Source organism: Amphiprion ocellaris, chromosome 18 (genome assembly GCF_022539595.1).
Source record: "Amphiprion ocellaris isolate individual 3 ecotype Okinawa chromosome 18, ASM2253959v1, whole genome shotgun sequence".
Lineage (NCBI taxonomy): Eukaryota > Metazoa > Chordata > Actinopteri > Pomacentridae > Amphiprion > Amphiprion ocellaris.
In genome coordinates, this window is record NC_072783.1 from 18,402,404 (window position 1) to 18,474,492 (window position 72,089).

Consider the following 72,089-nt stretch of genomic DNA (forward strand, 5'->3'; position numbering starts at 1 on the left):
AAAATAGGACATGAACACCTAAAGTACTTAAAAGTGTGCACTTTAGATAACCAGAGATTTCCTTTTTGTGGCATAATAAGAAAAACATCTTTCAATCTTTCAAGCCCTGCTCAGCTGTATTTCTACTTCCTCATTGGTGTAGTTTCCTTTTTGTGTTTCAGCACTCAAACAAAGTGGAAGCTACCTATAAAGTCATGTCAAGTGTCCGTCTGCTCCACTAATACATTAAAAACTACAGTAGAAACCAAAGTGAGGAAAGTAAAGAGGGGAAATCAGACAAGAGTAGAGCTTAAACTTCAGTAAGACAGACAATAATGAAAAATCACAACTACTAATAGGGAAATCGAGAACAATTTTCTCTTTGGTTCTCTTGTGCAGATGTTTGAAGACAACGGAAATTATGCGGTGATGAGACTTTAAAAGGTGTTAGTTTTGTTTTGCTGCATACTAATTTTGTTCTGCTTTGGGACGCTGCAGGACTCCACTGTGTACTGAAACAACAGGTGCAGTTTGCTGATAAAGATGTGAGAATTCATGAAGAGATAAATGGACACTGAGCAATGGCTCTTAATTATGTCCTAAAACTCACTACATTAGGAGTCTTAATGGATGCATATAGTTGGATTACAGTTACAAAATGTAGTGATAGTTATGCTGGAGGTTTGGTAAATGAGTCATTAACAACAACCAACACCTACACACAAAAGTGTAGTGTAATGATAAGTCCCTCACTGGCTTCCCACCCATACAAATCTCTAACTGACTCTGGGTCTCAACAGCAAGTTTTCTAATTAGGAAAATCAGTCTTAAAAGCCTTCTCCAAAAGACTGAAGCCTTATAATGAAAGTGAGCTATTTGATTTTTTTGAAGGACTGTTAAGAAACACTTCATCTTTGCAGTGTGAATGTGCTTGAATAAATGAGCTGTAAACAAGTGGGACTTCCACTTCTGTATGTAAATCATCAAAATGCAACTCCATGAGTGTAAAAATCGAGAATAAAACCCACAAGTTGAATTGAGGAAGCTTTCGATAAAATGATGACTTGACTTCATGTTGAGTCACAGTGAAACCAAAAGATTTGCAATTAAATGGTACCTGATCTGTGCTAAAAATATAGCAGCATCCAGAAAGCACAATACAATATGCTATAAGATAATGGAGATAAGACACACAATGCAAAATATTAAAAATTACATTAGAATTGTACAAGTTTATTAAACGCTATCTTAAAACTGTAAATAATATGTCAAGGATGTTATATGAGTTCTGAAAATGCACTGTAGTTATGCGGGATGTGCAAAAATGTGAGTTCCAGTGGTGAAGTGGGACCACTCAAGTACTGTACCTAAGTTCAAATTTGCGGTATTTGTACTTTACTTTTTCCATTTTGTTCAGTTTTCTACGCATACTCCACTACAACTCAGAAGCAAATATTGTACTTTTTATTCCACTATTTGTGTGACAGCTTTAATAACTTTTCAGATAATTTCACATCATTCCTCTCCAGTGAAAAGCATGCTATATATACAGTAATGGAAAAAATTATTAGACTACCTCTGTTTTCTTCAGTTTCTTGTTCATTTCAATGCCTGGTACCACTAAAGGTAAACATGTGGACAAAATTGTTGGTACCCCTCGGTTAATGAAAGAAAAACCCACAATGGTCACACAAATAATTTGAATCTGACAAAAGTAATAATAAATAAAAATTCTATGAAAATTAACTAATGAAAATCAGACATTGCTTTTGAACCGTGGTTCAACAGAATTATTTGAAAAAATAAACTCATGAAACAGGCCTGGACAAAAATGATGGTACCCCTAGAAAAAACTGAAAATAATGTGACCATAGGGACAAGTTCAATCAAGGTGTGTCCTCTAATTACCTGAAACAACCTGAAAACCTGAACAGGACACCTTTTTTCTGCAGAATAAGTACTTTACTTTTTGCCACCTTAAGAAAATCTTACTAAAAATACTTCAGTGAATTATAAATGCAGGACTTGTACTGGTATTAATTCATGAGTATTAATACTTTTACTTAAATGAAGCATTTAAATAGTTCTTCACCCACTGATTTACTCATATTTACAGGCCCACAGTGTGCAAAAGACAACCTCTAGATCAGCAGGAACAGTTACATGCTGTGTGTTACTACTTACCTCATCAAAACTTCTGCATAGGGGAACTAAATGTCAAAATTTTCATTTAGAAAAAAAATCCAAAGAGGAAGTAAGATTTATTTATCATGACATACAGCAAAAATAAAAATCATAGAAGATTCCAACTTTTTTTTTTTTTTTTTTTAAAGCAATAAAATCAAGCTGCAGAAGACAGGGGATGTTAAAAACAACAATAAGACGGACTCTTGGATGCTGGTATTGTTGTGGAATACACATACAGATGGCAATGGATTGGTGTGAATCCAGAAGAAGGAAAGGAAGGTGTTTGTGTAGCCACCTTCAGAAACCTGATTTCACCCAGAATAGACTCCCTGCAGATGGTTAGTCAAATTCTGAAAAGAGAAAAGGAAGCCTGCTCACATGAGTAAAACAGAGAATAATAAAAAATGGCACAAACAGGACTAAATCAGTCAGTTGGCAAACTATGCAAAATTCTAGATGAGTCAAAAACATATGTCTCTCAAAAGGCTTTGATTTACTGAAATATTTTTCATGCACAAAATGTAGACGTGGGGACAGCTTTGTATTAGAAAGACTAACTTTGTAAGATTTGTGCTTCAGACAAACTTTAGAGTGCAGGTTTGCATGCAGTTTGCTATCACATGCATTAAAGCAGATCAGCAAAAGATCTTTTAATGACATGAGTAGCTGGAATGTGTCAGAAAAACATTTCATCTGGAAATATTTTATACCCTGAAATACTGCACATCCACAGCTACAATAGCAAAATTGGACCAGCAGATGGAGACAGGCTGCAGTATATGAAGACGACGTGTTCATTGCAGGAGCCACAGTTTCTTCCAGCGTAATCTCTCGACTGTGGAGGCTTCCATGCATCATTTCACTCTTCAGTTTCTCTTGTTATCTCATGGGAACATGCTGTTCATCGGTTCTGGTCCCACTGCAGAGAACTTTCAAAAAGTAGCTGACACTGTTTTCACTGACACTGGTGACATGGTGAAAAGATGAAGGTGTGCAGGTAGACGTTTGGAGAGGATGAAAGGAGCCTCGCAATGAGATAAAGATAGTATTGACAAGTGCATGAACATGTATGATCAAAGGATGTGAGCCCACATGCTGAGCAGAGCTCCCCTGAAACTTCTGCTAGACCACTGAACAATGTTTCCGCCCACAGGGACACCTCTGAGAGATCAAACAGCGCTGCACTTCCACATTTACTTTCTTCAGTGTCAGCACAGCAGAACTGTCAGAAGAAAATTCAGTTTGTTATAGAATTAGCGGGAAACTCAGACACTTTACCTTGTTTCATCTGTGCAGGTGTAAGTTCTATAATAGAAGGACATCTGATGTACTTCATGTGTCTGGTTTTGCTGCTCTCAAGCTGTTCCACTAAAACGAACCAACTGCTATCATGTGCACCAGATGGTAGAGATGAATCTATTTGTTCTGTTTTATGCATTTTTCTTGCATGTCATCCTTACTGCATTGAATAGCATTAGTGCGACCCAATCAGCAGAGTAAAACCACAGTGGTATTTTTTAAAAATTAGTACTCTGCCAAGGAGGCGGAGCTGAGGCGGAGCCTTGGCAGAGTTATGTGATGATCGGCGTTGTTTTATCTGTCTGTCTGTCTGTTAGCAACATTACTCAAAAACGGATTTGGATGAAATTTTCAAGGACAGTCAGATATGACACAAGCACCAACTGATTAGATTTTTGGAAGTGATGCAGCTTACAGTCTGGATCCACAGATTTGTTCAAGATTTCTGTGTCATTGCAAGATAGCGGCACCACTCTGTAACTATGACAACAAGAGAACACTACCTCAGCTGCATGCTGACGATCACATGATTGGATCCTACTGCAAATCAACCGCTGTGGGCTTGTCGGGACTTATCCATCCAATATTATACAAGGAACAATTGATTAAATTGTGGGGGTGTATCCGAGTCCCATCAGCTCTCACCGCCCACTACATATCTAGGTCACGTGATTCGGTATCTGTACATAATGTACACATGCATAACACACGTCTGTGCTCGGCACAACGTCATTTTGTTTATGGGTACATCTATATCAAATGGCCACATGTTATAGTGCCATGATTTCTGCCACGGATTTTTTTAGGATTTCAGCTATCAGAAATAATACTACTGCGCTCTCTGAGTGCTCTTCTTGTTTCAACTTGTCCCTGTAACTCTTCAACCAAATCATATGGTTGTAGTTTTCCACGTAGATATTCTAAGTAAGATTTCAAAACAACATAAAAAGGCAAGTTTGTCTCATCAAGTAAAGAATTAAAGCTGCTCTCGTCAATATTTTTAGAATAACATTTGATCACTTTATGACTTATGTGAGAAAAGTAGCTTGTAGTAAGGAATCAACAGAGAATTATGATACAACTCTGCCATTCTGCACAGTTTTATGAAGCGTTTCAGTGTCCTTTGGCTCATTGTTTTCATTTTGGGGCCCACAGCTTTATTGTTTTGGTTCACTCTCACCTCTCTCGTGGAGTAGTTTTAGCCCACAACAGTCAACCGTTTTCGGTGAAGCAGGTAAAAAATTGTAGGAAAATACCTGCCCAGCAGCAAACAGCAGACAGAAACATAAGTGCTAAGTTAGTGACTAGCTGGTGAATATAGTGATTAAAGACCAAAATTAGAACAAAAAGGAGAGTGGCTGTTGGGATTTTTTCACACTTTAATGATATGAAGTTAAACAAGTAAGCTATTGCATACTAAAAGGCGATGAATATGGTGGTTTTTGGTAATACAGGTTTGTAGATAGATAGATAGATAGATAGATAGATAGATAGATAGATAGATAGATAGATAGATAGATGATAGATAGATAGATAGATAGATAGATAGATAGATAGATAGATAGATAGATAGATAGATAGATAGATAGATAGATAGATAGATAGATAGATAGATAGATAGATAGATAGTGTCGTAAAAGTCAATATACTGTATTTTCACATTTCAAGGCACAGTGATTGCAAGTGATTCTGACAGGTAGTAAAAAAAATGTTGTAGTAAACTACATAAGGTTCATAGACATTCTACAGTCACTTCACATTGTGAAGAATGCAGCAGCAGTGAAGGGAAATTTTTTAGTGGAACATTTGAATGCAAAGACGTAATGTCCTGTCATAAAAATCACTAATTTACTGAAGAAAAAAACTAGCAGGGCAGCCTTAATGCACGATCCAACTCCTCCTTTAAATTTTTAAATGTGGTAGGTTGTTGCCTGGAGGTTGTTGTTGTTCTGGAAAATGGAAATAGCAGAAGAGGAGGAGAAAGCTGTGGGGAAATGCAAGATTATGGATGACTTCTACCTGAAATCTACATCCACGTATTATTGGAGGTTTAATGATGTGATTTCAAGGGAAATTTGTCAACATGGTGAGTTTCCAATAAATGTGGCAATTTCTCTACATTCTGGAGTAATTGTGTGAAACGGCTCGTGCAAAATGGCATTCAGAGCCGCATGAGCCACCAGAGCTTTTCAAATGTTTTAAATTGTTTCAAACACTTGTCGATGCATCTCATCAACAATAAGAAGAGCACTCAGAGAGCGCAGTACTCTGCCACGGCTGCTCAGTCGTATCATTTCCGATGGATGAGATACTGAAAAAAAAAGAAATCACAGCACCATAGAATGTGTCCATTTAATACAGATGTACCACAAACAAAATGACCTTGCTCTGAGCACAGGCGCATGCTATGTGTGTACATTATGTGCGGATACCGAATCGCGTGACCTAAATATGTAGTGGGCGACGGGAATTGATGGGACTCAGAAACACCCCCACAGTTTAATCAATTGTTCGTGGTATCATTTCTGACGGATAAGTCCCAATAAGTCCACAGTGGTTGATTTGTAGTGGGATTGCAATCATGTGATTGTCAGCATGCAGCTGAGGTAGTGTTCATTTGTCATAGTTGCAAGGATGCCGTGCTGCTATCTCGCAGTGATACAGAAATTTTTAACAAATCTGTGGATCAAGACTATAAGTCACATCACCTCCAAAATCTAATCAGTTGGTCCTTTTATCACTTCTGACCTTCCCTGAAATTTTTATCCAAATCTGCTTTCGAGTAATGTTGCTAACAGACAGAGACAAACAGATGGACAGACAAACAGACTGACAAACGTACTCCGATCAGCAAATAACTCCGCCATTCCTTCCTGGAGTAATAAAGTGAGAGTTGCGTCCTGAAGTGGTTGTTTTCACTAACTGCATGAGGATCTACACTTGGGTCAACTTGCTTTAAAAGACAACTTTTTTTGTAAAGTTTAAGTACTGCACGACTAATATCTACTATCGTCACAAACTAGGTCTTGTTCCACAGCCTGGTGGTGTTACACTTGGCTGAAGGAGAAGATAACTTTGGGTGTATGAAAACATTTTCAAAACAAATTGAAGAAGTGTGATCATCGCTCTGAAAAAGCATGATAGTGTCACGTCCTGTCGTGGTTTCATTTAACTTGGGAACTTCAGATTTAGAGTTTTTCTCTGTGCTGCATGAACATTTTTATACACTGATTCTAGTTTGGCCTACTTTTCTTTCCTCTGTGCGGCTGAGTCCTTCTTATCTAACAAAACTTTTCAAAACATTTTTCAGAAGTGGTTTAATTGGACATTTTTCCATCTGGTTGTTGGAAAGGTCGTACATGCACAGTCTTGATCATACCATACTGAAGCTTTGGCTGACCCTTTATAATAAAACAGCCAGAACATAGGCTGTGTTTGCTGACGCTTTTTATGTTGACATTCAAACCTGACTGGGCTCTTATTCAGCTTAGATACGAAAAAAAAATTCTCTTTCTACCTTTATTCAATCCTCATATCCATCTTCTCACCTGCTACCACCACAATAAAACACCCCCAAGTATGACGTTCTTTACAGAATACATTACTTGTTCTCATGGTGGAACTGAATCCTCAGCAGCACAGATTGGCGCAGCGTTCAGAGTCGTGAGTCAGATGGAGGCGACTCGGAGAAAATGAGAAGCGATATGAGAGAATGCTGTTGCAAGTAGGCTCACCAGCATGTGGAGGGGATCAGAATGGGCATCACCTACTTCTGTTTGTCAGGGGATATAAATAAATCCGCATTAAACATATTTGATATGAATTTGTCACAGGGAGCCTAATACAATTCAGTTCAGTTCCTTTTTATTTATATAGCACTGACTCACAGCATATCATGTCATCTCATAGCACTTCACATAGTAAGTAATGTGAAGTGCTTACAAATTATAAACATAAAAACCCATCAAATCCAAGGTTTTATTTGAATTGCCTTTGAGCAACAGTGGGAAGGAACAACAACAAAAAAGTCCCCTTTACCATCAAGAACAATAAAAAGAAGAAAACTTCGACAGAACCAGGGATCAGGGAAGGTGGCCATCTGCCTTGACCGGTTGGGGTGAGGGTTGGGAGGAGGGGGTGGGGAATTGGTTGGCACAACTTTACTCTTTACTGCCTTGTAAGCATTAATTTGGTGATTTGGAGACCAGTGTATGTCTAAACTCACTGGGAAATTCAAGTATTTTTCTACTTGGGTCTCATCCATAGACTCTAGAAAGACGTAGTCACTGTGACGACACTTGTTGGTTTGTGGAATACTATTTCGAAGATTCAAATCTGACGTTTATCCATCTTAGTGTTCTGAAACTGGATCTAAGAAGTAAGTGGTGGATCTGACTGAGAAGTTGAGGACACTATGCAGTCAATACAGTAGTGACCTGTCAGTCACAAAGTCGGGTTTATTTGCTCAAAATAAACACATAAAGTTGGGACCTATTTTCTCAAAACTTTCAAAAACTGTTTCTGTATATTATCTTACTTGCAAACATTCATTTATATGCAAAATTTCAGTGCTAGACTTTCACCAGGCAAATGGTTTGTTACTAAGAGAAGCCATCTTAAATAGAGCTCGTCTCAACCAATCTGGGGAGGATTGAAGGTAAAAATATAATTGAAACGATTTATTATAGGTAAGCCGTCTTCTTTGCAATGTTTAATGCATTTACCTAATTGGATCTTGTGTGGAATTTCTTCATTGCAATTGCAGGTTCCTTCATATATGGAACATGTCCATAAATTATGCACATCCTAGGATTTTGGGCATCTAAACAATTTTACAAATATATTGCATTTATGATTCTAACGTCTGAATGTAATTAAAAATTGTCATCTGGTGGAATGATGTTTTGTAATTTATGCCTTCATATATTACGTGGGGTTACAGCCACTCATTAATTAAGATGACTTATCTTGGTAACACACCATTTGCCTGATTAAAATCCAGCAGTAAAACATTGAAAGTATTTTTTCTAATTATGCTAAACACCTGTCTCATAAAATAGATATGCGAAGAGCTACAACATTGTGTTCATTTAGAAAATTAACACAATGTTGTATTCAAAAAGTCTCGAAACAAACACATGAACCATAAGCTCATTAGGAAAATGCTAATGGTTCAATCAAAACCCAAGGCTTTTCAAGGTGTGAATTCTCCCCCCATGATGTTGACTGCTTGTTTTGCTTGTGATGTGTTATCTACCATATTTAACACACCATATGGACATGTTAACAAGGTATACAACTAGATTTTCACCAGAGAGGGTTTTAAATAACAAAAAAAAAAAGATTTTTCCTGGTTATAGCCTGATATAATTGGCAGTTTTTCATTCACAAAATCACCAGTTTGGGGCATTGCAACATTTATTTACAAGAGATTAGGGTATAAATGACACAGTTCTCTCTCTGAATAGGACTCACTGACCTGCCCATACAGAAATAAAGGAGACTCAGCTCATTCTGGACTAATTATGGTACATATAATACCTCCATCCCTGGTTTTCACCCTTTTTCTTAATTTTGGTTTCATCTCTCATCCAAGAGGCTTCTGTACCGAACAAGCCTCTTGGCTGAAAGGTAAAAAATCTTCAAGCACATATCAGAGAATTCTAATTGTCTTCTTCTTCTCAAGTATTTTGGAATATCTCAGTGTGTTTTTTTCTTTTGGTTCTATTGGTTATGTTAAAATCACATGTGCTCTACTCTCTCCGTCCAATCCAGAGCCAGATTGTGACAGAATAAATAATGAGAGTTGACTGAAAAGAAATAACAGGGAGCTTCTGGTATCCTGCAGTACGAAGGTGCTCATGGGAAACGGCAATAGTAATAGTCCACAAAAGAGAAGATCCAGGCACTCATCGTTTGCAAATATGAGGATTTTTAATGGAGGGCCAGGAACATTAAAAAGCACACCAGGTCTGATGTAATACCTTTGTCAAGCTCTAGATGTAGACAATGGGCACAGAGAACAGGAGTTTACAAGAGAATACAAATTTAACAGAAAAACTCAAGGTTTTACAAAAAACAAGAAAGGTCAAAATCTTCATTGAGGCCAGGGTACACTGTGGCACTGAGTTCATGTATCCAGTAAGCTTCCCTCTGCCTAAGGCGGAGGACTTTGTCACCGCCCCTTGCATCCATAGTGATAACTTCAAGTGCCAACACTTTTAGAGTAGAGTCATTACAGTCATGTATATCCATATAGTGTCTTGCCATGGGGTCGTTTTGGTTTTTTGAGCGAATGGCATAGCAGTGTTCAGCCACCCTATCCCTCAACCTTCTTTTAGTAAGCCCCACATAAAAACATCCACATGGGCATTGGAGGCGGTACACTACATGGGTTGTTTGACAGTTGACAAAAGAGTTAATGAAATAAGTTCTGCTCTTACCAATATCTATAAAAGTATTAGTTTTTATCAAGTTATCACAATACCTACAGTGGCCACAAGGAAAGTTCCCTTTTGGACGGGAAAGCCATGTAGTGGGTTTAGATGAAGGAAGATAGCTCCTAACTAATCTGTCCTTGATTGTAGGAGCTCTTCGGAAACTTACTCCTGGGGGCTCAGGGAACACCTGTCTTAAAAGAGGATCACTCACAATAATATCCCAATTTTTTTGTATAACCTTTTTGACCAAGATAGCCTCCTTACTGTAACGTGTAACAAAAAACGGCTTTTGTGCTTGGACATTTTTAGGTTTGGGAGTGAGCAGTTCAGTCCTCTGTCTTTGAAGAGGACTGAACTGCTCACTCCCAAACCTAAAAATGTCCAAGCACAAAAGCCGTTTTTTGTTACACGTTACAGTAAGGAGGCTATCTTGGTCAAAAAGGTTATACAAAAAAATTGGGATATTATTGTGAGTGATCCTCTTTTAAGACAGGTGTTCCCTGAGCCCCCAGGAGTAAGTTTCCGAAGAGCTCCTACAATCAAGGACAGATTAGTTAGGAGCTATCTTCCTTCATCTAAACCCACTACATGGCTTTCCCGTCCAAAAGGGAACTTTCCTTGTGGCCACTGTAGGTATTGTGATAACTTGATAAAAACTAATACTTTTATAGATATTGGTAAGAGCAGAACTTATTTCATTAACTCTTTTGTCAACTGTCAAACAACCCATGTAGTGTACCGCCTCCAATGCCCATGTGGATGTTTTTATGTGGGGCTTACTAAAAGAAGGTTGAGGGATAGGGTGGCTGAACACTGCTATGCCATTCGCTCAAAAAACCAAAACTACCCCATGGCAAGACACTATATGGATATACATGACTGTAATGACTCTACTCTAAAAGTGTTGGCACTTGAAGTTATCACTATGGATGCAAGGGGCGGTGACAAAGTCCTCCGCCTTAGGCAGAGGGAAGCTTACTGGATACATGAACTCAGTGCCACAGTGTACCCTGGCCTCAATGAAGATTTTGACCTTTCTTGTTTTTTGTAAAACCTTGAGTTTTTCTGTTAAATTTGTATTCTCTTGTAAACTCCTGTTCTCTGTGCCCATTGTCTACATCTAGAGCTTGACAAAGGTATTACATCAGACCTGGTGTGCTTTTTAATGTTCCTGGCCCTCCATTAAAAATCCTCATATTTGCAAACGATGAGTGCCTGGATCTTCTCTTTTGTGGACTAATGAGAGTTGACTGTTTCTCTTTCTGGGGGGTTCCTTCAAAGCCCCTTGAGGAATGCTGGCCCTCTCTGAATCCCACATTGGCTACCATCTGTAAGACAGTGTATTCTGTATGATGTGTTGAGGGATCAAGGCAAAACTTGGAGTGCCTCCAAGGACTATTCCTGGAGGATCTACATAGCGGATGGAGCCATCAAGCTGCTATTCCAGAAACTTTCTAAGACAATAACACATATGCACTTACAGTATATAGCACACACACTCATTCACTGACACACAAATGCACAAGTTTGACCATGGTCTGCATTTTAATTGCAGAGACAAGGACATTGGCCTGTCCGTTACAATCATTTATCACATTATAATCTACAGTATCCAACAATAAAGAGTCACAAATAAACATCTGCTTTAGACATCATATCACACAAACATAAGCTATGTAAGCTGGGGAAACAGTAGTAAAAGTGATATACAACAGGTCTCTGTTGTGTTCTGGTTGCCAACATGTCTGTTGAGTACAAAGGCCTTTGGTTGGTTGGGTTTTGGGAGAAACAGGTTACAGTGTTGTTTTGCTGTACACTGACGTCATCAGATGATTTTATATCAAGTCTCAAGGCACATAGATAAAAGTAACAGCACAGAAAAGTACATATCCACAGCTGTACACTGCCAGACACAAGCAGTTATGACCAGCTCACCTACAGTTTGTGTAGTCAGGATTATACGGTGAATTTCATACAGATGCTGCTGATTATAATGTTGAACCTGTTGTTGCTGTACAACTCTGAATCTTTTTGTTTCTGAGAGTTTATTCAGCGAAAATGTGGCACCAATAGACTGTATATAAAGACGGCCAGGACATCACCTATTGGTTTTCATCGGAGTTGAGCAGCAGCATAGAAGTACAGAAGTATGCTGTTTCTCCAATGGCCACTTTTGACTGGATTCCAAAGCGAGTCCATTCCTATACACCCACATGGTAAAATGTCCAACTAAACAGCAGAAATAAACAAATTTACAGCCTGCTACAACAAAACAGTTCTGGTCTCTGTAGCTAATTTCCACATTCACGCTAACTATACAGGAGTTTTTATATAACTCACCCATTTAAATTGTATTAATAATTAAAATGATGCATAATTAAGGGCAAGACAGCCAGTGAAACCACACTGAGCCTATATTTTATTCCGCAAAAACCTATGGAGTGACGCCACCAAGGATTTGTCCATCTTTATACACAGTCAGTAATTGGAGCTGAAATGAAGCCTAAAGAACGGCTTTACAGTCGATGCCATCAGATTAGATCCAGGATGTATGGTGAGCGAAACAGAACAGGGGAAGTGACACTTGAAACCTGACTGGAGTTTGCTCCACACCAGGCATATCAATCAAGACAGTCATGCTCCCAAATATACCTCTCTTTGAGGCCTAACATCTACTTAATGATGGAATTATTTTCAAAATGAACACCAGCATACTCATCAGACAAAGTGATTTTAGCTAATGACATCATAACGAAGTGTGCAAAAAATGTATTATGTTAGTATTTCATGAGGCTTTTTTGAAATGGAGTCTACTGGAGCCAGAAACCAATTGGTACCAGCACCTAATGACCCTCAGTGGTATTGCACTTTAAGGTACTTCCCACATTAACTTCAATTTCAAGCCGTGGTTGTGGCCGCTTGGTGGCGCCCAGTAACGTATGCAACACTGGTAACAAGAGGTGGGATATGCAAAGCTCCCCATGCAAGAACAAACAGAGGATACCACAAATACATAGAGTTTATACTGAACAGTGCATCCTCAGGAGTGCACATAATAGCCCTTCGCAAATCAACTTACGTTTCGAATAAAAAGAAACAGAGCGCAAGAAGACAGGGATTTCCCATCCCCCTGCCTCCGCCTCTCATCTGTACACAGTGGCAGGAACCAGCCAGAAATCTGGACAAATGTCCTCCTCACATTTGGCTCTGGACTGTAGTCAACTAGCCAAAATACATGTCATATCTCAGATAATCCTAGCTTTTTCTGAGTCTTGACCTAATCTCAATTGATCTTGATTTCTACAAAACGACAAAGAAAGCAGCTACTCCAGACACTGTCTCATTGCCCCAGCTGTCCTACGCTACATTTGCACTGGCTTTGGCACAAACCGTCTTTAGCGACATCTATTAAACATCAAAATGGTCCATTAAGTCCATTAAGTCCGTTAAGTATGTCCAAATAGCCAGTGGCAATGACAAGCATAGTGCGCTTTCTTTAGTATGGTTCAGTACGTTTCAGCTCAGCTCGGTTTGGGTTGGATGTAAAATGTGTGTCAGCTCATATCACCCCTCACTTGCTGTGCTCGCGAATGAAAGAGGGAGAGAGTGAAACAGATTGAAAGACACATGGAGAGAAAAAGTAATTAACTGTGGATGATGAGAGAACAGTTGTTGCACTAAGAGAATGACAATGACGAATGAGTTTCTCAGTGGGACTCACATAATTTACAAAATCAGAAAAATAACAAAAACAGTATTAAGAAAGACATTGCATGTTCCATTATGATTCTGTGATATATTTATATATATTTCTGGTTGTGGGGATCACTCTGTAGGAAGCCCTTGGTCTTATTACACAATGGCAGAGTCACTATGACTCCCCTGAAGCAGAACTGCTCATCAGTTTATCATTATACTTTGGTACAAGGAGCTTACGTTAGTGTGACACATTGTGAGCAACAAGGCCTAATCACATGGAACTGTGTCTTCATGCATGCCTACAAGTACCTGCAAACATGGCTGAAAGTGTATCTCCCCACTTTGACCTGTGAGTGAAGGCGTGACTGACCCTGCCAGAAATAACACCAGCAGCACTGTGAGAATGTCATGACAACTTATGGGATGTGTTGCCCGCTACCAACTGGGACATGGCTATCTGTGTGAGTGTTTGTGTGGCCTCACGCAATTACTGTCAGCGGTAACCTCTCTGGACGAGCCCTGTCTGCCTCCTCATCTCTTTTGATTGAGCTGATGGATGGCTTCTGACATGATTGATACACTGGGACGAAGTCAGTCTGACACCGCAGCATACGGTCAACAACCTCATTGCTGCCGCCGAGGCTCTACAGTTGTCTGACAAATCTCCCAGCAACCAGGTGTGGCTCCATCATGGAAGTCGCTGTGCACAAAAAGCCTGATAACTACAACAGAAGTGCATATCTGTTGTGGATGTGAAATCATTCAGTCAGCATTAATGGAGTGATGAGGATTCCAAATTCAAGTGTTTGTGACATGGTCCTGGCTCTTGCACTGCTACAAGAAGCTTACTGGTATAAGCACATTAAACTTCATCTACTGGTGTTGTTGCTATGTAAAAGCCGAAGACGCTGTCAAATGGTTTAGGTTCGGATAAAAGCTTGGAGCTGTGCCAATAAATGAATAGATATACCAGTTCAAAGCAGCCACAACTGATCGAAAGCCAAGCTGGTGGCTCTGTAGCTGTAGTTGAGCTCAGCAGGGATGAAGCAAAGGGTGACCAGTGAATGCAGCAACAATCACCTCATGTTTTGTTCTCCGATGTATCGATGAAACGCTTTGAATTCACTTCCTCTTCTCCATGACAACAATGGCTGAGGCTCATAGATTATTGATTACATGCAGACCAGCATCTGGTTTTGATCAAATATGAGACATCTCTTTTATATGGAGCATAGAAAAACCTTGTTATTTGTATTAGTATCCTAGTTGCTGATTATTGTGTGCTGTTCACAACACAAACTGACAATTTAATCTGATATTCCTGCAACTGTTAGCAACACCTTATGCTAATTTGACTGTAAAAATGAGGCCACTTTGCCTTAAAGCAGGCTTAGCAGTACAAACAGCCAGCATAGTGCTGTGAATTTGACTTATCCACGTCATTGTCAGCAATAGGAGACAAGAGCGGCAGGAAATATCAAACATGTTCTCCAGTTTGACCAGTGTGAGGTTATCACTACTGTGCAGGACAAGGGAACGACAGATGAAGATCACCGGTACACTCTAAAAAATAATGCTTGGGCTCAACAAAAAATTAACAGTTTGCATTATGATACATAATTAAATTTGGTTCCTTCAACAAATTACAATGAGTTAGAGGAATTATCCTTTTGTTTTAACTGTCTGACATTGTCCAGTCATGTTGAGAAAAGGGAGGGGACTTGAAACCCTGGAATCAGGAAAAATAAAGTTATCAAGCCAATTTCCTCAAGTTACCCCAACTTGCCTCAACTTGAATTTAATTTTTAATCAACAAATGCAGGAATTTTCAGATCAGATCATACACAATAGTATGTTGAGGCAATTATCAACATTGCTATCCCATTGCCTATCCCATTAAAACAACGTTTGCAACTTAAATAGTTTATCTAAATCAATACACTGTTTGCATGGTTTGCATTTATTTAAGTAGTGGGAATAATTTCCTTGAATTACTTTTTAGAGCGTATAGGACTGCCTTGATAAAGTTCAGTGACCCGAAGTAGAAATAAAATTTACATATGAGTAGGGCATCCTTTAACCAACTGTGAGACACAGTTGAAGTTTACAAGAGACCAAAGGAAACAGTAGTACCACTTCTGTTACCAATAAGAGGGGGCATAGTGTTGAAGAAAACTGGTCAGTTTGGGGCAATTTTGCTTATTTTGCGCTTATCACTTGCCTGTCAGAAATTTGGATAAGATGCATACGTCTAACAGTATTTTGGTTTCTTTTAAATGAATTTCTCAAAATCTAATTAAGAAAATCAAGCTATGATGTTTAAATGCGTAATACCAAAAACAGGATACTTCAAAAAACCCCAATCATAACTGGGATGCTCAAGTCAATGTAAGCGCCGTCACTGCATGTAGACCTGTCATGATTTCACAGATGCTGCCCATAACATGAACAGTTACATCACTTGGGAGAATCGTGTGTTTGCATGTCCAGAAACATTCAAAATATCATTTAAAAATCATTTAAAAACCAAATACCAAATGGGGATAAACACTTTTGGAATGCATGTATCTGAAGAAGATGTAGGTTGGCAGGTATCGGGTTATAAACTAAAGCACTGGAAAATGTAAAAACATAACCTTATAGTGTTAATAGATGGAATGTTAAGGGATCCTCAAGGTTATTATGATGAATTCCAAGGGTCCATGGAATGTCTGTATAGCAGTATGTCTATGGTGAACTGACAGAGCAGCATTGTCACTTCTTCAGCCGCATTGCTAGGAGCCACAGCAAGAGTGTTGTGATATGGTGGACTTGTGTACACACTAACAAGAGCTGCCTGTCTGTTGTTGTCATGATTCATCTACTGCCCAACATGCACTAAGTCAAAGTCACGTTAACAAAAGGCTCTTTGTGTTACTTTTGCAACCTTAATATTGAACTATTAGAAGATGTTATAGTCATGGCAGCAAGCAACATGTAGTGTAGTTGACTGTGAACACTGCTTATGACTTGTTTCTGACTAAACTGTGACAAGGTGAGTGGATGTTGCCAACACTTTAATACACAGTATATATATAGTATATGTTACAAATGTTGCAGAATTAGAAAGACAAGGACATTAACCAAACAGGAAGGGTTTGATTAAAGATGCTATCCAGTTGCATGTTGGGAAATGGATTGTTTTTGGAGACTGTGTATCTTTGCTCCTGCAGCTTTCAATCTGACAATTCCTTTGAAAACATACCAATGCAACTTAATGAAAGTGCAAAAGAAAATCGCTAAAACACACCTTTAAGCAAAATACGGAAAGGAAAATACGGCACATAAACTGTGTGTTTGATCTATCTCTATGTACATTTTCAAGCCATTCTAAGCCATCACTGCCGAGAGCGACAAACTTCCAAAATGGTCTTCTTTGGCTGGAATTGAAAAGGATTCTGAAATGATTATATAGAGATGTTTCAAGTTGTCTCTCTCCTTCTCACTCACCCACACACAAACACCTAGTAGCTCTCTTCCTGTCTCTTGTATTCTCAGTGGATACAATACAAGATTGAGTTCTTTTGATATCCTACTCTCTACATCTCCCTCCGAGTTTGACTGCATGACACGTTTTCTTCTGATTGTTAGGCCTCTTTGCGAGCACAGCACTGACTGAATCAAACGTGAATCTGAGGGTCTCATTTCAACAGCAATTTACAAGTAGATGTGGGCTCTTTACAACAGCACCAAGGGCAACTATTGTATAGATCAGGACACATTATAAAGTACTATGGTGATTTTCACAAACTCAATGTATATCTCAACAATACAGACTGTTACAACAGAGTTTGCCTTTAAAATTCATTTTGATTTGACTCATCCATGTCTCCCCAAGACTCTGACAGAAAAGGTTTCCTATATACAAAGTCACTCTGCTGTGAAGGAGCAAGGTTAGAGCTTCTGCAGAGATGATTTGCCATCCTTCATTCTAATCAATAATCCAAAATGTTAAATTCAAGAGTTCACAGATCAATGCAGCTTCTCTAGTGAAAAGGCCAACCAGAAAGGGAAGAGCGCATCCTCTCTTTCTTGGTAAATAGAAGGGCTTTGCCTTTTTGTTGGCCTGATCATGTAAGACAAGACTAATCATCTGGCATGAATAAAATATGACTGTGAAATTATTCATCTTTGGGTTGTAGTTTCAGATTTTTATCTCTGAACGTCTCGAGAGAAACACTGTGCTGTGCCTTTTTCCAGTGAAATGTTGGGTCTACTTCTTCAGCAGTATTTCCATATTCAGAAAAATCAATGCCGAACCCTTTTATCTTTCAGGAAAAAAAAATCCATCAAGTAGAAAATGGATGGTGCTCAATCCCCCAGACCTCCATCTACCAGTGGTGAAGTTCTTTACTGGATCCACAGTGGCCCTCTCTCAGATCCTGCATCTTGTTTCGATTTTGGTTTAGTCAGGATCACTTAAGATGACTCGATAGAAGCCACAAGCTGGCTAGCACAAACAGCACTTTTAATAACATTTAATTTCAACACCACTTGCCAGTATGTGATTGAAAATAACTTCAGTCAAAATACATGTTTGCTCCGCCTCAGGGTTAAACAGCTCAAGTTGCCTCATTAACCCAGTTATCAGGAGTTTCGAGCTGGAGTCAGTGTACTTTCCCTCACTCCCTTAAGAAATTGTTTATTTTTCATTTAGACTTTGCTCATGTCCATGAGCAGCTATTACATCACACTCCTGCCCCCGCATCTTTGAGCCGGGGTCACTAGCAGTGCACTGGCAGCCCTTCAGACTGCTCTCAAGCCTCCCAGGGCCAAACCACAGCTGCTTCGTCTTCAGATGCTGGTCTGCAGCTCGCCATTCAGCAGGGCAGCATTGTGAGTCTCTAGGTTGGCGTTGATGATCACGGCTTCATTCACCATCCTGCTCCTGTCCGCCCTGCTGTCGCTGCGCTCGATCTCGTCCAGGCCCGCCACCTTTTTCAGGCAGAGAACGTTCTGAAAGCTCTTCTTGAAGTTGTCCGACAGGAAGGCATACAGGATGGGGTTGGCGCAGCTGTTGGCGTAGCCAAGCACCACCACGAAGTCAAACGTGCTCTTCACTGCGGAGGTGGGGTTGATGGAGCTGGTGACGGAGGTGACATTGAAGATGTAGAAAGGCAGCCAGCAGAGGACGAACACGGCCACCACGATGGACACCATCCTCGTCACCTTACGCTCTGAACGCTTGCGCTTTGTGGAACCCACACGCATGCCAGAAGATTTCACCTGGTGAAGGGAATCACTGTCAATGGCTTGAAACCACAACACAGAATCATCAAGAAACTAAGCTGACATTTTAGGATATATGCTTTTTCAGTTGCATTAAAAGACTCCAATATACACCACCGTTCAAAAGTTTGGGGTCACTTAGAACGGTCCTTATTTAAAAAAAAAAAAAAAAAAAGCATTTTTTCAATGAATATAACGTTAAATCAATCACAAATACAGTCTAGACATTATTAATGTGGTAAATGACTATTCTAGCTGGAAACGGCTAATTTTTAATGGAATACCTACAAAGGGGTACAGAGGAACATTTTTAGCAACCATCGCTTCTGTGTTGTAATGGTACATTGTGTTAGCTAATGGTGTTGGAAGGCTAATTGATGATTAGGAAACCCTTGTGAAATTATGTTAGCATGTGAATAAAAGTGCGAGTTTTCATGGAAAACATGAAATTGTCTGGGTGACCCCAAACTTTTGAATGGTAGTATGTTAAATATGAAGCTATATTCAAGACTAAGGGCAGTGATGTGGGTTTTCATGAAAACACCACATACAATAACATGCAGTTAGCAATACTTTAACTATTTCATTAGTAAGCTTTAACAAACAAGGTATAATATGGTAATTAGTGAGCTTTAATGAGCTGTTCTTTCTACTAATCTGAGTCAACAGGCTCTGGCTGAAGCTTTATTTTTAGAGGGCAGACAGGAAGGTGGTATTCTCATGTAACTCCTTGCAAGAAAGTGAATAAGTAAATAACTAAGCAAGGTAAATAACTTTGCATATTACCTCCAGCAACCAGCAGAGCTGCTGCTGAAGAAGAATTCTTTCACAGTATTCATTTATTTTACATGGCTTGTATTGACTTTAATTGAAGGCTGTCAGGCCTGCCTCTGCAGGTTCTGGGTAGTGCTCCTCCCTCCCTTTGTTGTGTTTCCTTTTTAGGAATGTGTGGCACTGAGACGGCGGCGGCAGGTGTAGGAAATCCTCATCAGTAATCAGCTGAATTGGGAGCAGACACTGCAGAGCCAATCAGCTTCAACTTCTCCACCATATAACCAGACTCTGCTCTTCATTCTTTGCTGGATCGTTGATGCTACTAGTTAGTGCTGACTGAGTCATTCTACCTTTCCTTATTCTTGTGAACTCTAGTAATTGTGGTTTTCTCTTGTCCCCTCTCAGCCTGGACTGCCTTTTCCTCGTGTGATCACCTGCCTCTGGGATTTCTGGATTCACCTGCTCACCAGCCAGCCGGTTATCTACTGACCCACCTCCAAGCCACCGCTTCCACCTTTGGAGCCTCAGCCCCCATTCTTCCTAGTTGCTGGCTGTGCACCAGTCCGAGCTGATCGGTCAGACAATTAGTTTTTAGTTCTAGTGGTTTGCCTTACGTTTTTGGAGCTCTTAGCTTTCCTTAGTTATTCCAATTATAGGTTTTGCATTTGAGATCAGATTTGCTTGTATATAGTGTTTACTTAAGAATTTCTGGTCAAGTTAGTCATAGTCCTTGTTGTCACTTTGCTTATAGACAAGTTCCTTAGTTTGCAGTTTATTCTGATTCGTATGAAGTACGCCATGAGCCTTTTTAGCTCTCTTGTTTGAGTATGTCCTTAGCTCTTGCAGATTCTAATATTGACAATTTTAGTTAAGAGTATCTGAGTTCTCCTGCCCAGGTTATACCTGCCATGGGTCAGCTTCAGTCAGTTGAAGTTTTCATTTAGTCCTCCTGCCATTAGAGGTGCAGTAGGTCTTTGGTTTTTGTTCCTTAAGTAGTTCCGTTTACTCTTCGGGGTTTTTTTTTTGTGTACTGAAGGGATTTGTAGTTTCTGTGCACTATTGTATAGTGAATAAACTCTTGTTGCTGCATTTTGCTTGCCTTTCTCTCTCATTTCCTGCGCCTGAGCTACTGAGTGAAACCTTAACAAAGGCTACACCTGTATCAGAGTAAATCATGCTGTTTGTTCATTTAAATCTGCCTGATTGTTGGGGTATTTTGTACAAAAATAAAACATTATCAATGCTCTCATTTTCTGTTTTTGTGCTATGATTGAATGGTACCATTGGAGCACAATGGAATCTACCGCCTCCCAGACCTCATCGCACAACCACATTGCGTTTTATATCATACTTGTAACCATGCAATAATTTATTGACTACATTATATATAAACTATTTGTAAAGCATTAATAAAATGGTAGCCTAACGGGCTATTATAAGACTGTCTTTACTTTCATATGCTTTTAGCCATTCATGATTTTACTTATTCATTCATTTATTTATTAACTTCCAGGCTATAATTAAGGACCAGTGCATACATAGACACTACACACACATCCTCTGGGTCAGTTGGGATTTGGGGGCAGAGGCACATTAAAAAGTTACTTGAAGCCTGTTATTCTATGTTTAATGTGTATATATATATATATATATATATATATATATATATATATATATATATATATATATATATATATATATATATATATATATAAAAACAAGATTGACAATAATACACTGGCCAGTGCCTCCACACATGTATGTCTCTCATGTGTGTCCAAACCCTCCCAGACTAGTGTGTACCATGAATTATTGCTTGACCAGATGTGCTATATAATACATAATGTAGGTGTGATGTACTGCATCCATGGCTAGCTGTAGGCTATTTCCCCCGATGCTAATGGTATAATCCAATCACAAGTGCCAAACGCAGAAATGGAAAAGGAGAATAATGAAATTTTCTTTTTTTTTCTTTTAAACAAAAATCAAATCATCAAATATAAAACCAGAGGTAAACAGTCAACAAATTAAGCCGAGAGACAATTAGTCCTTTGTAAATAATTAATTGTAAGTTTTTGAAAAAATGATAGGCCACGGAGGTGCAATGGTTAGCACAGTTGCCTCACAACAAGAAGGTTCTGGATTCTAATCTGGTGTTTCTGTGCGGAGTTTGTATTTTCTCCTTGTGCCTGCATGGGTTCCTGTGCTCTGGGTTCCTCACGCCATCGAAAGTCATGTATGTTAGGTTCAGTGGGGACTTTAAATTGGCTGTAGGTGTGAGGGAGAGTGTGAATGGTTATTTGTCTATGTTAGCCCCACATATTGCTCAGTGTCAGTCCCTCTGCAACCTTCTACAGGATGAAGCAGGTACAGTAAATGGATGGATGGAAACTTTCAAACTCATTTTTCATTTGATTTATCTTGATAGTACAAAGAAAACAAAGAACTGTAAAGAGTTTCACAGACACGAGAAAACTTGCGTCCTTTTATAAAGGTTAGTATTATTCTGTAGAGTGATGTTCTCTTTTATATATAGCATACCGTATATTTGCAAGTCAAGAACTCTTGAAATGTAAAAAATATTCACCATCCACAGCTTCTTTTATGAGACAATGGCAAATACTAACAGTACAGACTGGGCATATCCCAGTGAAGTGTTTTTGTTTTGTTTTGTTTGCCTCCAATCTGATCTGAGTCATTAATTATTTTGTATCTGTCATCACCAGATAAAATATTCCTACTTCAAGTATTGTTAATTAGTTGTAGTACCTAGTTGTGCCACAAGGTGGATGCTCTTACTATTGAGCACAGCGTCAGTCAGAGGAGGCAGGCAGTTCCATGTAGGGTAGTAGAGGGCATTGTGGTTTGACTATTAAAGGGGCACCATGATTTAGTCTTTTGTGACCCTTATAACCTCATGTAGTAAATCAAGCCAAAATCATTCAGAATAATATACAAATGTCTCAGTGGCACAAGTAACAGCTGACTGTGGCCTGGGTAATCTTTCCGAGACTAAAAACCGCAATATCAGCACAGGACAAATGTGCGTTGTGTTCATTTTGTATCTGAAATTATTCAGTTATTGATTAGTATTGCTGCATTTATAAAGAAGACTATTCACATTTACAACATCTGTGTGACAGCAGACACAAACAGAGAACTAGTTTGTACTGACACCGATCGGTTAAAATTTGCTTTGATCTAGAACATCCCTACAACTAACTAATGTCACATTGGGATTTTAAACTGATTAAACTCAGTTGCTCATCTGATTCCATCAAGTGACCAAAGTACTTTAAAAATCTTGGTGATATTTCTGTATTAGCCATAGACAATACTGACATGGCTTGGAATTAAGCACATGGAACAGGAAATGCAAAAGCAACACATGCAATGGCAGACTCTCACCTTGACTATAATGAGCAGGTAGCACAGACATATTACTGCCAGCGGGAGGAAGAATCCAATGAAGAAGGTGTAGAATATGAAGGCTGTGTAATAGACATCCTGGGGCTCTGGCCACACGATGCCACATACTGGCACTTTGTCCAGCCCACTGAAGATCATCGTTGGTAGGATGACTAACAGCGACACACCCCATACTGTGAAGTTGATTAGTTTGGCTACCCTCGGCTTCCGCCATTTTGTGGACTTAATAGGGTGGACCACAGCCAGGTATCGATCGATGCTCATGACCATCAGGCAGAAGATGCTGGTGAACTGGTTAAGAGAGTCTGGGATTAAGTGGAGAAAGAGAGGGAGCAGAGGATTGGAGAGAGGAAGAAGGTGAGGTGAGGTTACATGTTGCATATTTAATATCTAAGGTTTGATTTTTTAAAAAAATCTAATGAGCGGTGATTAGAGTGAAACTTAAAATTTTTAAAGAACCCCTATTATGCAAATTTATAGGTTTATCAGTTTATTTTTAGAGTCGCCTAGAATAGGTTTACATGCTTTAATGTTGTAAAAACACATTTACTTTCTCATATTATCCAAACATTATCATTTTATCTCCTGTCTCTTCTGAAAAGTCCAGTCTGATCTGATTGGTCAGCTGTCTATTAAAACTCATACTTTTACTCATGTGCTAACATAATTGCACAGGGGTTTTCTAATCATCAATTAGCCTTTCAACACCATTAGCTAACACAATGTAGCATTAGAACACAGGAGTGATGGTTGCTGGAAATGTTCCTCTGTACCTCTGTGCAGATATTCCATTAAAAATCAGCTGTTTCCAGGTAGAATAGTCATTTATCACATGAACAATGTCTAGACTGTATTTCTGATTCATTAAATGTTATCTTCACTGAAAAAAAACAAAAATAAGTACATTTCTAAGTGACCTCAAACTTTTGAATGGCAGTGTACATGTCCACAAGCACTTTTTCAGTTGCAGCTGAACTAACTTTACTTTTTTCTGTTGCAACCAGAGTAGATAATAATTCCAGGATGATTTCGCTCTTGAGGAACCTAAAGCTCCTCTTTGGACAGTGGAACTGTTTCTACTCTCTGCAGTGAACCATTAGCCTTCTGCTTTACACCCACCTACAGTCATGATCACCCTGCACAGAGCCTCTCCAAAGGGCCAGTGGACCAGCGCCAGCTGCAGGGCGATGAACGGCAAGCTCATCATGCACAGAACATCTGCCACTGCCAGGTTCAGGATGTAGATGTTGGTCACCGTCTTCATTTTGGCGTATCGGAGGATCACATAGATGACCAGGGTGTTGCCGCACAATCCCACGGCACACACCATGAAGTAGATGAAGGTGATGACCACTGAACTGGTCTTGTCTTGATGAGGCTCCCTGGTCTCGGTGATGTTCTGGTATTCGGACTCATTCCCTTGGATGTAGCTGTCATACAGGAGGGGCTCGGGGATGGAGATGTTGGGGGAAGCTGAGAGGAAGGGCCACGGATCCAAGGCCATGATGGCTGAGAGGATTTTCAACTATCACAGGGTTCTAAGTGTCTAATGCTGGTTAAAAGGTGAGGGATGAAGGTGTGATCACAGGAGGAGTCAAGGAGTATAGTGATGGTAATTTTAATGGATCTGAATCACATGCTTCAAAGCATTTATTTTACTACCCAAGGCTGTAGAGATATGGTTAAAGGGACTTCAGGGAGTTCGTTCTTAGATAAAAGAGCCGGGGGTACTGGGAATTGGAGGATTTGTGATTTAAGGGTCTGGGACTTTGGGGATTGGGATGACAGGGGATTTTCATGTATAATGACCCACAGTTATCACATCCCAGCAGGACAGCGACAGCAAAAGAACAAGATGGATCTATGGGGAGAGAGCAGAGTGAAAACATAGTAAGGTTAGCTGGAGAACAGAGAATATGTCATTTGACTTCAAGATCCATGGCAACAGTTGTAAGGTTACCTAACATAAGCGTTTGGTATCTGTTGTTCCAGGTGAACCTTCTAAGTTAGGGGATGGGGATGTTAAAAGCCTCAGAACAAAGGTGAAAACACCTTAGGTCAGAAGTTTATCAATTCCTAAGTGGGTCTTAAATCCTCTCACAGGCATGCCATGGTGTCTGTGATGCTGTCTTTGTTTTAATAAACCTTTTATATATAAACAAGACGGTGTCGGTGGAGAATTTCTTCCCCATCTTCACATCATCGCTACACAAGAAGATACAACAAGCGCTTTCACACCCAGACACAATCAGAGTTACATCTAAAATATTCTCTCTTAAGAATACTCCAAATTATACTTTCCCATGTTCAGTTCTTATTCCCTCTAATGATCCCCAATACAGCTTATTCCTCTCACAGCAAGAATCTGGCAGATCGAGATGTGGAGGATGTGGGCAAGTCCAGATTTTATGATGTGCAGTTTAATAGAAAAAAGGGGGATTTGGGGGTTAGTTGCTGTAATAACAGCCACCACAACATGTAAAATCACAGATAAACACACACATTTGCACATAAATCAGGCAAACATAGGTGTAGGTGACACCAAAGCTTATCATGACTTCTGCATTACAGTCATATTAATATGTTTTCCACTGTTGTACATGTATATGCTGATATCTATTGAGTCTTATCTACTCTTCTGTCTTTTCCTTGCTGTCTAAGTCAGACTGTAAATCCTCTAATGCAACACTGAGCCCAGTAGTTAGTCCATGTTGGCTGCATGTGTGTATGCCTTCCCCACCTATGCATACATGTAAAAAGGTACGCCTGAGCAAAAGAACCATGAGGGCACCGCGCTACTGAAGACAAATGTTTATTCAATTGATCTTGGGGGACAAACAGCTCTGATACTGGAGCAGGATCACTCACTCTCGCCCTGCAGTGACAGCGTCTGGCTCAGTGGGGACAACAGTCCAACTCCTGCCCTTGTAATTTACCTGAATTACGCGAGATTAGCACGTAGACATTTAGACTGCCTTTGGAGGTAATGACAATTATGGTCATAAAAGATTAACCACAAGTATTTAAGCGATAAGGAACATAATACTTGTGCCTCTAGATTATATGTTTAGATTTTTTTTTTGCAGTCATATGGAATACTTTCTATTTTATTTTGTAAAAGGTAAACACAACAACAAAAGACAAATGAGCAATTGCCAGAGCTGGAAGGGAAGTCATCACACAATGTGTTTTATTTCTCTGCAGTGAAAATAACCAAAGGGAGTCAAGGCTAGAGCAACAAGTCTGGTTATAAAAATTGTTTTTTTTGTCATTTTGTCATTGATGAAACCCATAAACACTCATCTCTGTGTATCAGAGTTACACATTTATTTATTCTTTTCCAGGAAAATAATCATTTCCTAACTTGACTTTGTTGCTTTCTTTAAAATGTGCAGATTTGTAAAGTTTACACCCTCTATCCTGCTACCTGCTGCAACTCGAGCACACCAGCTCACTTACAATTCTGCCACAACACTGTAAAACAACTCTACGCTACACAAGTTGTAATACTAGAGTAATTTAGCCATACGTGCTCGAGCCTGAAATCTGTTCAAATAATGTTATAGATCATCTAACCCTGCAAGCTGACAGAATTAGTTTCTTGGATTTGTTACGTATGCAAACCCAGGAAGTCTGAACACGTGTTTTTGTCATTTGTATGCTGCAGTTTTCAAAGCAGAAATGCTCAGCCATTGCATAGACTGTGTATTACATGCATGATGCGGTTTCTAACATATATATTAAAAAAAACACCATGTGCACATGTTAACAAGGTAGAACACTTGATTTTCATAGGAGGCAGAATTAGGATCCGACAACTGCATGGAAGAAAACATCTGCAGCAGAGCTTGCATCAGTCTGCTTTCGTAATCTGCTAAATAACTTAAAATTCACTAGTTAAAGATTCATTGCAGAATTCAAGAGGCCAAACTGAGGGTAAGTTTAAGGCACAATGCATCATCACAAATGGAAAAAAAAAGTGTTAGGCATAAATATGGTGAAACTGTATCCTTTAAACATGGGTTGATGTGGCAACACCTGTGGTTGCTGTTGGTAACAGCAAAGACAGAAATGATGACCCCTCCACTAACAATAAGAACCGCTGTAAAGGGAGGTCATTCTTGAATCCTAATACACTGAATACTTTGGCTAAGAAGTTAATGAATGTTGATTTCCCCAAAATGCAAAAAATTATACCTATGAGTGAAAAAAAAATCTTGCATGCACAAAAATAATGGGAATTAGAATTTGCAAATCCAATACTGGTGGAGCCCTATTATTAGGCATAGTTGCCTGTAAGGGTGAGAGTGAGTCAGAGAGAGAAAGGATATTCAGTATTATTGGCCTGCAGGAGTAAACTCAGGTAATTAGTGTGCAGTGTCAGTCTTCTTTGTGGTTTGATTATAAAGCAGTGTAATTGTGTTCCTGGGTGTAAGAGGAGATATAGTACTATTACAGCTCTTGCAAATGGAAAATCAAATTGCAGGATTGCTGTCAGGAGCTGCTCCTCAGCTCAGCATGTGAATAGATGAAGTGATTTGAGTGGAGCAGCAGCAGCTCGGCTTGATCCAGCCTCACAGTTAACCTGCAGGTGTGTGCGCTTTGTCCAGCTCAACGGGAGACTTTCAATCACACCGAAGTGAAAACACTCCTCCAATAATGATCAGGTTGCTTTCTACTCAAGGACACTTTGACATAACATGGCTTCTGTGCGCACCAAACCTTTGACCTCTCAACACAAACCATTTAATTTATCCCACTATACAAAAGCTCTGTGTTTGCTCTCATCAGTTTATCCTGTTTGTGTATTGGAGTTGCACCTGTTTCAGTTACTTTTCTGTGCAAAATTGGGCTCTACGTTAACCAAAAATGCAGAGACTTTGAATCACGCGCAAACCACGTTTGGCATTTAAATAGCAGTTTTCATATGTAATCTGGTACCAAAAACTAAGCAAGCCGCTGCGACATGATTTCGCCAGTGCGCGTACTTCATTATAGGTTTGATTTTTTTTTTTTTTAAAAATGGAACTTTTACAGAATAAAATAGATCTGACCATGTAAGGATCACATTACCGTGCGCACAAGCGAACCAAAGTCCACACAGAAATGCCTACGGATGAGGAACACCAATAAAAATCAGCACAACATCATATTTAGTCTTTTCCATCACTTACTCTTAAACAGAAAACTTCCTCCTCATATCACGTCCATAATGACAAGTCGTCTCTCAGCGGAGAATACGGAATCCACCTGGTCCAAAGCGGCTCTGACCTGCTGGAAAGCTGCATCCTGCCAGCCTCTCCATCCACCTGCTCCGACGGTGTTACGCACGGCGCTGGCGCTCAGCCGCCCCCTTGCCGCCTTTAACCAGAGCTGCTGATTGCACTACACCTCTCAGGTCATTTTGATCTCCAAGAAATATTCCCCGTTTGGTAAAGAAAACTTTGGCAGACCCCTGCTTAAACCCGGGATTTTTTTTTCTTAAAAAGGAGAAGAAGAAGAAAAGGAAAACCGGCGTGCGCTCAGAGTGCGCTGCGTCCAACGAGTACAGCCTTGGCACCCGATGCTCCGCGACGAGTCAGACGAAGCGACAGGACGCACGACTGCACCGAAAGAGAGAGAGAGAGACAGAGAGGGAGAGAGAGAGAGATGGCCAGAGCGTCAGATTAGAAACGCTGAGCGCGTCTCTTCTTGTGCGTCTTTGTGCGGAGATGCGCTGATTTCCAGACACGCATAATGAGTTGGCACTTTTTTCTGGTACCTTTTCATTACAGACTTTAATTCTGCAACATTCTAGATGCAAACTACACCAGATGAGTTTGAATCCATCAAGATAGACCAAATTACCTGTGGAATATCTATATATGAAGCGCATACCTGAACTCTGACAGCTGCAGTGCCAAAATGTTTGTTCTCCTTTGTCCTCCAGATGCATCAGAAATAATTCTTTCGTGGATTCTTGCAAAGCACACCAACAAGAAGGGAAATTAACCCCAAGATGCTTCAGAAAATGATACCACAATTAGATTGTCTATTCAAATTCATCAGCTTCCACTGAAATTACTTCAAGTGTTACCAAGGCCTCATACATGCAGAAAACCGTCAGTGATGACATCCGGATCTGAAGGATGAAGCCAATCCAGCAGCCAGTTTTCTGTCTTCTGTCGTTATATAAAGGAGGAGTTCTCAAGCAAGTGCAGATGAAGGGTATCTTCCATGACCCCTCTCAGTGGAGAGCTCCATGAGAAAATGTCCTACCACTTCTCTCAACATAGCAACAAAAAAGTGCAGCTATTCTTATACCAGCTGTTGTTCTATGAAAGATTAATAGCCTATTTGTGACCAAAATAATAGTAGAGACTGGGGATAGTTATAGTTGGGAAGCACGATTAAAAAACGAAAGTTGATAGAAAGAGGTGTTCCGAGGGAATCTTGTGTTTGGTTACTCAGAACAAAGAGCTCCATCAGTGTCAATCAGTATGCAGCCAGAGGGGTTATTGGTTCTCATGTGTGCTTGCTGTGTTTGAGGTCAGCAAGTTTTCTGGGTGAGTTCATTATTTTCTGTGTCACAATGAGCCGAATCAATCCAGTCACCTTTTCAGTTGATCTGGAAATCATTAACAGCACAAGTGACACTGTAGCCTTCTAATATCATTGAGGTATAGTTGAAGATTTTCTTGCCAGGATTAGAAGACTTATACTGCTTTTGCATATGAACACTAAATATTTAGCAGATAACAGATGGGTAACAAATTAAAGGAAAAACTTGAACCCATGACCCCTACAGGGAGCTGATCTGGTCATCCCTGTTATACTGTTGGGACAATTTGCTGGCATGCTTTGGATCCAGTTGTCCCCTTAGAGGGAAGGGCCACTGCAAATCAACACTAAGTCAATGAAACATCCTGAGAGGGTTGGCCTCTTCCAGGATAACAAGGCTCATCAATAGGGCATGAGGGGTCACTAAATGGTCTGATGATTATGAAATGGTCATCTCCAGATCAGGGTTAGATTTGGATACACTTTATTGTCATTTCACAGAGTACAAGTACTAAGACAAGAAAATGCAGTTCGTTATTTAATCATAAGTGCAAAAGAAGCAGTAAAGTACATTATATGCAGTATGGTAGTATGTTACCGTATAAACAAAATAAACAGGATAAACAATGTTTATTATGACTTCACAGTCACCAGATCCCATGACTTTTCAGTACCTAGAGGCTACATCCATTCTTTAATTTACAGTCTAAAACAGATGAGGTTGGTCTTCATCTGCATCTATGAAGCTCAAGCCAACAGTTAGTAAGTTCAGAATCAGAATCAGCTTTAATGGCCAAGTACGTACACAACATACAAGGAATTTGGTTTCGGCTGTTGGTGTCACCCTAGGAATATGTAAGAGAGTAATAAAAAATAAAGAAACTATAGAAAGAGCAACGGGGAGAAAAAAATAGTAACAAAATTAAATATTTAACTTAACATAAAGACTTAAAAATGAAAACAGAAACAGCTAGCTAGACTGAGTCTGAGAGTCCTGGAATCTACCTAACAGCACCTCTAAAGGTGTCTTATTGTGTATACTATCCCTATGCAGGTTAGGCTCCAGCTGTTGTATAACCTATTTGACAAAGTTGAGTCTGCCAGTGTGTTTGTGTGCTTCTGTCATGGCTGTGTTAAGAAGTAGCCGATACTAGTGGATATTCCCTTTGTGCATAAGCCAAAAATGCTGTAAAATTTATAAATACATAATGTCATTATATTAAGTTGCCCTTAATTAAGAATTTATAACAGAATAAGTAAAAACCAACTGTTCTTGTATATCATCATGTGCTGTCAGCAGCTTGCCTGAAAATTGATGGCCTGTGGGGAAAATGCTTTTTGGGCTGTAGGATTTTTTTTTTTCATGACAAAACTGTAAGTGGCTACTGTGCAAATTTAGCAGTAAGAGTGATGGCATATAATAGTTGCTGGGCAACCATCAGACACCTCAGGAAATTACTGCAATGAAATACTCAAGCACATAACACCCTAGTGGTTTTCTGATGGGCAATTTTAAAGCTTGGTGTGGTGGTTTCAGGTGGAGCCATCTTGGCGGTGCCCAATTCTTCTTCACTACCAGCAAATTCAAAAATGAGCAAACAGGTGGAGCTTCAGTGGAGCAGAAGCAGGCAATGCAAATGTCTTTGGGCCATTCACTGTCCTGTGACAGCAACTACACTACTCATCAAAGGTTTGGTGTCACTTAGAAATATAACATTTTAGGATATATGCTTTTTCAGTTGGATTAAAAGACTCCAATATACACCACCGTTTAAAAGTTTGGGGTCACTTAGAAAGGTCCTTATTTTGAAAAAAAAGCACTTTTTTTCAATGAAGATAATGTTAAACCAATCACAAATACAGTCTAGACATTATTAATGTGGTAAATGACTATTCTAGCTGGAAACGGCTGTTTTTAATGGAATATCTCCATAGGGGTACAAAGCCCCATTTCCACCAACCATCACTCCTGTGTTCTAATGGTAGATTGTGTTAGCTAATGGTGTTGAAAGGCTAATTGATGATTAGGAAACCCTTGTGCAATTATGTTAGCACATGAATAAAAGTGAGTTTCAATAGAAAACATGAAATTGCCTGGGTGACCCCAAACTTTTGAACGGTAGTGTACCTGTTGCTCAAAGCTGTTACACTCTATATTCTGCATAACTTTAGGAATTAATACAATTAAAATGAGTGAGCTGTCTGAAAATTTACCCTGTCTAGAGCTGATCATGAACAGGAAAATTAGTTACAGAGACTGCAACTGTTTCTTGTAACACTCTGTCAATCTGTTTGTTTCTGCTGTAAAGTTGGACATTTTAACATGGAGGTCTATTATTGAGTAATTTTTAAGAGCCTGCCTCAAGTGGTAATTTGTGGAACTGCAGTTTGTGGTACTTTATTTGCATCATCTTTATTTTTAGCAGTCGAGGTTGCTGCTTGGCAACACCTCATAACACTGCCAACTGGAGAGATTAAACAAAGACATGATATGTTTCACTTCAGAACTTTCAAAGTGCTGGGAGGCAGATTCTGCTACCTTTTCACACAGGCAAGCTATCCGTTTCTTTATGTAAAGCTAAGCTTCCAAGCTGCTGGCTTTTCATTGAATTCAAGTCATACCATTTTCCTTTTTCCTTTTCTTTGAGTCAATTCCACACTAGTGGTTGCATCATTAGTATACTACAAATAGTTGAAGCAAATACAGGGTTTTGAGCTTGATGTCTCCTACGGTGAGCACTATTGATTGTGTGACAGCGGCAAAAAGAGCAGCGATTGGTTTGAACGATAAACAGGTTGTGTCATTTTTTGTTTTTGTTTGTGATAGACATTGGAAAAAGCTGAAGAAAAAATCTCTTTACATTAATATCGGCAAAAATACAAAACCGTGTCAGATAGGCAAGGAAGAGCTGGAAACTGTCACTATATAAATATCTGGAGAGGCTGGTTTTGAGAAAAAGCATCATTGAGGACAAAATTATTATTTCCATCATTGGTCGCATGTGTATGGGACCTATTCCCACTACTTTAAATGCATGTTGTCAGAAAAATTAATTAAATGACAATCTAAATTTTCTGATGTACAAACCTTTAAAAGTGCAAATATTATTTTGATAAGTGTGATGGACATAATGTTTGTAATGGCATTAACTTAATATTGTGTGTAATTTAAACTCACATTTCTGCATTATTTGATTTAAATCTAAATTCAAGTTGAGAAGTTTTAAACTGATAATACAAATATCTTTGATTGTGGCGTTACAGCTAATTCCTCCAACTCAGCCTAGCTTGTAGGTTGAACAGAATTTCATTAGAAGTTGTCTTTATCCTATTGTGTTTTTTTTTGTTTTTGTGTGTTGATTGCTGTGTTAATAGAGCCATGCAAGTTCATTTTGCAGCGTTTAAAAACCACTTTACACTACACCTCAGAGGCTAATTAAGCTGTTTGCTTTATGAGGGATTAGCAGAGCATTTCAAAAGTGATGTCAGTATTTTAAATCAATCTAATCTACTGCTCAATACGACCACCCACAGAGTATCCCGCTCAAAGAAAATGATTAAAGAGAATGAGAAAGCTGGAGCTTCATTCAATCATGTGCTGTTTGTTGGCTGCAGTCTCATCAGAGCACGTTCGAAATACACTATATTGTGCCTATTGACACATGATACACAGTGTAATGTGTCTCAGACTTTCTCTGTGCACAAACACACATACAGCCTGGAACACTCATTGGTCAACGACTCTCTAATTGGCCTTAAACTCTGACACAGTAAACATGAAGCCTAGTTTGAAGTCCATCCATGATCAGGCCTAAAGATCAAAAGCAGAGATCAGATAGTTTCTCACTCTCCTGTCTTATAAACAATACACACAGGAGATTTTACCCGTATTATCCATGCAAACAAAGGAAACTGTAATTCTCTTGGATGCTTTCATTCATAATTGTATACTTTGTGCTGTGAGATCTGTCAAAACCATGTGAATAGACACCGATGTACGACTACAGCTGCTGTTGTTATGCTACTGATGCATTGTTTTCACCATTTAGACAAGGCGTTACTGGAAAGAGAGAAGCAACGAGAGAAAAGTGTCACACCGTGTTCGACTCTCGTTCCCTCTGCAACCCAGCGGCTCTTCCCTGTTATCCTGTCAGGAGCGATTCTTTTGCCTTCTTTTCAGCCGCCTTCACATACGCTTCATGGCTCCTGGCGCAAATGTGACTGATTCTATATTGCTGCAAAGTGAAGAACCTTGAAAGCTGTGTGCTGGAGTCAAAGTAAGCATTCCCTGTGACTGAATTTGTCTGCTGCTTATCACCTTGACTCTCAGTGACAGAGCAGCGCTGTAGCACATATTCTTGCACAGTTCATGCGATGCCACTAATGCAGAGCGCAAGAGCCAAAGGGGCTCCACATCTACGAATCACCTGGCCTGGAAAAACAGAAACATATTGTTCCTCAAGGTCAAAGAGCTTTGAATATTTCTTTGAATTTTATTTTTTTCCTACCTGAGTTTTTGTGACAGCAAGAGTAACACAAAAAAGACAATGTCACCTCACAGTCAAAGTTCGCTGCTGCTTGGCTAGAATAGGAAAAGGTTTGCTTTCAATGTGCATTCATGCCAGAAATGCCCTCTCCACATATTTATTCATTTTTTGGCTACATAAATGTTTAAATGATTTCAGCATTTTGTTTTTTAGTTGTTGACTGCACAGATTTGTCATAGTGCCATTATTTCTGCTCCCTGATCTTTGTGCATCCACTGTTTTCTCCATTTCCTTTTTGTCTCTCAGTTGTCCTTGTTTGTCCTCTCTGGATGGCTGCATTCCAATACCCATGCTTCACAAAAAGATTCAATATGTCCCAATACATAGTATGTCCAATGCCAAATATCTTTGATGTCCTACTACACTACCGGTCAAAAGTTTTAAAATGTCCCAATTTTTCTAGTTTTTATTGAAATTCAAGTAGCTCAAGTCCAATGAATAGCTTGAAATGGTACAAAGGTAAGTGGTGAACTGCCATAGGTTCATAAAAAAAGGTAAGGTTACCCAAAACTGAAAAATAATGTACATTTCAGAAATATCCAAAAAAAGTCTTTTTCAGGAAACAAGAAATGGGTTAACAATTTAAATCTGTTCTCCAGCAGTGGAGGTTGGTTAAGCCTTGAAAGTTGGTGCTATCAAATCCTACAGGTGTCCCAACTTCTCTTGATTACTTACAACCCCCTTTGTCTGCATAAAAATAGCGTTGGAACACACTGTGGCACCATACCCTCGAGACCATTATTTGAACAGTCTTGTACTGCAGAAAGTAGTTTGTTGCTATAAAAATGGTGAGGAAAAGGCAATTAACAATAGAAGAGAGACAGACCATCGTAACACGTAAAAATGTAGAGCATTCCTACACAGAAATTGCGAAGAAAGTCAAGGTGTCAGTGAGTATAATTTTCTTCACCATCAAAAGACACACAGAAACTGGGGGAAACTTTGACAGGAAAAGGTCTGAAAGACGTAAAGCCTAAACTTTCTCAGAGTCAACAGCTTGGTGATAGGCAGCTCACAGGAAAACATAAACATAATAACTGCATGTTGGTGGGTTATCTCTGTCTAACGGTTCATTGGTTCTTTTAAAATAAATATAAATATTAGTTTCATGATCTGGAACATTTAAGCATGAGAAATATGTAAAAATAGAAGACATCTCAGACTTTTACACAGCACTGTATGTAGGTTGGTGTTTTGATCTTTTTTCATCATTTTGTTAGTTTTATTTCACATTTCATTTGATTAATTTCAGTGCTTTTTATTATTTCTTTAATTGTTTAAAGTGTGGTGTTGCAAACCACTTTGTAGTCACGGAATTTTATATGTGCACCCCTCCACTCATCTCCACTCATTTGTGTGAGTGAAATTCTGACACTGACGCAATGGCTTTCATCAGATAATGTGATGAAATGTAGGTGTCAGACTGGAGATATTTAAAGGTGAATTTCATGACCATGTCACACTGTCTGCTCTGTTATATCTGCAATCTCCAGCTCAGTTTCAGCTATTGTAGAAGTCTAACATTTTTATGGAAAATGTGACAGTTGGAAAGATGATAGGAGTTCAACGGTTCAGGAACACTTGGCATTTGGACAGCAGATACAGGCAGAAAGATAACTGAACATTAGTTACAACAGATTTTATATTCAGACATCTCCTTCCTGAATGCTGACGTTATTTTTTGCAATGTAAAAAATTATTTCTTTATCATTTTGTGTTCATGTATCGAAAAAGAATAGTCCTAAAACGTGGGTCTTCAGCTTGCTTTGCTATAGTCATTGCCAGTGACTCAATTCATTTTTGCCATTCATCAAGAGGCTGAAAAAAAGTTAATCTCAGGTTGTTATAATGAATTCTGTGGATATGTCCTAAGAAGAAATCACAAAATGCCACAGTGAAGGTCATTCACACATTCTTTCATAATAGATAGTTCAACTTGGTGATGTAGGGGATACTTGTAGGAGTAGCTTGCTCTGTAAGGGACCAAAACAGGCAATCAAATGGCTAACATGTTTATTTTACTGAGTAAAGAAGAGACAGTTTATAGTCAAATTGGGCTTAGCCTCCATTTCCTTAGGCCAATCAAATGCTTGGCCTAAAGCAATACTGGAGGCTACCTGATAGAAATTTACATTTTGAGCCGGCACTACACTACTACATAGCAACAGTTCTTTTATTTTGTGCAGATTTGTGGGTAAAACCAAGGCTTCATATGACGCTGTACAGACTGGACTTAGGCAAAAAAACGAAAACAGTGTCTGATTCAAACCGCTACATAGACACAGCCAGCGGGCACAGTGCCGGCTATCTGAATTAAACATTCTTGTCTCGGCGTTGTGAGCTTACATAAGAAATCTCCACTCATCTAAACATGCGATGACATCATGACTGCTGAAAAGCGTGTCTTGGGTATAAAACCTTCAAGGCTGTGCTTAAATATTTCTCAGAAAGTGAATCATGCTTAATGACAAGTGTATTATCTGCTACTGTGTGATTTCTGTGGTCAATTTGCAAGTTGGATGTGTCACATGTTTGAATGGGCTTCGCGGTCACATGGCTGGTACATTTATGTGAAGTACCATTTAATAAGCATATGCCATCACTCTGACTGAGCCCTTTTATGATTCAGAACTGGAGGGTTATCAAGACCCACAGTTGTAATCTTGTAGCCTTGTGTGGAATAAGTACAAGATTGGCAGATGGATTGCTGGAGCTTTTAACACCTATGAAAACCCCATTTTAATAACATAACGCTGGCAATTTGATATACATTATAGTGTCATTCTGCTTCTCTGTGTTATTGTGTTCGCCTTTTATTTTGTTTTTTTTTATTTCAGTTCATTCTCAGCTGAGCAGCATATCAGTTCGGCTCTGCAGATAGGGGCACGCATACAAGAAAAACAATTTCCTTCTTTTTGGCTGTAGGAAATATTAATAGTAATATGAATTAAACAGTAGTGAGACAGCAATTCTGACTCTTCCATTTCTGAAGTCTGAAAATGACACTTTTTGTGCCTTTTAATGCTGTAGACTGGCAAAACAGATGCTACTGTCCTTTTGGAATTATGTGGGTGTTTGTCATTTTGTGTTTTCATTATGGTATGACTTTGCTCTTGACTAATAAGTGACAAACGATTAAGCAGTGCAAATATGAATAAATTCACGAAGGTGATTTTTTTCTTTCAAATACTTCTCACAGAAGACAAAAAATAAAGCTAATGGTGGTATTTTCCCTTTACAATTCATGCGTTGTCCAGAAAACAAGTACACTCCTGTGCAATTTCACCAAAATGAAAAGCAAAGCAGAGATACTCAGCTGGAATGATTGTTTTTTGTTTTGTTTTTTTTTTCTATCACAGTACAAAGCCGTCAACACAATCAAAAGGTTTGTTGTTGAGCACAAAAGTTAATTCCTGACTTTTGAAGCAATAGCCTTACAAAAATAGATCTTAAATAAAGGTGATGTTGTTGTCACTTGATAGATTGAAAGGTTTCATGTTGATAGATGTTATAATTTGCCCCCTTTTCAAGATCATTTCATATCTCCGTCTTCTTCAGTTGAAGTCATTAATCAGATGACTTGACACCAAATATAAAATAAGTTGGAATTAATCTGACAGCAATCAATCATATAGTGCAAGCAGGAGGGTACATGTAATTCTGTAATTCTATAATTAAATGTTCAGGACAAAAAGGAAATGGGACTCGACTTGATATTTGTTGGTTTTGACTTGAAACTTCATCTCTACTTTCAACTTGCGTATTGTTTTTCTAAACTTGGGTTTTTAAGACCTGTTTGGTCTTGATTTTTTTTCTTATTGTGATACTTGTTGGTCTTGACTTGTGGCTTGAGTTGGGACTTAAGAATTTGTTTTTCTTAATTTTGGACTTGATTTGAGACTTCTCAGTCATCACTGGATATTTGTTAGTCTGACTTTAGACTTGATTTTAAACTTATGGATTTTGATTTTGGTCAGGTTTCTCTTGACTGTGGACTGAAGACCTGTTGTTCTTCATTTGGGACTTAACAAGAGACTTGATAATTGTTGGTCTTGACCTTAGATATTACTTAGGATTTGTGTGTTTAGACTTGGGACACACTTGTCTTGACTTGGGACTTAACATTTGTTGGTTCTTATATGGAATTTAACTTAGGACTTGTTAGTTTTAACTGGGGACTTGATACTTGATGGTTGACTATAGACATGGGACTCATTGGTTTTGACTTGGGATTTGTTGGTCCTGGAGTTGGAACTAGATCTTGATGTGCCTTTTGACTCGGAACTTTAGAATGTTGGTCCTAGTATGGTGTTTGACCAGGGCTTGTTGGTCTTGACTTCACGTGAGTCTTATTGGGTTTGAACGGAGACTTACTTTGTTCCACCTCTGGTTAAAAGCCTAAGAATGAGCTAATCATTGGGCCTTTGGTGTAGTCATCTTGTCAAACACCAGTTTTATTTGTCAAAGAAAGGAAAAAAATACGACACAGAGTGAAAATAAAATACTTTAGCAAATGTACATGCTACACTTAAAAAAGTTCAGGTTTTCAGAACTTGGACTACAAAATTGAAAGGAAGTTGCAGACTGTAGTATTTGTTGAACAGGCAGCCATGTGTACATGCTGCAGCTGATCTTTATCCAGGACATTCATGTGATTATTTGTGTCAATCTCCAGATTCTGCTGGAACATGACAGCTACTTTCACTCACCCCTGATGTCCCAGAGAACTTTTAGATGAGAGAGAACAGCAAATATCTGGCTGAACTGAGTGACGTCATCCAGGCCCTCATTGATCCTGTGACATGTTATCAACACTTTGTTACACTGAAGTCTAAGAGAATATTGACAGTGAACTAGAATTACAGTCAAGTCCAGTATACACTGTACTATATAAAGAATATAACGAAAGAGAGGAGAGAAAAGGACAGTTAGAGAGACAGAAAGGTGGAGCGACTGAGAGAATTTGTGGTAATTAGTAAAAAAAATTAAAGCTAGCAGAGGGCTAGTTTTTGCCAAAATCCCACTGATATTGATCAGTAAATGGTCTTTATTGCAGAGCTTGGACATTCATATAATGCTTTAGAAAAACAACATTTTACAGAAAAAGCATTTTCTCATTGAATATATTCACTTTAGGAAGCAAAGCAGCTGTGTGGATGACAGTCACCTCCACAGAACATTTCATCAAGACTCTGAATAACTGACAATAAGTCAAACTGGTGCTTAATAACAAAACCAGTTATACATTGGCTCTGAGGAGAATCGAAATGTAGTTCTGTGTTAGTCACGCATCGCTTTCTGTTAGACATGAGCACCAGAGTGAGAGCAGTTTTTAGGGTTTGAAAATTATCCGCTATAAGGATGGTGTGCAGGGCACTGAAACTCACATAATTTCCACTTATCAAAGCTCAGAGGTGAGTCATAAAAGTTAATAGACCTCTTCAGTCCACTCACATCTTCCAGCCTTGTATCACGAAATGCTGAACGTGCATACAAGATCGGTTCATGCTTCTGAAAGTTCGGCTAAAAGCTTTGACACACACCAAATCCCAAAACCCATAAAAAATGTAACCGCGTCCTGGAAAGAAACTTCTAAAGTCAAATGGGGCCAAGTATTGGAAATGAAGCAGAGCAAAACAATATTCAAAACAAACTAAATGGAAAGATGCAGCCATGGTTCAACGTCTCCCGTTTGACCCCAGTGTCCAGCAGACCTGACTGACCTCCAAAGTTGAGGAATCATTGACACGGTATTGACTGAGTGGATAGCAGCTGGCAGACATAGACAGAACATAGAGGCCAGGCTGTTTTCATTCTGTAAAATATTCCCTCTGAGTGCACAGTTTAAGAAAAATATGAGCAAATTACTCAGCAAAAACAAAATATCCCCTCTTCAAAAGGTTCCCTGGAGAGAAGAACCTAACCCACTGCAGTGTTTGAGTTCTGTCAAATAGCGAATGACAAATAACCCTCCAAATAGCCCGACTGTTCTATTTTCAGTGTTATTTTTCTTTGACGAATATGAGTGTCTTTGTCACGCTGTGCTGCGATGATCCGGGAGTAACTTTGATGACAAACCAATGAAGCAGCCGAGTTGCAAAGCGATAACTGACACGGACAGCTGGGAGTCTAATTCAACCCAAACATGATAGTGTCTTCTTATTTCTGTCATTTTTTAACAGTTTAATCAATATTTGAGTTATTTCCTATGCCCTGTCAAAGCACACAGCAAATATTTAGATATTATGATGACAGACTAAACCAGCAAGCGAAACCTGTGCAAACACCATTCCTGCTCACGCTCTAGAACTTTCTGTGGAGGATGTTGATCTTTCTTAAATGGAATAAATTCTACTTTGTTTGAGTTGATGATGAAAATGTTATACATCCGTGTCTGAAAAGAGGCAATTACAAAGGATTTAAACTGTGTTCCGAATTATTATGCAAGTAGTATTTCAGTTAAATCAACAATGTTGTTTCTCCTGTCTGATAAAAACACTGATATCAATTTCAGACAGGCTTGATAATTCATTTAGCAGGTGAGTTTAATTGAAGGGAAACTTCTTAAGGAGGTTGTTCCACATTATTAAGCAAGTCACAGGTTTCATGCAGTATGGGAAAAAAGAAACACCTTTCTGCAGATGAAAAGCATGAAATATTGCAATGCCTTGCAAAAGGTATGAAAACACTGGAAATTTTACAAACACTTAAGAGAGATCGGGGCGCTTGGATAGCTCAACTGGTTGAGCAGGAGATCCGTGAATAGAGGCTTGTCCTCGACGCAGCGGCCTGCATTTGATTCCCACTCACGGCCCTTTTACTGCATGTCTCCCCCCCACTCTTCTCCCTACTTTCCTGTCTGCCTCTTCACTGTCCCTACCTAATAAAGCCAAAAGACCAAAACAATAACTTAAAAATAAATAAAAATAAAATTTTAAAAAAGTTAAGAGAGATCATCGTACTGGGATAAGACACGTGTGTGATTCTGAGCACAAATGGGTTCATTCAGATAAAGGTGTATTGAGGAAGATTTTTGTCAAGCAAATACATTGTATGAAGATAGCAATTGTTAACAAGCCACTGCTGAGCAGCAAACAGATATTCGAAGCTGCTGGTGCCTCTGGAGTCTCAAGAACCTCTCGATGCAGGATCCTTCAGAAGCTTACAGTTGTGTATAAAGCTGTATTTCGGCCACCACTAGCCAGTGCTCACAAGGAGAAACAATTGCAGTGGGCTCAGAAATACATGAAGACTGATTTTCAAACCATTTTAATCACTGTTGAATGCTGTGCTACACTGGATGTTCCAGATGGATGGAGTTTTGGATGGCTGGTGGACGGCAATCACGTCCCAACAAGGCTGTGATGTCAGTAAGGAGGTGGTGGTTTTAGGCTGGAAAAAAAACATATAAAAGATTTCCTTTTTTCAATCCTTTATAATAGGTGAATACTTTGAAACTCTGTTGTGCATAATAGTTTGGAACGGTGTGTTTTGAGTTATTTAAAAAAAATGCTGTTGTCAACATCTGAAGCTTTGTTTAATAAAATATAATTGTTGAGGATGAACAAAAATCATACCAACTGAACAAAAACAGCATATGCATAATAATTTGGAACACAGAGTAAGGTGCATTCCCATTTGACGGGTTTGGTTCAGCACTCTAAATAAAAGGCATTTGGACTACAACAAAACAAGACAAGAACAGTTTGCACCAGTTAAACCAACAAACTATGTTAAATTAGTAGAATCATCCTTTCCTCTGCAATCAAAAGTCATTTTTAACCAGTTCTACCACTTATGTGATGATAGGCAACATTAATACAAGTTTTTGAGTTAATCAGTCCTAAATTTAAATAATTCCAACTAGTATTTGTGTTTTTTTAAAAGGATTTTTTTAAGTGTAAAGTTTAAGTGTACTTAATTACCACAAGAAGAAGAACATGTTTTTAAAACTCCAGTTTTCAGCAAGAAGGAGAAGGGTTTGAAATCCTGATCTCAAAGTAAAGAGAAATATAGTTATTGAGCCAATTTATTGAATTACTTCAACTCGAATTAAATTCTCAATCAGCTAATGCAGAAATTTGAGTTTAAATGACACACTATAGTAAGTTTATGCAATTACCAGCATTATCATGTGAGCCCAACCCTTCAAAATAGTGCTAAGGTTTATCTAAATCAATAAGTCATTAAGTGGTGGGAATAGGTCCCCTGAATTGCATTTTAGATAGCAGTAAAACAAACTCTGGTGCTGTTAGTGCAGTGTATCTGAACTGGTGTGAATGCTGCCATTTTAACTTTGGTGCACATCAAACAAGTAAAACCAAAAGCCTCTGGGCCTTGATCTGCTCCCAAGCAAACTGTGATACAGTTTTACTGAAGTATGAATGGAGCACAGAACAAAAACATTTTAAGGAACAAAAAACAGGACAGAATAATGAAGTATACCTAATTGTTTTTGTCACAGGAGTTCAGTACAGGGTGTGGAGCCACCATCTCCTTATAGCATTTCTTGATTTGTGTGTACATTTTGTAAGCTTTTCATTAGTTCTGAACTGATAAAAACACCTGTCACGCACATAATTTTTGTAACATGATCATGCTTATTCCTGAAGAGGCTTGCCATAAAATAAACACACTATTTAGCAGTTTTACACATTGTCTGTCCAAAAACAAGGTCGCCACATGGATTTAATTAAGCAAACAGGTAAGAACCTTCCATTTAATAATTACTGCAGTGATGAATATGTTTCAGCTGCAACAACAATTTAACCGTAGCTGATTCTGTGAAGAGCTTCTCATTTCTTAAATAACCATGTTGGAAGACATATCCTGTGGTCGTGGAAAGGATGTTAATCTGTTTCAAAAGGGTCAAATTATTGGCCTGCATCAAGCAAAGAAAACAACTAAGGACATTTCTGAACCATCCAACACATTATTAAAACCTGGAAGGATAGTGGTGAACCATCATCTTCGAGGAACAATGTGGTCCATCATGTGGTCTGATGAGTCCAGATTTACCCTGTTCCAAAGTGATGGGTGCATCAGGGTAAGAAGAGAGGCAGATGAAGTGATGTACACATCATGTCTAGTGCTGACTGTACCAGCCTGTGGGGGTTATGATCTGCGGTTGATCAGGTTCAGCAACGGTATGTGCCAAAAGAGTGAGGTCAGCTGACTACCTGAATATACTGAATGACCAGGTCTTTACCTCACTGAAGTTTTTCTTCCCTCATGGCACGAGCATGTTCCAAGACAATGCCAGGATTCATGGAGCTCACAATGTGAATGAGTGGATCAGGGATCATGAGACATCATTTTCACAATGGATTGGCCTCCACAGAGTCCAGACCTCAGCACCACTGAGAATCTTTGGGATGTTCTGGAGAAGACTTTGTGCAACGGTCTGACTTTCCCATCATCAGTGCAAGACATTGGCAGAAAATTAATGCAGAAATGGACAGAAATAAATGCTGTGACTTTGCAGAATTCGTATCGAAATGATGCCACGGTGAATGTGTGCCGTTCTCAAAGCTGAAGGTGTTAACAACGAAACATTAGTGTGCAACTTCTTTTTTCTATAGAACAAATTCAAACCTTGTATTATTTTAGAATGAGTAACTTTTCATTTGCATTTCTGTTGAGGTTTTAACCTTTGTCACATGATCATGTTGCACTATTAGAAGTGCTCTTGCTGTCACATATACTACGTACAAAGTGCAATCACTAAGTCACAAGACCTCATTTTTATAATAAAAAATATGTTTTAAATTTTCCCCTTCCAAGTGTTATGATCCTGCTCCAGCCCCTGCCCTTCTTTCCCCCTTTTCCCCATTTTCCCCATTTTCCTCCTTTCTCCCTCATGTCTCTCTCTCGCCCTCCTGCTCTCCCTGTTTCACCTGCCTGCATTCTGCCATCAGCTGATTACTGCAATGAGTGTCACCTGCAGTAATTAGTTCATTCACCAGTTCTCAACCTCACCTCCAGTATTTAAGCTCCATGCTTCCATTCACTCCCTGCTGGATCATAGATTCACATCGATTCTATTACCCTCCTGGATTCTGTTTCTCCCCACCTTAGTTCTGCCACCTCCAGACTACTTCAGCCCCTTGGACTCTGCTGCTCTCCCTCCTCCTGGATTTCCCCTTCTTGGACTCCATTTGCTCCTCCCTATTCATGGATTTTCCCCAGCCTGTTTTCCCCCTCGGTTTTCAGTTTCCCCATCTCGTGAGTACCCCTACCCAGCTTAGTTTTGTTAATTCAGTTCAGTTTTGTAACTTCCGTTTTTTTGTATTCATAGAGTTAGTGGAGTTTTAGTAGTTGGTTTAGTTCTGTTCTCCCCAGTTCAGTTCCCCATTAATGTATTGGTTTAGTTGTTGGTTTAATAAATCTCTTTGTTATTCATTTGTCAGCCAGTTCTGGGTGTCTGCGCTTGGGTTCTCCTGCTTTCCCCTCGTAACATGAAGCAGCTTTCTTGTGCAGTGATACACTGTTCCCTGTGCTCCTGACATTTACAAAGCAACATTTCAATATCAGTTGCAGCAGCAGCGAGCAGAGCAGCAATTTGTAATTTTTTATTTTTTTTTGCTAGAGGGGCAGATTTAGATATTTGCCTTTGCTCTACAGGGAATATCAGCTGGCTCAAATGCACATTTTTTGCCTTTAACATGTAGCTATTGCCTCATTATATTTTAATGTACGTAAATGGCATATTGAAGACCCTTACACAGGAATCTTACTGTAAAACCAATATGCTGAGGATGTTAAAAAGTCAACTGGACTCAGCAAACTCCTTTGCTTCATCAATTCAGCAGACAAGAAGAAGCCCATAGCTTCACATCTTTCCTGCACATGAAGTGATGAGTTGTTAGTTTTTGACACTGGATCACTGGATGAACAGAATCAGCAACATACAACTCCAACATTTAATATCAACGTCACAGAGCTGCTTTATCTTACTGCAAAGTGATTTCTGGGAAATTCAGTGCTGAGAGAACATCCATAGGATCCCTCAGACAACATACTATATTTATCATATCATCTGGACTTTCTTCCACCTTATCACTGTGGGAGTCCGCTCATCATCGGATCCCCAGCACCTAAAAACAGCTCATTGATAAGCCACATTCGCTCCCCTGGCACCGTCCTCTGCATGATCCTGGGACAGTTATGAGTGGGAATCTAGATCATGTTGTTTCCCTCCTGACAAACACAAAAGCCTAATTGAGATGGATGGTTGGAGATGCAGAATGAAGTGGAAAAATATGTTTTTAGATTTTGTAAAAAGAAACCAAAAACATACACTGAAGCGATCACATCTGTGCAGAGCTCATGCTTTCACACAAGCACAACAGGAATCTAATTAAAAGGGAAAGCTGATTTACCTTCGCTGAAACATTGATTTATTCTTGGTAATAAATATTTCTAGACCGCAGCAGCAGCTTTGTCTGGGTCTGAATTCGCAGCAATTTCCCCGGCTGAAGGAAGTGCAAAACATTATTCACTTTGCAACTTGGTCTGAAAATAACCTTTTCAAAAGGGAACATCTAGGTCAGGATTGATTCTGCACACATTTGTAAAAGTGATCCAGTTATTGTTTCTTTTCTCTGCTCAGAATAATGCATTGTAGGTTTGTTTTCACAGTCAGATGTGAAAACATTTAAAATATTTGCCAGTGCAGTTTTCATCTGAATGGGTAAATACATTTTCTGGCCATTGAAAATGTAAAATCACCCAAATAACAGAAATAGAGAAGTGTTGGATATAAATCACTGTGACCTACAGGACCTCTTTGCTTCTGCCTTTCTAACCCAAACCTGTCAGTTCCACATTGAATCACAATATCCATTTTGATTTGTGCTTATTATATGACAGGCCATACATATACACAAGACCTTTTCCACATGTGAACAAAGGAATCTATATTCAGGCCATAGAAAGGCTTTGAGATGGTAATAGCTTGCTTAAGAAGAGTCTGACTCATTAGAATATCATCACAATGCAGCGAGAAATTCAATCGGAGGCACAAAACTGACTTTGAACAGGCATATGTGTTATCCTCCTTATTGTTCAGTCGAAATACAAATATTAGTGATATGCTTCAGCTTTAAGGTCAGTGCACTAGTACCATTATGTCTTGTCTGGTCTTTATATGATCTACCGTCCTATCTAGTCATGTTCAGCTCATGAAAAGGACAAGATTTTTCATGTTTCTGCCTTGACCTTTCCGATAAATTTTAATAGCGCAGAAATAATAAAATGTGCATGCAGGTATTCACTTCTGTTCCAGAATTAAAGGGCATTTTATCTAACTTGTGCAATTGTTGGAAGAAGCATACAGATCCTTTACTTGAGTAACAGCAATGCTACTACTTTAGTAAAGATTTAAAGTGCTGCATATGAAAACTGGCTCTGTAACTCATTAAAATACACTGCTGGTCAGAAGTTTTAGAACACCCCAATTTTTCTATTTTTTTGCTGGAAATTATGCATATTAATGTCTCATTGTACTGTGTAGGTTGCTTTGCTTTCACTCTTCCGTCTAATTCATCCCAAATCAGCTCCATGGGATTTAAGTCTGGAGACTGTGCTGGACACTCCATGTTTTCAAGCTTACCATCTTGGTCTTTTACCTAAGGTAGTTCTGGCATAGCTTGGACTTATGTTTTGGGTCGTTATCTTGCTGTAGAATGAACCCCTGACCAACTAGGAACATACCAGAGGGTACTGCATCATGCTGCAGAATGCTGTGGTAGCCGTTTTGGTTCAGGGTACCTCTCACTCTGTACGAGTCACTGACCCTGGATCCAGCAAAACAGCCTGTGCTCAGTGTCAGGTCATTTTGTTTGTGGTTACATCTATAGTAAATGGCCACATTCCATAGTGCCACGATTTCTGCCACAAATTTTTTCAAGATTTCAGCTGTCGGAAGTTATACAATGACTGAGCAGCCTTGGTGGAGCACTGCACTCTCCTAGTGCTTTTCTTGTTGGTTCAAGGGATGTTCTCCTGTGCAATGAACTGTCCATTCGCAATGTAGGTCCACAGGCTGCAAGAAGGTGGTTCAAAATTTTATATAATCCACTACAAATGATGGACCTTATGGGCCATGACCCATTTATATGGGCAGTGACACACTTCAGTGTAGTAACCAGTGATGTCAGCACAAAAACACACACACGAGATGATTACCCCAGTTAATAGACATTTAAAGACCTCTCTAGTGAAAATCAGCTTTTTCAGTATGTTTATTTGGTGTTCAGCCCTGTCTGGAAAAAAAAATGTTCCTTCTAAACTAATTAAACTACCTTCTAAATTTCTTTTTTAATGGAAATGTCAACAGTCAGACTTTAAAGATAAGATAAACTTCATTGATCCCTCACCGGGGAAATTCACATGTTACAGCATGTTACAGTAATGCATCTAAAGTCTGAAATGGATACAGATGAGGCAGAAAGAAGCTCAAGAATTACAAAAAGTACAACAGGGCTAAAAAATAAAGACATAATAATACAAAAGGTCTCACAGAGACAATATACCAGGCATGATGAATCTACATATGGATATGCACATTATGATGCAGTAAAATTTACATATGAATGACTATAGTTATACTATGATGAGTTCACATGTGGAAATGTACACATATGACATAATGAACTGACATATACAGAGGTATGGTATGAAGGATCATGTACCCACAATTCTGTTCCTGCAGTCAAAAGATTTTATGGGCAGAAATGACCAGTGGGTTACATGATATTATTACATACATTATTGATCTGGAAGAGCTGTAAAGGGGAACACAGTTTTATATATATTGTTGTTGGGTTGTATAGCTATATACAAGCTATAGGATAAAAATAGTGTTACATAATGTAGATTGTTGCCCTGAAGGGCTGTGAAGGGAAAATGCGGTGTTTAACAATGAAGTTGCACTGAAAGAACCAAGGCATTAAAGACAATGTTGCATGATTGACTCTTGACTCTGAAAGGATGTGAAGGGAAAAAAAAACAAAGTTAAAATATGTTATTGCAACGACATGACCATGTTAAACAGTCAGACCACAGAAGGAACAAAGGACCTGTGGTAATGTTCCTTCTTGTATCATGGATGTAGCAGCCTGCTGCTGATGGAGCTGCTTAAGGTCTCCACGGTCGCATGCAGGGGCTGATAGGTGCTGCCCATGATGGATGACAGCTCGGCTAACATCCTCCTCTCACCCACCTCCTGGATGGAATACAGACACAGGAGACCAGAGTTTGTGTCCTGTCAGAAATAATGGACCATAATTCTTAGACTTAGACTTAGTTTTCTGTGGTTGTTTACTTCCAATTTTAGCTCACTTTCTGGTTATGTTTATGGACCAAAACAATGATGTCTACATGTTGGAAGGCACCAATAGCCACCAATATTGGACTTGAATAGGTTTAGAAAAATTATAATGATTATGGACAATATACACTGTTCAACCATAACATTGTATCACCATCGACAGCTGAAGTGTACAACACTGATTTTCTTGTAATAATGCAATGTTTTGCTTGGAAACCTTGGGTCCTAGTATTCATCTGGATGTTATTTTGTATGTACCACCTACCTAAACATTGTTCCATACCAAGGCCACTCTTCTATGGCAATAACAGTACCCCAGCAGGTCCATGTGCTCTACTAGACCTCAAGAACTAGTCAAGAACAGCTTGAGGAACACAACCAAGAGCTCAATGAACTAACCCAACCTCTAAACTCTCCAAATCCCAATCCAATGGATCATCAATGGAATGCTTCAGAACAAGTCCAATCCCAAAGCCAAACCTTGCAACCCACAGGACCCAAAAAATGTAATAAAGATAGATAGACACCTCTAAGCTTTGGGTAGTGTTGCCCTGGAGCCAGTCAGAAGCAGGAATCAAACGGTTATGCATTCAAAGTGCTTAGTCATTGCAGTTAGGCACCACAGCTGCATAATTGAAGCAGAATGTGTGTTTAGTTGCCTGAACAACATTAGATACACACCAAACAGAATTTTATTCTTGCTGATTATATCTGTCTGATTGACCAGAACCTTTGACTTATCTACCTAGCTATCTACTTTTGTGTACACAGTCCCGTCACACCCTCGACTTTTAAATAAAAACTGTTGGTATCTGGTGCTGATTATTTAACCAGCAGAGTTTCGTGTCCATCCAAGCAGAACTTATGCAACTGTGACTGTGAAAATAAATGAGCCTTTTACTTCCAGAACCAGGAGCTCCAGAAATAGCTCCTCACTCACATCTTTATTCATGTCATGGTGAACTGTTCATTTAACATTATCATCAGGTCAACATTTCCATTTGGTCCAGCCTTGGCTGTACTTTCGGATGCAAGTATGTTGCACTGATCTGGGGAACATACTAAATGTTACACCTACTAGTGAATAAAATCACGAAGTACATTTACTTAAGGATTGTAATTAAATACAGTTTTAATTCCCTGCTCCTTTATGCTTTCATTCCACAACATTTTAGATGAAATTACTATAACTTTCTGCGTCACCGCATTTATCTGACAGTTTTAGTTACATTTCTGATAATTTTGCACAACAGATAATATAAAAAGCTTTAAAAAAAAAAAAAATACAAGATATTGATAATGATTAAATCAGTGATTTCCAACCTTTTGGGCTTCTTACAAAAAAACCTGTGTAATAAGGGTCAATGTTCATATGTTTGTAATTCGTCCAATAGTGATTTTTCTCTTTTTAGCCTTGTCAGCAAATGTTCAAATGATCAAGTTTGTCACCATAAATCAAAGATGAAGGAAATAGTCCACAAACTCAAAACAGATTTCTTCTTTCTTCTCCCATTAATCACATTTGAAGCCCTGAGATTTATATGCTTTCCTTGAATTTAAACCTGCATATAAAGTAGTTCAAACTCCTGCAGCAGCTACAACAGTAACAGGCTGCTGACACACTGATGGTTCACTATTAACAATCTCATGTTGCCAGATATAATGGCACATCAATCAGATAGACCAAACTATGGCTTTTTATTTATTTGTTCAACTGAAATAATTGTTAGCCACTGGTTTATTCCAGTTTACTGCATTGTATTTTACAAATTCATCATGTGTTTACACAAAACACTCAATTCAAAACTAAGTACAACAGCAGTTGGATCAGACAATATTTGCTGCTGAAATATTAACAGAAATAATGTGAGGTAAAACTTGAATAGGACTTAATTAAATGTATTTAGATATTTTCCATCACTGACATTTGAATCTGGGCCCAAACTTCAATCTCCCACTGCAGAAGACCATCATCATGAAGGCATGAAGGCCTTTGTACTGCATTAGTACTGCAGATAATACCATTACTGCAGAATAATCTACATAATCAGCACATGTGTGCATCATAAACAGGAATCCTCGCTAGATTCTCCTCTGTGATTCACAACCACAGAAAAGCTCATAACATCATTTCCCCAGTCACGCATTAATAACAGAGCATGAATAGACCTACAATCGCCTTCGTCTCAGGGCGATATAAAACACTTTCCTGGCATTTTTATTTCACATTTTTGTGCTTTCCAAAAACATGGCAAAGTGTGAGTGATTCCTGGCTGGATGTGTTAGCAGAATACCACAACCCTGAATCAGCGGTGTTTGTCTTTGTAGTAAACATTTAAATTGTGGCCATTTGTGAGTTTGGTTACACAATCAGAATGGAAAAAGAAGGCAGGGGGGGTTTATAAAGATAAATCCGTTGTTGGGAAATGATGTGAGCGATTGACAGGAAGGGAAAGAAGGAGGAGGTAGAAAATTTGAGACAGACCTAAGAAACAGATGACAAAATACCTGACAGCCAGTGAAGTATGTAAACTACCTAAGTGACCTTTATTGATCTGTCCTTCTAATCCTGCCATGGACACACATTTACAAACACACACACACTCACACACACTCTCTCAGAGGTCTCATCAATATTATTTATTGAGAAACGTCTCTGGCAGTTTGCATCTGGTCTTAATTACACGTAGAGGGTGAAGGCTGGATCAGTCAGAGTCAGAGAGGGCCAATGAAAATAACTGCTGTCTGCCTCTGCTTTAATTAGGACCCACACACACACACTGCAGACCTGTTAATTAGCGTGACCTTTGATTGTGGCATGACATCACATTGTAAATCTTGTATCAGTCAGCTCCGGTGATTGAATGATGGTCAATTGATCAATTTACCAGAGCAAGTTAAATGGTGCAGTTCTGGTGGTATTTTTGAACACTTGTTGGTTTCATGATGTTAAAAAGATAGTTTTGTTTCTTTAATTGTAAGATGGTAGGTTCTTCTGTTAAAAAAAACAAAACAAAAACTATTTAAAGTTGGGGTAAGCAGTGTTTTTTGGCATCATTGGGCAAAAACTCAATTTGTTCCCATTTTAGCATGCTGTAATTCAGTTGATCTAAGAGGAAATTACACTTCTTCTGTTTTCAGGCTCTTGAAAATCTAAACCATGATAGGAGATTTTAGCCAATCACATGACTTTTAATTGGCCAGATGAAGTAGTGTAATTTCAAAGTCTGTGGTGAGAACAGCATTTGGTGTAAAAATGTACAATATAAGATGAAAACATCCCACTTGTGGATCTACAACTGCACAAGTGATAAAATAAAAAAAGAGGAGCCTATAATGAATCAGCTTGAATAGAAAGAAATGTTAAAATCATAAACTTATGAAGGAATATATATATATATATATATATATATATATATATATATATATATAAAAACAAATAATCACATAATTCATCATGTAGAAGCAACACTTTCTGCAGCTCAAGTGTATTCACTCAGGAGAAATCTAAAAACGGGTAGTTTAGGCAGCAGTATCCTTATATGTGGAGTTACGGGGTAAAATCAAAACCGCCAACGTGGCAGTTTGGTTGACGTCATGCTCATGCCTTAAGCTCACAAATATTGTCAAATACATATTCCTAAAGCATGATAAATGGCAGATATGATGGAGACACGGTAAAACGCTTTCTGGTGGAGCAACATAATACACGCAAGTCATCAAATTAAAAGCTTGGACATGAGACGAAGGTGATGTTTCTATGGCAGCATCATCAGGTTTTAGCAACTCCAAAGCCGCATTTAAAGTGTCCATACATCGAGGCTAAACAAAACAAACAAACAAAAAAAAAAAAACTCATTTTAATAACAATAATAATAATAATAATAATAATAATAATAACAATCTGCAGTCCTGCAAGGGACCATAACTGATTTAATGAGCCATTCGCAGTTTCACTGTACCAGCCGTGTGTACTTAGACTTGCATGGCTTAATCTTTGAGACAAGCATATGCTACTGGCAGGATCAACCAGGTAGCCCACAGAGGACTACCTATGGAAGGCCAAATGAAGGCTTTTGTACATTTTTGTGTTTTTTTTGTTTTTTATTTGATATATATTTTTAATTACTAGCAGTATTTCCTCAAGTATATTCTTTTAACTAGCCCTGCTGTGTTGTATTAATTACTAGTTATGTTGGTCCTAACATTTTTAGCTCTATTTTTGCTCGGTCCTGTGTGATCTTTTTTGTATTCGTTTTGTAATGTTTTTGATCTGTTAAAGCGGTTTTATCTGATTTGAAAGTAAGAATATGTATCTGAGCAGTTATATATTTTTCCTCTATAAGTTTGATTTTAACATTTCTTTTGAGCGCCTCTAATATTGGCTCTTTTTTGTTTTTGGATTTGATGGATTGTGCAGTTATAGATCCACAAGTGGGATGTTTGGAATCTTACATTGTACTTTTCTTTCTTTTTAAAAGAAAGGAAGTAACAGAGGTGGTTTTTAGTCAGTTTCAGCTGCTTTGGTGTTCATGAAATTAACAACAGGTGCACTAGAGTGGTAACAATGAGACAACTCCCAAAACAGGAATGAGTTTACAGGTGAAGGCCACTGACATTTTTTCCCTCCTATTGTTTTCTGACTGTTTTTCACTAGTTTTGCATTTGGCTAGGATCAGTGTCACTTTTAGTAGCATGAGGTGATACCTGGACCCTACAGAGGTTGCACAGGAAGTCCAACTCCTCCATGATGGCACATCAATGCATGCCATTGCCAGAAGGTTTGCTGTGTCTCCCAACACAGTCTCAAGAGCATGGAGGAGGTTCCAGGAGACAGGCAGTTAGTCTAGGAGAGCTCAACAGGACCGTAGAAGGTCCTCAACCCATCAGCAGGACAGGTATCTGCTCCTTTGTGCAAGGAGGAACAGGATGAGCACTACATTAGCTCTAGAAAATGACCACCAGCAGACCACTGGTGTGAATGTCTCTGACCAAACAATCAGAAAGAGATGTAATGAGGGTGGTCTGAGGACCTGACGTCCTCTAGTGGGCCCTGTGCTCACTTACCGGCACCGTGGAACTCGGTTGGCATTTGCCATGGAGCACAGGAACTGGTAGGTCCATCACTGGTGCTCTGTGCTTTTCACAGATGAGAGCAGGTTTATCATGAGCACATGTGACAGACATGAAAGGGTCTGGAGAAGCCGTGGAGAATGTTATGCTGCCTGTAACATTGTTCAGCATGACCGGTTTGGTGATGAGTCAGTGATGGTCTGGGGAGGCATATCCATGGAGGAACGCACAGACCTCTACAGGCTGGACAATGGCACTCTGACTGCCATAAGGTATTGGGATGAAATCCTTGGACCCATTGTCAGACCCTACACTGGTGCAGTGGTCCTGGATTCCTTCTGGTGCACGACAATGCCTGGCCTTATGTGGGAAGAGAATTCATGTAGTTCCTGGAGGATGAAGGAATTGATACCATTAACTGGCCCCCACGCTCGCCTGACCTGAATCCAATGGAACACCTTTGGAACATGATGTTTCGGTCCATCCGACACCACCAGGTTGGTCCTCAGACTGTCCAGGAGCTCAGTGATGCCCTGGTCCAGTTCTGGGAGGAGATAATTCAGGACACCATCCGTCGTCTCATTCAGAGCTTGTCTCGACATCGTCAGGCTGCATACAAGCACATGGAGGCCATACAAACTACTGAGTACCATTTTGAGTTGCTGCTAAGGAATTTCAGCAAGATGGACCAGCCTGCCTCATCAGTTCTTCACTTTGAGTTTTGGGGTGTCTTGAATTTAGCCCTCCTGTGGGTTGATAATTTTCATTTCCATCAAACAATGTGGCATCTTTTCATTCCTAACACATTATCCAGTCCATATCAATGCAAATATCCAGTTTGTTTTTTCCCCGCATTGAACTATGATGTGTTTTCAAAGTGTTCCTTTAAATTTTTTGAGCAGTGTATTAGTATCCAGATTGATGAAGCACTGAGAGCACACCGGAATGATGCTCCAACACTTTTGTAAAAATCATGTAGATTTTTTTAAGTGCTACAAAATCCAAACCTTCCTGAAGTGCATACCAAGCCAGAGAGGAAGTAAAAACAAATCAGAGCTGTCGTGTTTACATTTAAGGCATGTGGATGGGTTCAGCAATTCAGTATGTCAACTCATGCATTGAGCAACAGGCAAGAAAACATTCCACTTTAAGAATTACAGCTAACTGCCGGTCGGGCGCAATTAAGCAAAATATTTTTTTTGCCTTTAGTCTATATGTCAAAGACATATAGAGCAGCTTGTTGTATTTTCAGCTAAACAGCTAAAAATACAATAACTTTAAACCTTTATTTCTGCCTGTATAACTGAGTCACCTCTATGAATGACAGAATCCATTGGAGTTGGAGTTTAAAATTGGGTTGCATCTCATTTATGGTTCCATGAAGCTGTTGGCGTTCATTGTGACAGAATAATCCTATGACTGATAAGAAACTGAGACATTACGGACATAATTCTTTGAATGGGAATATTAAGCTCTCCTTTTTGTAAATAAATGAGCTGTGAGATGATGAGTTTAGCAACTTTTCATCAAGTCAGTCTAACATTTGATCATGTGCACAGTTATAGTTGATTAATGTATGTAAACTTTGCATTGCATTGGAAAAAAATGTTGGTGTTGGTAAATGGTATTAACTGTTGACCTGACTGTTTTTGAGCATTGGATGTGCATGCTGGTCTTATAGAGGGAGTTTAGAACACAGAGAGGATGAGAAAGAGCTGCAGGTGGAGGGCTACATGATATTCAGTTTCTGCCTACTGCAGCTTTAATTATTGATTTAGTTTGTAGTGTTACTTTGATATTTTCTCTTCTCATGTCTGCATGTTAAATATGAAGCTGTAGCATCAACAAGACTGGAACCAGGCAGAAAGAGCCAGATTTTGTCCAAAGTTTGAATAAAACAAATCTGACAGCCTGCATCTCTAAAACTCACTAATGAACACTTTACATCTTGTTAGTTTAATCTGTTCTGTGTTAATGAAAGCTATTTTACTGGTGGGTGTCTGGTAGACTATTATTGTCTGGCTAAAGTTTCTTCCTGGAGTTTTTGCACAAATTAAAGACACTAGACAACATGTTAGTTAATCAAATTTTGGGTAGATTTTGCCCCTTCAGACAGAGTCAGGAGAGGCCCTTCGGGCAGTGATATTTAATGATGTGATATTTCATTCAACAAAAGGTTTCTCTGAATCCATCCTTTCTTTCAGCACAGATTCCTTTCTGTCCTCAGTTTCAAAAGCTATCTTCATCCGGTCAACATTATTCATGTCCACCTGCTCTGATTGGCTGGAGGAATCTCTGCGTGTTCACCTCTAGCCAATCACAACACTAATAAACAAACACCACATACGTCCATATGAGACATCTGTAACACCAGTAAAACCTGCACTTTGGGACAAATAGCAACCTATAAACTGAACTCTGAGGTTGAACAGGAGCAGGTGACACTTCAGCAGGATAGTTTAGAATAGGAGGTTGATGTTTGAGTTAACACCCCTAACTTATCTTCCTCTCCATTGACCAATAATGTAGTGCTGGTGGTGGTGGGCTGAGGATAAAGCTTCTTATATTAGATGAGATTCAATTCGATTTTTTTATTCGTCACACACACAGTTACTGTGACTGTCCACCAGGCTTTATAAATACACAATGTTAAAATAGATAACAATATAAAATACAAAAGAAAAGCACGTGCAAAACTATAATATACAAGCAATACAAACAGGTAAAAGCGACATATTTATGGAATGTACACAGTGCAAAATGTAGCAGCTGTGCAAAAGTGAGAGTGTGCATTCACACAGAGAATGTGCAGTCTGTGATGTGCAATGTTGCAATATTTGCAGTTATGTGTTTATAGTCTTTGTTTGTGAGGTGCTAACTAGAGGTCAGAGTTGACAGTTCTGACAGCTTGAGGGAAAAAGCTTCTCCTGAGTCTCTCTGTTTTCGCCTTGATTCTATTCAATTTTATTTATTTATTTATGTATATAGCGCCAACTACAAGTCAAATTGTCTCAAGATGCTTTACAGAACCCATATGCCTGACCCCCAGAGCAAGCCCTAAGGTGACAGTGGCAAGGAAAACACCCTTTTAACAGGGAAAAAAAACCTTGAAAACAAACAATCCGCATGCACATTGACTGTAAAAGTCATATAGCCAACAAATTTTAGTTTTAAATTAAGTTAAATATTGTTATGGCAATCAAAAAAATCCCAAACTTGTGTGACTACAATAAATCTAATATCATTCTTCTAAATTTTTGCTCAAGTTAATGTCAAGTTGATTTTTTTGTATAGTTGAAAAAGGTTTATGCTTAAGCAAAGCCAAATTTAATCACAAGAACATTTGTAGACACTGACCATTTTATCATAATCAGAAGTGTGCCCAAAGTCTGCTTTCACTTTGGTGTGTCAGAGGACTTATTAAATTTCCTGTTGTTTAGATATAAGTCAGCTACACTTGTGGAGTCACTAGAAGATCATTTACTGCCAAAAGAGCTCTCATGCTCCTGCATCAACACAGTTCAAGCAGGCCTCATCTGACTCTTTGAAATTTCCACCTTCTAGTATCACTTTTTATTATTTTCATATGACCATTAATTATTTCTTTGCTTGTTTTATGCAAGATTTTCAGAGTATATACTAACCTTTATTGTTAATGTTACTATCGTGCCTTTTTGTAATTTTATGTTGTTGTATGTAAGCTGCTGAATCCTCGAATTTGTAAGAAGTGTAAGAAAACAGTGAATCACATGAAACCCTGAACTAACATCATCAAACAGTTTCCCAAAAGAATGGGTAGAGAAAAGCTCTGTCCTCTCTTCTATTTTTCATATTTTCATAATATTGTCAGTCTTGATTGAACATCTCACTCTACTTCATGCAACCCTGTTATGCATATTATCTTTGCCTTTTTATTTATTTTTTTTACATCAGTAATTTTGTCCTCTTGGTCAGCAGTAACAGCTAGCTGAATAGATAGCTTCTACTCCTGACAAAAAGCTACAGTTGCATGGATTTGCAACCCTGTTGCTGTGAATAGAGTATGGTTAGCAAACAACAAATAAAACATGGAATACAAATTGTACCATGTATGTGTAAGCTGAACCAATCCAGCCTTTGATAGTTTATTACCTATTACTGATGAATATGTAGCAGAAAATTATAAAAGAGGAGGTCTGTTTTTCAAAACTTTTGAAGCCCAAATGTCTTCCAATTCTGGAATGACTGTTACACCTACAATAAGAAGAAGAGTGAAGCAGGGCACACATACAAAGATCCGGCATCTAGTGGTCAATAAAGGAACAGCAGCTCACGGTTCACTGCAACTTTACTGCTATCATGACACAATCTACTATTCTCCCCCCGACCTGAACTCCACCACCTCAGCCCACCCGTGCCTCGGCGTTTAGACGCAGATAACATAACCCAGCACTCAATGACCTCCACAGCTACAACCTGCAGTTCATCCTCCTCCTGAAGCTTTAGCTGCAGCTTGGAGAACACATGACCCACACAATGCAGGTCATTGAGATTTATGCTGCCGGTTATTTATTTATATCTAACAATGGCAAAGTCTGACAAGATGCAAATGTTCTTTATTTACTAACCAGCAAACATTTAGATGTGTGACAGATGTTGCGAACCTCTGGCAGCAGATTAAACCCCAGAATGACGCCTCAGTCCATCCGCTGCTGCAAACAACCACATTAAGATGTTCTGATATTACATGAACACTGTTTTACCATGATATCTATATGAGTCATGTGACTGTTCTGTGCCTGTAGGCTGCCATTGAACTTGTCCACCTCTTACACATCTATGAATCTTTCCAGTTGACAGAATGCCCTCTGGGGGAAAGGTGGAAGCAGACGGTCAAATCAAATCACAGAAGAAGGCTATGATGTTGGAAATCTGAAAATGTATGAATTCTAGCATCTGCTGCTGAAAGAATGCCTCTAAAAAAAACAAAAAACAAAGGTGAGCTCTTCTTATTTCTTTATTCGATTAAACTTTCAATACAACATTGTAAAAATACAGAAGTATCATCATCAGAATATACAAAACTGGTTTATAATCATATGTTGCATAATCAAGTTATTAATACAGATGCATTTGATGAGCAAGCAGCATTTTAATAGCTTGAGCCAACTACAACACATTCACTGGTCATTTCCAAATATGGTTATGAATCTTACTCACACTATGATACACAAAACTATTTCCCTGGCATTCATTTTCACTCATGAAATAAAACAGATGATAAAAAAACCCAAAATGATCTTTGGGTATGTTATGATTCATTTTGTTGCACTAAAACACTGTAGAAAGCAGAAATAAGCACAGAATGCAAGAGACAAATCCATCTAGACAATATCTAGAAAGGCACTGACAGAACAGAGTAGCTATAATCCATATTAGTGAAATCCAAGCCTAAGCAACATGTTGTGATTCATCCCGTCAGTAACAAAGTATGTTTCCTTTTGTTTAGATGTGGCATAACTGGATTACACTGACAGGCGTTTTTCAAAACAAGCACTCACAACTCTTGTACACATTTTGACATGTGGTTAACGTTTCTATCACCACAACAGAGATTGTAGCCGACATCATTTTCTCATTCATGCATAGTTACATAACCAATAATTGACTGCCAGCATCTGTTTTGAGAATCCAGTTGTCTCTGCATCTTTATGGGCAAAAAATACATACTTATGTCCGTTTAAATTGTGTTTATTTGTTGATTGGATGAATACTGTGATTGGATGGACTGTGTTTACAATGCAACTCTGCTCTAATTAAAATTCCCGCAAAAGTACTGTCTGCAAAATGTGCTCATATTATTTAAAGGCAAAGATCAAGGCAAAGGTCAATCAATAATAGTATGGCATGCCTCTTGAGTATGCAGTATTATTATTGACTGAGTAACATGTACACTATGCTGCAGTACAGGCTGATTTGGAATAAACTATAATTACAATGTGTACTGTTGGATACATTAATCCACGATAGTGCATCACATACTATAGATATTTTAAGATTTGATTATAGGTTTTAATGTAGAAAAATAGCTACTAACAAAATCTGTACATATATGAAGCAGCATAAAATTGACACAGTAAAATATAGGTGCTTTAAAATTGCTTGACTGAGTATAGTTACCTTCCACAGTTGAAATCCTCATACCTAACAGGGGAAAGACGCTTTACAGCACGGAATTACTAAATTAAAGAAAGAGTGTAACTGTTACGAGACAATCTCCTCGGTTCTGGTAAATCTTATGTTTTTTTTTAATCAAAATTGATGGATTACCTGCAGTACATATTTATGAAATCCTTTCAGATCACATTGGATGACAACAAAATCAAAGTCATCAAGATGAAAACTCCCCACACGGGGAGTAAAGCAGATATTTACAGAATGACTGACACATGAGCTGTAAAAGAACACATGCTGGCATTTTACACATAGGAATAATATACAGTTCATGAAGCAAACGGATGCATACAAATGCACCTGGGAATCTGCTTAAGTACCTTTCTTTCATATATCAACATCAAACAGAATACAAGCCTGAGAGACATTTGGTTCCCATGTGAAAACTCCTGCACACACAAACATGCAGGAGCACACTCGTGGCCACCCGAGCACAAACACACTCATCTGATGCCCTCATACACTTAAAGCCACAAGGACATAATCCAGCTGTGGGAGTCGTGGATATGCTGTTTGCTGAGTATTCATCTGCGTGTTTGTGCTGTTGTTCAGCCAAAGCCATGTGGCCAGCCTTATTCTGTTTACACTCCACCTGTCCATACTTCATCCCTCTTGTGTCGCATTTTATTAGTTCTGCTGAAAAGCAGTACAACAAGAGATGTAGTGGAACATGTCGCCTCCGGGGTCTGAGTTCTTAGAAATGAAATTATACAACAGGTCTGAGTCACACAGAGCAGGAGGTGGACCATTACTCTATCAAGACCTGGTATTCAAATTCAAAATGATGAGAAGTAGCAAAATCGAATTGAATTGTGCTGTTTGATGAATATTTTCTCATTCTATTGCATTTCTTATGCTGTGAAAGAAGCTTTGCCAAACACAGAACTGGAAAGTCCACTTTTTCATTTCAGGACACAGTAAACCTTCCAGCTTGGCATCTGCAGTTGAGGCAGCAATGAACAGAATTCTCCTCATAAAGACACACTATACAGTCAGCAAGAGAGCAAATCTGCCCACCTAAGGCACAACAATGTACAAAATATATACATCTTTATTCTTGGAGGAATATAATGTACTTTCAGTACAGTCCAGGTTAAGTGGAGCAGCCATATCTGAATTTATCACATATCTACAAACCATCAAGTGAGTAAATGGATTTAAAGAAGTTCAAAAGGATCATGCAGTACGTCATGGCAGGCAACAGTGAGTTTTCCTTCTCTTTACGCCAGAATTGTGACATCCCTTACAACTGTATCATTTAGGTCATACCGTTCAGTGTTGCACTGCATGCTGGGAGATGACTTGGAGACAGGGCAGAGCAGGGTGCGGAAATGCCTCCTGAAGGTGTCGGAGAGGCAGGCGTAGAGGATGGGGTTAGCGCAGCTCCACGAGTAGGACAGCAGCACCACAAACTCAAAAGCCCTGGCGAAGGTCAGGACCAGGCCGCTTTGATACAGGGAGCAGAAGTTGAAGGTGTAAAATGGCAGCCAGCACATGCCAAATACAACCACCACCGCCACTACCATTTTGGTGACCTGTCGCTCCAGCCGGTGACCCTCTTGGTTTGACGTTGAGGTTCTGAGGCGCTGGGACCGCAGGGTGAGCAGCAGCGCCGTGTAGGAGGCTGTCATTACTGTGAAGGGCAAAGCGAAGCCCATGACGAAGGTGTAAGAGAGGACGCCGAGCCACCAGGCGTCCGAGACGAGGTCTGGTATGCACAGGCCTCCAACGGCTGAGAAATGGAGCGCCATGGGGAGAATGGTGAGGAGGGAGAACAGCCACAGGAACGCAGACACGATCTTGGCGCAGCGCGGCGTCCTAAAACGGGCAAATCGAAGTGGCTCGGCCAGCGCCATGTAGCGGTCGATGCTCATCACTGTCAGACAGAAGACGCTGGTGAACTGGTTGATGCCATCCAGCACCATGACTGCTTTGCATGCAATGTCGCCAAACATCCAGTGGTTCTGGAAGTTCTGGCTGGCAATGAAAGGCAGGCCGACCATGAAGAGTCCGTCGGCCAGCGCCAGGTTGAAGATATACACCGTTGTGGAAGAGGACATTTTGTCCAGTTTTAAAATGGCGACGATGACGAGGGAGTTCCCAGCGAGCCCCACGATGCAAACCACCAGGTAGAGAATGGCCATAGTGATACCAAAACCATCAACATTGTCCACATAGTAGAAATGTTCGTCCACATAGGTGTGATTGTAGTCTGTATCTAATTGAAACGAGGTGTCCATTCTGCCTTGGTTCTTCTGACGATTGATCAAATGAAAGAATAAAAACACAAAATGACAAAAGGTTGCCAGGCCAGAGGGAGAAAGTCTCTGCTACTGTTCAAATTCCTCTGAAAGCAGTTAGAAAGTCACCTCTTGACTCCCTGTCATGGAAATACAAAGTACTCAGAGGGAGACGAGTAAACAAGTCGACCATGAAACCTGAAAATCAAACAGGGTTTGAAAACAGACAGGCTTCAACAGCTCGTCAACTCCCCCCATGCAGTCAATCGTTGCTGCCTTTTATCTTCTGACAAAAAAAGAACAATAAAAGGTTATTCCTGTGTGGTGGAGACAGCACACTCCTCTCTGATGCCCATGTGCACTTTCTCCCTCACACACTGGCATAAAACTCTCTCGTGACGCACAGCAGTGTGGAACAGAGCAGGACAGCAGCTCGGACGCTTGCCTGATCGCTTCTTTCTCCCCGGGAGCCCTTTTTATATCTTCTCCCCCCTCAGAGTGTGAGGAGTGTGTCTGCTGCTGCTGCTGTGTGGGACTCCCCCCTCCTCCCCCATCCTCCCGTTGTTCATCAGTCTCCAAAGGCTGCGATAAACTCCAGCTTGGCTCATGCCCCTCCTGAGCGCTCCCCCAGTTCCTCTGCTGTAATGGTGTTTCCAAGGTAAACCCCTGGCCCCATCTGCTACAATACTTTTGTTTTCATAACTCTTTCTCTCCAGTCTTTCTTCTCTACCCTCCACTTCTGTTTACCCCCCCCCCCCCCAGCCCCTCCGCCCCTCTCCCATCCATTTTGTCTGACCACTTTTCACCCTCTGGGCTCCCCTCCTTTTCAGCCTCCTGTGCTCCTTCACAGTTCAGTGGGGGGTCATACAACCAAACCTAAACGCACACAGATAATAACACTATCTCATCACTCGGGCCACCTACCTTTACAACCCAGACTGAGTAAATCTGCTGACAGGAAAGAAAGTCCACTGTCTGTTTTCTCAGGGCTTTTGTTTTGTGACATTTGACATGGGATGCTGTTTTTTTTCTTCTTCTGTGTCTCCTTCCTTCCTTCCATCCGCCTCAGACCCTTTTCACCTTGTTTTTCTTGAAATGGCAAAGAAAGAGGAAAAAGGTGGACAGATAAAAGAGGAGAGGAAGGGATGAAAAAGATAGAGGAGAAGGGGGGTGGGCGTGTCGAAGATGGAAGGATGAGCGATGACCTCAGTCCTGTAGCCGCTCCGACACGCATAGCTGGAATACCCCGGGAACGTCCCCCCGGAAAATCCTGCAACACATTCCGCCACCTACCATCAATGCTGCAAGCAAACGCCAATCAAAAGCAGCTAATTTCTCACTTCATCATTCTCTAATTTCAAAGGCGCTAAACACGTTTATCTACCAACTCATACATCAGATGCCACAGATTTCCTCAGAGATTTCTCAAGACATACCGTCTCTCTCTGGCTTTTAACTGGTTCCAATTAACTGGAGAAAAATGCCTTTGTAGTCTACACTCCTGATTAGGTTGTGGTTTCACTTCCCCCCGGGGACTGGCACTTCATATGACGAAGCCCACCTCCACACCCCGACCCGAGCCCCGCCGTAAAAACATCACTTGAAACACTTTGTTTCGTGGTGCTAAATTTGGAGACGATTGAAAGCTTCATATTTCACGGGCAGTATTTCACTGTAATGTTTGGACAGACATGCTGGCATCCACATCCACGTGCTGCAGAGCTGTCTACAGCGAAAGTCATGTGGAATCAAATGCATGTCAGTTCTCACACGGGCAAACTCAAGCCTAATGGCTACTTCACTATGAATCAGAAAAGATGCTTTTATGAAATCCAACATACAACTACGGAGTCATTTTTAGTGCTCACTTTTTGTACTCATACTTCAGAAACAGAACTTTACTTTTGTCGTTGCTGTGGAAATCAAGAAAGCCTGACATGATGATCACAGCCTGAAACTCAAAATGTCCCTCTACCTGTCCACCAAAGTGAACACTGTGAATACATTCCTGATGAGACTGTAAATGTGTACCATTACCCACACACTGAAGCAATTATTGCTTCTGCTCCCTCTTTATGGCAGCGGATTTTCACTGCCCCTTTGAGTGTACAGAGGGACAACTATAAACAGCTTTGCTTCCAGCCTGGTCGAATAAACTGGATCTCCAGAGTCTTACAGAGGTGCACTTTCTGCATTGGCCAATGTAGCATTTATCACACTCACTGAAGCTGTGTCACCACATGATGTAAGTCACGTATGGGCAACCATAAAGGATTTTGGCAGTTCAGCTCAAGCACAGCTGATGAAAAAAAACTGCTGTTAATATTACTATTACTACTAATCTACTCAACATCTGTGAGCTCAAGTCTTGGCTAAACCAAAAAACTAAGGCTGTCGGCAAAATATACTACTGAGCAGAGTGTAAAACCGTGATCCTGTGCGGAAGTGCGCATGAACAGCTACAGACACCATGGATGTAATGTTTTTACAAACGTAATTTTATTCAAGTCTGTTGAAGATTTTGTTGCAAAGATGTACAGTAGGTTATAGGTATGTATTTCACATCTACTACTGCCAAGAAAGTAGGCTATTGCCCACAGTCACCCCACATACACAACTCCACAACTCTGCACACACAGACAGCTGTACCCAAGGATGCAAAGTCTTTTGCATATACATTTTGGAGGGAATCCACTGCATACATGGGCAGCAGAACACACTAACACATGCCAACTATTGCCCTATACTGCAGTTAAAAATTTCAGGCTGCATGAGGACCTATATGGAGGAGCCAGTTGGTTCTTATGGACTGAGTGAAAAGAGGAAGTTTGCAAAACATAGACCTTCACATGCTCAGAAACACGTAAAGTGTAACACCAGCCAACCTCACTGTTTGTGCAACATCTGTTTGCAGGTATTTCTCCAAGTGACTAGGTTGCCATTTTTTTGTCTGTGGGAAATGTTTCGTTGCATGCCAAGAGTTTCAGAAGTATGCATGCACATTTTTTGTCCATACAAAGTGGCCAGCAATGATTTGTTGTGCCCACAAACTTAACACACCTCATGTCAAAGCTCAACAAATTTAAGCTTTAATAACTCAGAGACATAACAATGCCTCACATACGGAGGAAAAAGGAAACACACAGAGTACACAAGCTCTTTTTTCTTGACACTGTGGACACAACTTTAGACACAGTGGGGGTTTCAGCTAAATTCTAACATCAGTGCACACATATTCTCACAGTGCACAATGCTAACATGCTAATGATTAGCAGAAAATTTCTATCGGCTACATTATCTTAGTTTATATTCTTCACACATTTGCTAATTAGGTAGCACTAAATACAATGTGTAGTTGAGGATGCTTTTAAGGTCATTAGTTATCAGTGGTATAAGAAGTGTTCAGATCAGTCACTTAGATGAAGTAGAAGTACCAGCACAGCAAAGAATAGCAAGAATATTAGTCGCTAAATATAGTTTAAGTATTGAAATGAAAGCAGTGGTTTGGTCCTTCTGATTGACGTATTATTATTTCTGACATCATTAGATTGTTAAGAGTTACGCATCAGTGTATCAGCAGCATGTTATTGTTGTAGATGCTGCAGGTAAAGCTAATTTGAACTACATAATATGCAGTTTTATATACAGAGACAGCAGTAAAATCTGAGGACTCTAAACATGATTAATGAGAGAAGAGAGAAGAAAAGCAAAGCTCTGACACTCAAATCTGTTTTCACTTTGTGGGATTTTTCGCTCAGCTTTGTTTTAATGGTGAGACGTTGGATCATTGCATCATCATGACATTTTTTGAAATGAAACCATGTGAGACATTTACAGGGGGAAAAAAAAACATTTTAGTGGAGCCATTGACAGCTCATCTGTAATGTGAACCCAACTACACATTGCTCAGTAAAGAAGTCAAAAATGTTGGAAATCTCTGGTTTAATCTGTAACAGAATGCTGTATTTTTAAAGCGTGACATAATATCTAACTTGTAAAATCTTCATGTTAAAAGTTACTGGACGTAGATGTAATAAATATGTATGTATGCAAATAAATATAGTAGGATAGAAAGTATATTTTGTTCTGAAATGTAGTGGAGTGGAAGTATAAAGTAGCACAACATAGAAATACTCACAGAATGCACAACTAATTCCAAACTGTGCTTAAGTACAGAACTTAAGTGAATGTACTTAGTTACTTTCCACTGCTGCAGGAATTTGGTCACAACTCAAACACTTAAGGTAAATGTTATTTTGATCTGATGGTGGTGCTTTGGTGTATGAAAAGTGACGGGATCAGTAAAAATAATTAGGGCTTATCTTCTGAGAACAAAGGCCGTGGACCAAATTTAACAGTAAACCATCTAAGTTGCATTTCACTCAGAACCAAAAATGTTAACAATTGATTTTTTGAATCATTTAGAGATTAGGCTTCCTCATTGAATAAGTAAACAATTTAACCTCCCTGAGAGGAAATGCCAGATGAATGAATTATTAATTCACAATGGAATTTGATTATCTATAGCAAATTTAATGGCATTGCATCCATTCACCTACAAATGTCATCAGCATTCAGATTGTGGAGAAAGCAACATAATATTAGTCATTGGTATTCATCCTCTGGGTACCATGAGTGTATGTGCAAAATTTCATGCCTATCCATCCCATAGTGTCTGAAGTGGTGCAGTAATGGACAGACAAACGTCCCACACAGGCATTCTACTGGTGCTGCTTAAAAAGGCTCAAATAAACACAGGCACCATCTGCAGCTTATACGCAATCATAGAATTATTGCAGCAGAATGTGAATCAGACATTGTTACTGTAGCTCTGACCAAATAGTTTCATAAGACGGTATTTTCAGTTAACCCTCCTATTATCTTTGGAGTCAATTTGACTCCAATGTTTACCGTCTCTAAATAAATGATTGATGTCATTTTTTTTTTTGCTTCATATTTAATGACTTTTCCTAATTTGAAAGGAAACGTCATGATGGCTTTTACTGGGTAAACATAAAATTAACCCAAGTAAACATAAAATTAACATGATGATATGCTTTCAATGTCCTGTACACATGTTGTATGCATCTGTGTTTGTTGGTGTAAGTTTGACCCCAGGTTGTTTTAGCTGTATGAAACATATAAAAAATATCAACATTTTACACACATTTGTTTTGGATGATATTAAAGTCACTATAATATGCAATTTTATAATCTTCCAGAGCTTCTCTCTGAGCTGCTTGTGATGAAGAACAGGAATGGAAACATCTTGAATGTTTGCCTTCACTGACAGAGCCACTGTCGTCTCCGATAGTCCCATATAAGGAAAAAAAATGTCCTGCTGATGAGCACCATGCACAACGATGCTGTCCTGAGCATCAGAGATGACAGAAAACCACAAATGGTCTTGGTCTACAACAAGAAAAGGGAGGGGTCGATAACCTGGAGAAGGTCGCAGCCACATACAGTTGCCAATGCATGATTGCCTGTTGGCCCCTTGTAATTTTTTTTAAAATCATTGATGTGAGCACCTACAATGCCTTTGTAACATGGAGTGAAATAAACAAGGACTGGAACAGCGGAAAACTGAGTCAAAGGAGTATTTTCGTGGAGCAGCTGAGTTATGCATTGGTGAAACTCTTATCAAGAGAAGACAGTGCCTTCCAAGAGCATCAACAGCTGCTGCAACTGTTGTAAAGGACATCCAAACAGAGACACACACACCCTAACTCATCCATCAGTTCAAACTGCAGGCAGGGAAAGTGGCAGGTGTCAGATCTACGACTCCAAGACCAGCAACACCTGTGCGAAATGCAAAAAATATGTTTGCAAGGAACATATATGTGCTCTCTGCACATCATGTGTATAGCAGTACAGACAAAAGGCTGGAATGTACCTTCTGGTGGCCTGAATGGTTCATATTCTGTCTGTTTGTATTCTGTCAAACTCATTTTAGTAACTATGTAATTTTGTTTTTTGCAGTCTCACATACATATTCACATACATAGCACTTAGAGTAGCATAGAACAGTCTGACATAGCGGTCAAATGTACTTTTTTGTAGGTTTTTAGTAACTATTATGGGTTTCTTAGTGATGTTCTGATGATAATGATGTTATATTTTACAACAAAAAAAAAATCCTACTAAATTTTTAAAATTGTGTTTGTTTTTCCTGGGGTCAAATAGACCCCGAATATATTACATGCTACTATACTTGATAACAGAACGTGTTTTCTATTCCAAATGTTATAGATAACAAATATGTCCTTATGATATACAACCATTAAAACACCAAAAAGAGATCTCATTCCAATTTTAGGTCAATCAGTAAGATTCTACAGTGATCTGCATATTTGTCCATTGTTGCATACCAGGTATTCGGGATGTACAAAGGAAGTGGGTGAGAGTGTGGGGGGTGGGAGAGGGCTATTTAGACAGTCGACAATCAAACATTAAGTACCTGACATAAATTTGAGTAACAATTTTAACAAGACAAGCACCCGGAGAGCGTAGTACTTCGCCAAGGCTGCTCATTCCACCATATGGCATTGTCAGAAATGCGACAAATTTTTGTAGAAATTCAGCATTTTTTTCATTAGTTATTGATGATCAGAAATCACGGCAACATAGAATGTGGCTATTTATTTAGATGTATCCACAAACAAAATGACCTGCTGAGCAAAGGCGTGTGTTATGCATGTGTACGTTATGTATGGATACTGAATCATGTGACCTGAATATGTAGCGGGCTGTGGGAATTGGTGGCACTCGGAAACACCACCACAGTTTAATCAGTTGTTCCTTGTATCATGTCCGATCAGTCCGCAGCAGTGGATTGTAGTAGGATTGCAATCATGTGATCGTCAGCAGGTAGCTGACTTGGCATTCACTTGTTGTCATAGTTACAATGACGCCGTGCCGCTATCTCGCAATAATACGGAAATCCTTAACAAATCCGTAGATCCAGACTATAAGCTGCATCACTGCCAAATTCGAATGAGGTGGTCCCTGTATCACTTCTGACCTTCCCTAAAAATTTCATCCAAATCCATTAGTCCGTTTTTGAGTAATGTTGTGCACGGACAGACAGACAGATTCACGTACACTGATCATGACATAACTCTGCTGCATTCCTTACCGGTTTAATTAAAATCATTTTCTGGAGGTTTAAATTGTTGGGGTCAAATTGACCCCCATAAAAGATGTTAGTATATTTGAAGGTAACAGCAAGTGTCACATATGGAATGACATGCTGCAACTAATAGTTTTGAGCATACTTGGAAGCGAGAGGAAGCCACAGAAGAAATCTGGAAACTCCACATGTCTTATTATGTTGTTTATTGTTTGTGAATGTCAGGCTATTTTCATCACTTTGTTTCCCGGCAACACTCACTGTGAACCCAGAGTCTCTCATGAGTAATATGAATCGGGAGTTCTGGAATTGCAACACAAAAATGTAAAATATTTAAGTGGATGCTGCTCTCAATGTAGCATCTGTGTTTCATAAATGACAGACAAAGCTGCCATAACGTAATTAAATAGAACAGTGGATGGACTTACTGTGGCATATCAACTGCTGTGGTTCTCAGTGGTTGGGGATTTTTGACTTTTGATACATTTGAAAAGAAAAAGGTGAGAGACCCACTAGTATGTTGCCATTATTATCATGCAAAACCCACAAATATGCAGCATGCTGTCACATTGGCATATTTCCAATGCAGGTATTTTGAAGTTGTATTAGCATAAAACAGCAGCAGGGATCGAACACATCAGATGTAAACATCAGTATTTGATGTCAGTTCTGCTGTTTTGAAGAGAACAGGTTTTTTTCTTCAGCTGCCATTTTGCAATAATCCTACAAAGCTAGAAATCCACTGAAGAGGCAGAAAGACCTCAAAAAGATGGAGACATCAGAGATTATGCCTTTTGAACTCACTGCCATTACCATTTCAGAATGGAACTTCGTAGAGATATATATAGAGAATTATATAGACTTTACCCTGTGACTGGGATAGTGTTTAACTGAAACAGAAGTTCTATAAACTGTTGGCTCAACTTAACCAAAAAGAGAGTGAAAACAACACTTTTGTCTCAGAACGATGATCTCACATGGGGTGTAAACCACGGTCTCCCAAGTTGTTGACTTATGTCTTTTACCTCCCTTCTTGTCTCCTTACGTGGACTTTCTCAATCCTTAATACTGGAAGCTTTTCTTACTACACCACTCTTACCTTTCTTCCATCCATCCATCCTTTAGCAGTACCGGCTTAATCCTGTAGAAGTTCATGAGAGTTGGATTGACAGTCCATCACATCATATAAAGATGCAGGAAACATGCATCCCAATGGTCAATTAACCTACCATCCATGTCACTCAAACTCCACACAGAACCTACCTTCTATACCACCTATTCCATACAGATTTGCAGTAGAGATGGGGCCTATTGCAGCTGACGTAGGTCAAAAGGCAGTGTGGGCTCGTCAGTCCAACACAGGGCCAACACAAAGAGACAGACAACCATTCATGCTCACACTTACGCCTAAGGCCAATTTATAATCACAGTTTACCAACCATGCATGTCTTTGGACTGTGGAGGGAAGCTGGAGCACCTATACAGGTATAAGGAGAACACACAGGACCTCAGTCGACCCAGAGATTGAAGCCCAGGACTTTCTCTAAGGTGACAGTGCTAACAGGACTTCATTACTTTCACTGTCCCCTCAGTCTGCACAGAGCCCCCTCAACCTGGAACTCCCTACAGCAGAGTCTGAAGCTGTTCAACTCGATTCCCCTGGTAGACTTCAAACGTCTCTTAAATATTATGGAAATATCATCTTTTAGGACTTGCTCTTGTTCTCAGTGTTTTTACGTTTTAATTTTATTACTTGGCACTTTTGCAAATCCATTTTGATGTCTATGTTGTGTTTTGTCTTGGACCTGTCTGTCTGTAACTCAGTGTTATATTGTTAAGTACAGGTCCCTTAGTGTTGTTTATCAGTGACTCCATGTTGTTTTGTTATGTTATTTGAAGACAGGTCTCTCTTGAGAATGAGACCCCGTGTCTCAATGAGATTACCTGTATAAATAAAGGTTAAATAAGAATTAAAAAACACTGATGTTTCTTTTGAAGCATAAAGGAGAATACAGTTTGTTTGGATAGTAACAAAATTTTTGTGAGACTCAATACTACTACTCATATACAGGGGCCATGAGTTTTTATACATAGGAAAATGTATAATGTATATTTCTTTATATTTCAGATACCCTAGAAGATGAATTTGACGCTATCTTTGGGGGCATTTGAAGGCCATGGTGTATCAGGTGAAGACATGAGACATAAATCATCTCAAGGAACGTATCACCAACACCATTACAAGCATAACTTCAACTGTGCTAATGCAAGTTCATCAACAGTGGAAAACACATATTAATATGTGTTTTCGAAACAATGGTAATCATATAGAGAACATTATATAAATAAAAATGGTTGTCCAACATAAAATGTTTATTTTTCCTATATATAGAAACTTATGGCCCACCCTGTATTTCTTCATCATATAAGCATTTACGTCCACAGTTAAATTTGAAAAGAATGCAGTTGAAGCAACAATGGAAAACAGTGTAAATGGAAACCAGAGATAGAAATACTTCTTTAATGGAATGAACGTCACTAGCTGATGATATCCAGCATTGTGAAGTTTTTTATTTCCACCCCCAGCTGCTTTGATGAAGCAGTGACTAATAGCTGAAGATGGTGGTACATTTTGGTTTATTAAAAAAAAAAAAAGAAAAAAAAAGTGTTACTGGAAAAAACACGATGAGTCAACATTCTGTGGAAACAGAATACTGAATGCTTTAAATACTTCAACTCCCACTGTCCCAAACAATGTCTGCTTAATTGCCAGACTGACAGCCGGCCAGACTGATGACTGAACCATTATTATTTTATATCACTGTCAGATGTGCTGTGAGGTCAGTGCTGTCAGAATATTCCAAATTTGGGAAACAGGAAATTTTGCACGAAAGACTCAAAATGTGCCTGATCAGTCTACATGTCAAGGGTCGATGT

At 39.3% G+C, this 72,089-nt stretch overlaps 2 protein-coding genes and 1 long non-coding RNA gene across 3 annotated transcripts; 1 reads left to right on the forward strand and 2 right to left on the reverse strand.

Moving 5' to 3' along the window:
* Positions 1–16,643: 16,643 nt before the first annotated feature.
* Positions 16,644–28,678, reverse strand: LOC111571608 (somatostatin receptor type 2-like). The gene is made up of 4 exons (XM_023274862.3): positions 28,250–28,678; positions 24,195–24,936; positions 23,055–23,380; positions 16,644–18,869 (listed from the first exon to the last, which is right to left on the reverse strand). Exons 2-4 carry the CDS (start codon positions 24,577–24,579, stop codon positions 18,438–18,440), a joined length of 1,143 nt encoding a protein of 380 aa, XP_023130630.1. The 5' UTR covers positions 24,580–24,936; positions 28,250–28,678; the 3' UTR covers positions 16,644–18,437.
* Positions 18,865–20,893, forward strand: LOC129347431 (uncharacterized). Its single transcript, XR_008599541.1, has 2 exons — positions 18,865–19,971; positions 20,052–20,893. It is a non-coding gene; the product is annotated as an uncharacterized LOC129347431 (long non-coding RNA).
* Positions 28,679–58,547: 29,869 nt separating the features above from the next.
* Positions 58,548–62,545, reverse strand: LOC111571625 (somatostatin receptor type 2). Its single transcript, XM_035950307.2, has one exon. It carries the CDS (start codon positions 62,018–62,020, stop codon positions 61,001–61,003), a length of 1,020 nt encoding a protein of 339 aa, XP_035806200.2. The 5' UTR covers positions 62,021–62,545; the 3' UTR covers positions 58,548–61,000.
* Positions 62,546–72,089: the final 9,544 nt, after the last annotated feature.

Excerpts from the sequence above, each read along its gene's own strand:
- LOC111571625 (XM_035950307.2), bottom strand. The coding sequence starts at position 62,020 with ATGGACACCTCGTTTCAATTAGATACAGACTACAATCACACCTATGTG.
- LOC111571608 (XM_023274862.3), bottom strand. The coding sequence starts at position 24,579 with ATGGCCTTGGATCCGTGGCCCTTCCTCTCAGCTTCCCCCAACATCTCC. Across the intron at positions 23,381-24,194 it reads CAGGGTGATCATGACTGTAG|ACTCTCTTAACCAGTTCACC; the intron begins GTGGGTGTAAAG and ends ACTTAATCCCAG. Across the intron at positions 18,870-23,054 it reads ACCTGCTCATTATAGTCAAG|GTGAAATCTTCTGGCATGCG; the intron begins GTGAGAGTCTGC and ends TCCCTTCACCAG.